General features: G+C 38.5%; 3 protein-coding genes across 6 annotated transcripts in view; 1 reads left to right on the forward strand and 2 right to left on the reverse strand.

The window, feature by feature from the left end:
• The window catches only part of LOC145989684 (uncharacterized), a 173,595-nt gene extending 162,826 nt beyond the window's left edge, over positions 1-10,769 (reverse strand). For all 3 annotated transcript variants that reach the window (XR_014441882.1, XM_083124907.1, XM_083124906.1), the window contains exons 1-3: positions 10,670-10,769; positions 4,849-5,028; positions 2,318-2,363 (exon numbers count right to left, since the gene is read on the reverse strand). Coding sequence is in view for 2 of the 3 variants with exons in the window: in XM_083124907.1 (XP_082981033.1) it covers positions 2,318-2,363; positions 4,849-4,929 (127 nt within the window). In the remaining variant the exon portion in view is untranslated. The remainder of the gene's footprint in view (positions 1-2,317; positions 2,364-4,848; positions 5,029-10,669) is intronic.
• Positions 10,770-15,696: 4,927 nt separating this feature from the next.
• Positions 15,697-55,507, forward strand: baf (barrier to autointegration factor). Of its 2 annotated transcripts, none has more exons than XM_083124909.1 (3): positions 15,697-15,756; positions 48,353-48,486; positions 50,679-55,507. In XM_083124909.1, the coding sequence occupies exons 2-3, from the start codon at positions 48,361-48,363 to the stop codon at positions 50,823-50,825; spliced, it is 273 nt and encodes a 90-aa protein (XP_082981035.1). In that variant the 5' UTR covers positions 15,697-15,756; positions 48,353-48,360; the 3' UTR covers positions 50,826-55,507. The 2 variants fall into 2 exon arrangements, with proteins under 2 accessions (XP_082981035.1, XP_082981034.1); XM_083124908.1 differs by lacking the exon at positions 15,697-15,756 and adding an exon at positions 32,223-32,291.
• A 6,055-nt stretch (positions 55,508-61,562) lies between these two features.
• Positions 61,563-72,089, reverse strand: part of L2HGDH (L-2-hydroxyglutarate dehydrogenase) — a 47,213-nt gene continuing 36,686 nt past the window's right edge. Inside the window, exon 7 of the mRNA XM_083124910.1 lies at positions 61,563-62,610. Coding sequence (XP_082981036.1) covers positions 62,370-62,610 — 241 coding nt within the window. The 3' untranslated portion in view covers positions 61,563-62,369. The remainder of the gene's footprint in view (positions 62,611-72,089) is intronic.

A 72,089-nucleotide genomic window follows, 5' to 3' on the forward strand; every position in this document is an offset into this window, starting at 1 on the left:
GTTAGGCAACAGCTGATGATGTCAAAGTGACGTTTTCACCTCTCAGATGTCGTAAAATTATGAATGCACTGCTTCTATGAATTTTGCCCAATCCCGTACATTGTATCAAATATACACGAGGCTCTATATTGTAACATTTGGACCCTTTCATGATCTTGCTCCAATTCTCTACCACATGAGAATTACGCACTTAATTACTTTCAATGTTGTAACGACCCTGCGTGGTCACCAAACTTAGCGATCCTGCGTGAACGCTATATTCTTTAATATATAATTATTAATGCATGCAAAATGCCCTGTGAGGCTTACACTTTTGGTTTATGTTTTATCTAATTTTGAGTGCATTGTTGTTAAGCATGAAACATATATTGTTTTGCACAGTTTATTGTAGCCTATTTAGATTGGCACACAAGGTTTGGTTGAAGAAAGCATGCTAAAGGCCCTGCGAGGCTTACGCATTCAGTTATCTTTTGTGCAGTAATTGTTGCATAATATGTAACTTGCATTGTTGAATCTCTTTGTCTTGTAAACTCTTTAATGTAATGTGTTTAGTTTAGCACACAAGTGTTAAGCTTGTATCACCACACGCTAGTGGTTTTTACAAAGCAAAACATGATAATTTATAACGTATGAGTTGCAACTCTTAAATTGTAGGGATTTTGCAACGGTGCAGCGAGCTTAGTTCCGATCTTCTCCAGCCACCTCAGTGGTGCCACTAGACAGTATATAAGCGAAACAGTGAGGTCCGGAGCTCAGTCGACTGCGAATGACCTGGTCCCCTGATCTAATCTGGATGCTCCCCCAACCAGGTTCCAATAGCAGAGAAGCCAGGAGGAAGGAAGGAGGAAAGAAAGAGAAGCAGATAACCTAACTACCACATCTGTCCAATACGAGCTTGGATTGCTCCCTTAGGCGACGTAAGCCCAAGTCTCCTGGGTGCTCTCGGACCTATCCTTTGTACCTTGTCGTGTCTTGCTACTGCCTGGACATACCAACGGACTTGTCCGTTCCCTTGCAGTAGTCCGAGTGACCCACGGTGTCCTTTGTTCCCAACACCTCTGCGATTCCACGGGGTCCCGCGTTTCACTTTGGCACCTTCGCACGTTGCCCCCTGTCGGCACAACACATGACTACTACAAATGCGGCTATTGGCTACATGCACAAATTGATGCCCTAAATTAAATAAGGTCCCAAATACTCCCCAGGCACCTCACTGTGAGGAACAAATGAATGGTCCTGTCCTCCCTATCTTCTAGACCTTCAGAGCAGTGATGGCATCTGGTGTAAGTGTGCTAAACAAGTAATTTACAGGTGTGGGTAAAAATTAATAAAGTTGTACTGGTTGACCTTTTACCTTTCTTTGCTAAACCCCGCAAACCCTAAGATACTTTGAGTACATGTCTACGGCTGGTTACAAGCTAGCGTACATGGATATACTTTTGCATCATCTGTGGTGTAGTGTGTAGCGTTCAGTGTGTTGCACACAGGCAGGAACGTTGCAATGTATTAATTCACTCTGTGTGTGAAGTGGAAACAGCGGAATGCACAATCTTACACGAAGCACCATTTTAATGACAAATTCTTAGAAACATCAAGATAAATGTAGTGGCACTGAAATAATTTATGTGGAAGTCACTACTTGTTCTTTAACCCAAAAACACTATCATACGTAAAATTTACGTATGCTTCGCGCTAAATGCCTCCCCTACCTTCCACCTCGCACTCACTCACCCCTCCACCTAGCAGTGCAAGGCAGCACTGTGGTAAGGAGGGTGCAAGCACTGATCGTCTTGATTTGGTTTGTTATGTTGTGCACTGTACGTCAATTTTACGTAGCTGTAGTAAAACTAGAAAAATCTTTCATGTAATTTTGACATTCGTAAATTCTATTTGGATAGTTAGATTTTGAAAACAAAAGTTTAGAAGCATGCACTATTTTCTTGTAAGACTTTAAAATTACATTCGTTCTTTATTTACAGCATTATGAATATTATTATTGTTTGTTTTTCATTGTTCAAAATTTTCGCCTTCATTCTTAATGTACGTACGGGCTTGTCAATCAAGACATTCTCTTAAAATATTCTATGTTAAATAAAACCATGTTTATACATTTTACTATGAAGAATAACATTCCAATATAAGGAAAATAAACAAAATAATATTCAAAAAGAATTGTCATCTTGTTTTCATGATGTAGAGGTTGTGTTAAAAATAGATTCCTTCATGTACGTAAAATTTAAGTAGCGCTAGTTACACTGTAATATTGGAACACGATAGTGTTCTAGGGTTAAAACTATGATACAGAAACTGTACTTACCATAATTAATATCTTCGCCTCTCTCGCATTCCTCTTCAAACGTAGTCTGTAAAAAGGAACAAAGGCAACAGATGTTAAACCAGTTTTCAAGCTGGATAAGTCATTCTTGTATACATCAGATACCAAAGGCACTACAAGGGAAGGGGGAGGGTTGCAGCAAAAGTTGACTTCCTCCTCTAACAGAAACTGACATTGCTCATTTCAAATTACGAAAAAAATTAAACTTGACAACAGAAATAAACACACAGTCCTAGGTGCACTAAAATTGTATAACACGAACAAAACAGCAAAGGGCTATCAGTCCATTGTCAGAATAAAAAATAAGGTAAAAAACTCACATCATCCTGTAAAAGAAATTCAAATTAGGATTATAGAAAATTGAACCAGAAGTATGAACACTAATGAGGAGTAAATAGGACCAAAATGGATGTGCATCATCAACAAGCATGTCATCATCAATAACAATTTTCCAAAAATTATACAATAATACAGCTATAGTGAGTTCATAATCCTAGACAACATATTATCAGAAATAAAAAAAACAGTACAGAACAAAAATGGCTTGAAGTTAGGTGTGATTTGACGTTTGCACGGAATCGTCTGGCATTATTGACCATAACGTACTTTAAATGTTTTGTCAATAGCTTCATTTGCGTTGTTTATGTTGCCTTGGAGATTGCGCGACAACAATAAAATGGAATTAACTCGTGAACATTTTCGTGCGATGATTTTTTACGATTTTCGACGTGGATTATCAAGACAAGAGTGCATCGATCAACTTACTTCCACATTTGGCGATGAAGCCCCATCCTTTGCCACTGTGAAACGCTGGTATAACGAATTTAATCGTGGCCGCCATTCGCTCACCGACGAGATTCGCGAAGGTCGTCCAAAATCAGTTGTTGTTCAAGAAAACATTGATGCTGTGCAAAACCTAATACTGCAAGATCGTCATGTGACATACTGTGAGATTGAGGCAACCATAGGCATTAGTTCCACCAGCATATATAAAATATTACATGATCATTTAGCTGTGAAAAAGGTATGTTCTCGTTGGATCCCACACAATTTGACAAAAACTCAAAAAGACTCTCGCGTCAATTGGTGCAAACAAATGCTCAATAAATAAAATCGTGGTGCTTCAAAAGACGTATATAAGATTGTAACAGGTGACGAATCATGGATATATGCATATGAGCCGGAACGTAAACAGCAGTCGACTGTATGGGTGTTTCAAGATGAACCCAATCCAACAAAAGTTGTTCGCGCTCGAAGCACATCGAAACAAATGGTCACCTGTTTTTTCGGGAAAACTGGTCATGTGGCAACTGTGCCTTTAGAGGAACGTAGAACGGTCAAACTCTGAATGGTACACAACAATTTGTTTGCCAGAGGTCTTCGGTCAAATACGGAAAACAAACAAACATCGTTGGATCATTCTTCATCGAGACAATGCCAGCTGTCACACATCTCGTCTAACAACCGACTCTATGAACAGTCAAAGAATCGAATTGATGGGTCATCCGCCATACAGTCCTGATTTGGCACCCAATGACTTCTTCTTTTTCCCGAATGTCAAGAATAAATTGCGTGGACAACGATTTTCATCGGCGGAAGACGCCGTTGATGCGTTCAAAAACCATATTATGGAGGTGTCTCAAGAAGATTGGAAAAACTGCTTTGACAAATGGTTCGAACGAATGCAAAAGTGTATTGACCATAAAGGAGAATACTTTGAAAAAAAATAAAGCAGTTTTCAATGCCAAATTCCTGTTTTTTCATTGTTAGGCTCAAAATATAAATAGTGACCCTCGTATATATATAATATATTAAATTCTTCATATTATCATATATATGATATATATCATCATATACAGGGTGTCGCAAAACTCTTTCAACAACGCTTGGGTGCTGGTAGATATCATGAAAACAAGTAACTTTTCCTTATAAGCTCTTAGTTTCTGCGCTATAAGCGCTCAAAATCTATCCTGTACGTAGGCAACCCAACACAGCAGATGCTTGCACTGACATAACTACCAGGGGCACGTGGCAGGGTTGCCACTAGCTTTCCTCGTTAAGAGAGACGACTTGAAAACAACAACTTGAGAGTCTTGCCTGAGCAAAATCCAAAACATGAATGGTACTTGCAATGTTGTAAGAAGCATTGACAGTATTTATAAACTGACCAAGACAAATAATGCGCAGACTGGAATTCAAGATTACTCATTCTAAAATATCTCGATAATTGATTGATTGATTTGGTTTATTTTAATTAGCTCTCTGCCACATTTGGCTAATCGCGAAGATGAGGATAATATGATGAAATAAGAAATGACACCAACGTCTAGGCCAGGATTTCAATCCGAGACACCTTTTTACAGGTGAGAATGACACTAATATTTTATTTTAACAAAAGAAATTGCATAATTATAAGGATGCAAAATCAATTATGAACAATACCAATTTTGAGTAGTTCTTTTGACAAATAAACATGAAAAATAAGCACTGCAAATACGTACATGTATACTTACTATCAAAAAAGAAGAAGAGGATACAAAGCTAGCTTCTAATAGCACTGCTACAAAGAAAATGGCATACGCTTGCATTTCCATCGTGGAACTGCAGCTTAATATCTTTTACAAGAATCTTGGCTGAGCATCGTGGTTCCAAAACTAGTTCTCCCTCCACTCCACCTTAGATGGACACAATTTCTGAAAAACAAAATGGGGGAAATATAATACTATAATTAGAAAAAGAAAAAGTCTGAATGCAGAAAGAAATAAAAATGCATGCAGCTAAAATATTTAACAGCCAGGGACTTCCTGTCGAATTTGTTCTGAAAGCAAACATGGCTGCACTGTTACAACAGTCTCTGTTTGCAAAATGGCCTTCTATCCTGGTTCAACATTGCAATCTTTAAACAACCAATGGTGAAGGGGGAGGCGGTAACTAACCTTGGAAGAAGGCAGAAGAAATGTCCTTCATCCTTGCACCTACACTGTGATTACCTAGCTTAACCATGCTGGATGAGAAAGTTACTTACTTGGGGATTGGGGGGGGAGCATCAGAGGCCCATACTTTTTTCATAATTTAAATAAAAATAAAACATTTTATTATTGAATCACTGCTTCCTTCGTTGATTATATTTGTGTAGGTATTTATTAACTATAATAATCATAAAAATTACCATAATGAACAAGAAATAATAACAATTTCTTGCAGGAGTGTCACACACAGTTGCTGTTGTTTATTAATTATAATAATTACAAAAATTACCATCATTACCAACCAATTCTACACTCTCACTGTTGAAAAACAAGTATTCAAAGATGGCACCTGATAGGCCAACCTAGTGTATTTTGCCTCCTATTGACATTAAATTTATGTTTTTTTATGAACAAAAGTAATACAGAAATATTTATTTCCAATTTTTATAAATAATGTTAAGTTGAAAAATCCATAAAATAGAGATGGTCGCCCTGACAGCACCTCCCCCCTCTCCCCCCCCCCCCCCGAGTAAGCTACGGTTAATAATGTACCAAATCCTATCTAAAGTGGTTCTCAACCTAACCTGGAGTTCATGTATGGGAAGAATTGGCAACTGTCAGCAGTAAAATGGAAACACTTTGTAACTAATGTGAAATATGCTGTTTAAAAAATGAAAATCTATCATGACATTGCAAAACATCTTTGAAAGACACACAACTAACTCTTCTGCCTGAAAAAAAAAGTTACACTTTCGAGCTAATTGTATACCATTGTATGTACACTTTCTTTGAACATGGCAGGGGCAATTTCTCCATGTAGGAAGTGAGGAACTTCCTACAGTTCATTTGTATTTATTTCCAGTTCTCTACTTTTTAGGAGTTCAATGCGTGTTATAAAATTATGAGCGGAATGTACTAACAATTGCCTAGGTTAGCAACTGTCAAGAATTAACTGCTCTCACTCGCTCCAGCCTCAGCCCAAAGACTATGGTTACAGGCTTTTCTGTTGCTCGCTGATGCTGAGGAACCTCGACGGTCATCCTATGGACAGATGGATAACGAGTGGGAAGGGGCAGTGAAGGGAGGGGGAGGGGTTTGCAAAGATCGGTGAGGGCCGAGGAACCAGCATGACTTTCCTCACAATCAGAGATGCCAACCCCAGCAAAATGGTACTAAACCAAGCACAGTTTGATCTTTGTTGGCACTCAGCACCCTGCTTTTGGAATAATGGTAAAATCTAGCATAATCTGCATAATCTCTGGGAGAGGGAAATCGAATTCAAGGGAATGTTTCCAGGAAATAATAATAAAATTGTGTCCAAATCTTATTTCTACTTCACCAGCGCACATGTTTAAAACAAAAGCCAGTATGCCGATCCAGTGGAAAGCTATTTACAACCATGCCACGATTCATCCTCTATCTTTTCTTCATCCTGCCCGATTTAGTTCGTCAAGAAATCGGTAGAAAGTTGGTGGTAAACAATTTTCTCAAACCCTTCTATGTTGAATCCATGTCATTTGTTGCACCATTTTAAACAATTTTTGTGGAAAATTTACACTAGACATAACTATTAATAATAACTAACGCAAGTTCAAAACTCTAGAAAAGTAGATGCAAAATTACAATTATCCATAAAAAAATAATAATAATAATAAATCCTAGCACATTTTAGAAGCATTTAGCATAATTTCAAAGTTTAAGCAGCACTTTTTATTATCGTCAATCCAACGACGACAGGGAGGGGGAAGAAAATCGAAATTCTTGCAAAATCTGAAATATCGTTAATGTTATTTTCGTCGGTTTTTATAGTTCACATTTAAATGTTTCATAGTTCAAAATGAAGAGCAAAGGCCCCATGCCCTACCTTGAGAATGGGCCTGCAGCTAACATTCTAAATGCAATGGATAGTACAAGCAATACGTGTGAATGTAATCGAACGCATTTTTCAAACCTTCCTCAGTTTACCATAACGTATTCCTACACTCCGCAAAAGCCACGAGTCGCCACTGGAACATGGTACGTGAAGAAGTGTCATACACAGTGCTTGAAAAATTTTCTTCAAAGCTAGGTGCCAGGAAACTACCTGCTAGCAATTGTGCATACTACAGTGTGTTTCAAAAGTCGTACAACCGAAACTTTGAAAATGTATATCATGAAAACCGTAAGAGGTATTTACACCAGGTTTTCTGCACTAAACTAATCATGTACACTATCACTGGGTTAATAAATTTATGTTAGCATGTATCCAAATAAAAGCAATTACATTATTTTTTAAAAAATATTGTTAATTTGCTGAAAACATCTGAGAATTGATTTTCAACAATATATACCAAAGTAGAAATTTTCAGCGGAAAATGCAGGTTCGACCAGCACTTGAACACGGGTCTCGGATATACCGTGCCATTGCTCTAACCACTGAGCTACTGAGCAGGCCTGGCCTCGCCTGATTTTTCGCTGTCGCAGTTTTACCTGCGTGGAATCGTCTCTGCCAGTGCTACTGCAACGACATCTGTTGCCTTTGAAATACAGTAGACTTCGATGTTGCCTGGTTGTTCCTTAGTTGTTAGTTATTGAAGATCAGGCACACACAGGAAATGTACTATGTAGAAATTTTCAGCGAAAAATGCATTAACATATCAACGCTGGGAGGAACTAGACAACGTCAAAGTCTACTGTGTTTCAAAGGCAACAGATCCCGTTGCGGTAGCACTGGCAGAGACTATTCCACACAGGTAAAACATCGACACCGAGAAATCAGGCGAGGCCAGGCTGGCTCAGTGGTTAGAGATATCGTACGGTATGCCAGACACCCAGGTTCGAGTCCTGGTCGAGCCTGCATTTTTCGCTGAAAATTTCTACGTAGTACATCCTCTGTGTGTGCCTAATCTTCAATAATAATACCAACTCTTAATTTGTGGGATCATTTGTTGGTGTTTGACTAGTCGTAAAACAGTTGCTTTGTGAGGTACAGCAGAAGCAGGGGATTTTTCTTGGAAAACCTCTTGCACATGAGTGTAAGAATGAGTAGTAAAATACTCTTCAGCAATGCACACGCGCTGCTCCAAAGAATATGCCATGCTGAATCAATTAAAAGAATAGGCATAGTAGCATCGAAAGTGAGCATTCAGTGTAAACAGAGGCAGACTAGGATTCTGTCAAGAGTCCAATTTCGGCACAAAATCTTGGTTTATGATTTTTCACGTAAATGTATAGCCAATACTTAGGCACATGTGACGTGCGCCTGTTGACAATATTTTGACCTGCCGGATGCTGTGGCTGAGTGGTTAGCACATCGCGCTGCGACGCCAGTTGTCCCTGTGAATGTACATTCATCAATTTCATCACTCATCCCCATCTTCGCAAAATAGCCAAGAGGCACAAAACGTGAAGTAAAATAAAATAAATCAATCAAATCAAATATTTTGACCTGCTAGCATTGCCATAATATATGTCCCAAATATGGCACATTTTCACTCAACCCATAAAAATCGCCAATAAAAAATCTATCAAATGTTGCACCTGACCAATATTGGTCGCAAATGACAGATTGACATGGCATCAGTCATCAGACATTTAATTATGACCCTTCGATAATATCTTACGTATTTTTCTCATTCAAAAGTTCATTTCTGAAAAAAAATTAATTCTGCCTTCCGCCAGTTATTAATTTATCTAAATTTTCTGTATGGAAAAAACTGATAATTTTAAGCATTGAAAAATATCTCAATGGATGAGACTATATAATGCAGAAAACCCGGTGTAAATATCTCTTACGGTTTTCATGATATACATTTTCAAAGTTTGGGTTGTGCAAATTTTGAAACACACTGTATAAGAAGCTGAGCATCACGGTATTCAAAACATCACTAAATCATTCGAGAAAACAGGAAACGGTGTGTTGGGGGACAAAGAGTAAGAAATTATTACTGACATTCTGGAATGTTCACAACGTTGATTTAAAAAAATATATAATTTGCTTACTTACGCTGTACTGCAATTTGAACTTAGAATCATCAAAATTTCGTACATATTACAGCATAAGATCACAGTCACCAGGCTGAAATTTTTAGTCGCCATGGCAACCTGGCGACCGGGATTTTTCGAGCCCTGGTCATACATGTTAATGTTAACCAAGGATGCAGACATTTTATTGGAAATTAAGCTGTCCGATAAAAAACCCACAGGGAAGCTAGCCAATGGGATTTTGCGTGCTTTCATTGAGGAACCAACCGTAAATGTGGCCACAAATATGGAAGGGGGCAGTTGCCACCAAAACGTTGTCTTTGACAAGTATATACTCACTGTACGTAAGTAAATAACAAATTTTGATTTTATGCTTATATATGATAGTGAGTAAGTCGCACGCGTTCAAAATATGAAAACTGCTCCACACTGGGGATGGTAACGGTTCCGATTGTTTTATGATTTCTCCTAGCACAAACACTAATTATCGTAGAATTTTGGAAATCATTGTCACACGAAATTTGAACCTTCCTTAAAGTAATGAGCACTGTTTGGACTCGAAAAAAATTATTTATGTTGAAAAAAACAACTTGAAAATCACCTTACACTCTTCACAAGATATTCTCCGCCGACAAGTGACAGTAAATATCGTAGAAGCGTGGGAATGAATGTAGAAGTAAATCGGAACCTTAGTAGAATGCATGAAGGGACTTTCTTTTAATGCTAAGGGAACCAAACCTATCCTGCCTAACCTAACCACGATAGCATATATTGAACAAAATATTAAGTGATCTCAAAACTCCGCAGTATGTGTTAACAGACATAAATCGAAATCGAACCATGTAAAAATTACATTCGTAGCATGATGAAATCGCAATAAAACAAAAGGAACTTGGGCCGAGTTCAGTGTATACTTGTTGTTGTCTAGCTCGAGTGACTACCGTCTGTCATACTAATAAGCCAGTGCAAAATTCGTGGACACACCAGAGCAACTGCTAGGTACTAGAAATTCTGATTTGCAACACAACTTTTGTTCACTGTCACATCAGATCTACGCCAGATTTCGTATGCATTTAGTTCGGAATGTCAGGTTAGCAAATAGAAGTAGCAACCAAAACTAAACAAGGAAAAGCTCGAATGTGAGAAATACATACATGAGAAAGGAAAAGATTGGGGGGGGGGGGGATACTATGCCGATTCCATCGGCTTGCTTCAGAATACAAATTTACCTCACATTAACATACACGACATTTTTAACTGATAATCATAATGGCAGTAGCATTACTTCCATTAGTTTGTTATCATGACATAGCAAATTAATTCACCAAGGTCACCAGCATTTCTCTTCTAAATCTGGTGATGACTACAAAATAACACACATCACTAAGAGAAACATACGAACCTTATTAATAAAATCATGTCACAGTATTGCGACTTTCACAAACAACAAAATACGTGTATTTTTTCACATATCAAATGACGTTGTTTTACGTCACGCGAATCTAATCTACTCGTTCGAGAGTTGAAAATATCGATCTTACATTTACGTTGTTCGATGCAAAGAGTGGAGTTATCGACATCTCGATCTGAGTAGCGTTTGATTTCGCTACTCAACGCCAGGGGGTGCTCGTTCGGCGGCGCAGATCGTATGCGCAGTTGTCCGTGGATGCATGACGTCACCATCGAAACACTCGGCACGGAAAAGGCTGGTTCCTTATGCAAATATTGAGAAATTTGACAACGAATATCTTCTAAAATATAGTAGCAAGGGAAAACTTACAACTTTTACTGTTAAGATTCATCGTTTCTAATCAATTTATCACAAAGTTGATTCAAATGTGTAAAATGGTTTTCAAGAAATCGTGTTACGAAGGAACCCCTGTTTTGTTCTCTCCAGGCTTCCAATGTAAGGGAGTTTTAACTTAAGCGCGTTGGATCTCTTTGCTCTATGTTTTGAAATAATATAATTTTGTTCTTGTCAACTGAAATCATGCCTAAATGCTATGGAAAGCTGTGAAAACTATTATCAGAAAACTAACGGAAGAAATCTAAAATATCACAGCTTGATTGATATAAAAAATGCGAGATTGCCCATTTTTGTGAAAAAGGCATTGTGCGAGATCTAAAAGCAGAACTTTATAATATTGTATGTAAATGTAAGGGTGTAATAAACGTGACTGCTTCCCAGGCACGTATCCAAGGGGGCTTAGTGGGCTCAAGCCCCCCCCCGAAAGTTTTCGGTTTACACTAGATAAATTGAGATTTTTTGTTTGGGGTGTCAAATAAAATAATGTGACGTTAATTTAAGGAGAGAAATAATTATCGAGGCAAGACGGAGAATATTTTATAACCCTGTTATTGGTAACAGCTCGTATCCAAGGTGGGAATCAGGGGGCTCTAGCCCCCCTTCAGAAAATTTTCAGTTTACACTAGATAAAATTAGGTTTTTGGCTTCTTGAATAATATGGTGATAATTTGAGAGAGATAATTATCTAGGCAAGACGGAGAATGTTCTATAAGCCTGTTATTGTTAATAGCGCGTATCCAAGGTAGGGATCAGGTGGTTCGAGGCCCCTCCCCCCCGCTCCCCAAGGAATTTTTTCAGTTTACACTGATAAAATTAGGTTTTTGACTTCTCGAATAATGTGACGGTAATTTAAGGAGAGGAATAATTATCGAGACAAGACGGAGAATGTTCTATAACCCTGTTATTGTTAATAGTGCGTATCCAAGGTGGGGATGGTAACTCGTGGACTCCCCCCACCAGGAAAGTTTTCATTTTACACTAGATAAAATTAGGTTTTTGTCTTCTTGAATAATGTGACGATAATTTTAGGAGAGAAATACTTATCAAGGCAAGACGGAGAATGTTCTATAACCCTGTTGTTGATAATATTGCACATAAACTTTTCTTACGCTTTCGGTGTTGTCGTAGCGAACTTGAACACTATGTAGAAGAGACTTGTCAGCATTTGGAAGCTGCACAACAAAGGTAGCGCCGCAGGTAGGGCGATTCGGATTCATTGTAATTTTTTAATCTCTGGAAAGCGCGAGAGGGAACGTTCTTGAAAAAGAGGGGTCGAACTACTGGCAATATTTACGAATCGTGATATCTGCGAAACGTTCTAGAATATAATGAGGATATTAATACGCGGTTTCAATTTCCCGGTTGATCTGTACAACAGAATAGGTGGAGACTTCAGAGGTAAGTGTGACAATTCATACCGTCGATTAGTGATCAGTCAGTGTCCATTGGTTGCTTTATAAGATCTAGTGATTCGAAAATGAAATGGACTAAATACCGTAAAGTAACGAAGTCTACCACTAGTTCCAGTTCGCTCCCAAAGCTAAAGACATTGAGGACAGCGGAACTTCGAGTAGTGCTACGAGTAGTTCGGGTCAAAAGACGAAGAGAACGAAGGTCTCTCTCTCTAAAGTGAATATTTCGGCAGTATCGGGCTGGACATTGGAGCGATTTATTAAAAAAGAAATAAGCTGCACAGATCAACTGAAAATCAAAGTTTTGAGTGATGATTTGGTTGTATCAGGACCAAATATTGTGTATGCAGTCCGAGAATTTCATGGCATAAAAAAATACTTTTGTTTAAGGCTACTGGGTTCGACACACACTCAACAGACAATTTTGGACACTTGCGAGTGCTTAGGCATGAATATGAACAATTTGGTGGGTTTCGGCTTTTATAAGAGCTGCAAACATGGGAGGACAAGACACATTAGTGGTGTTCAGACTCGAATGAGAGAGAAATATTCGTGAACTGTCTGATTCCAGTTCCCAGCACACAGTTTGAATCTTGCGTTGTCGAGTGGATTGTGCATTCCGTGCATGTGTAATACCTTCGTAAAAACACTTCTGGTACATAGATGTTTTGATGCCTGATGAGAAGAAATGGACAAACATACATACTAAGATGGTTCCGGCACACAATATTAATGCATGGAAACAGAGGAGTTGAGTGGTAAAAAATGTCCCGATTTCACGTTCTTATTAAAATGACAGCCTTAAACGCCGCACCCTGTGGCCGAGTGGTTAGCACATCGCGCTGCGACGCTGGGGGTCCCGGGTTTGAATCCCGCTCGGGCATGGTTGTTTGTAAATGTCCATTCATCAATTTCATAATTTCATCCCTCATCCCCATTTTCGCAACTTAGCCAAGAGGCACAAAACGCGAAGTAAAATAAAAACAAATCAAACAAACAAACAAAAACAGCCTTAAACAGTGGCGACGATTTAGGAGATAGTTGCTCCCCATTCTTTTGCCTCCACACTATCACACTATGGCCTCTTAATGCTTGTCTCCTTGCCCACCCTCGCCCCCACATTTTGGAACCCAATTGCCACCACTGGCCTTAAACATACAATTGTGATACCCCTTTAAAAAATGGTGTTCAGCCGCCGCCCCGAAAGGAATTCCTGGATACGTGCCTGCTGCTTCCCGTAAAATATCACTGCACTCTCCACGTTCTTCTTCTTCTGTCTTTTCTTTGGCGCCGTCAATAGCTTCAACACGTTGTTTTTATATATATATTTGTCACATATTTGTTTTAATTAGTATTCTGCTCGTTCCGCCACCTGAACGCAGCAGCTACGGCTCAAAGGGCAGTGTAGTTACACCGGAAGAAGGCTCGGAAATGGCAGGCTTCAGAAGTTAACTCATCCAAATTAAATTAAACAGGTATGTGCTCAGTAGTCCAGTTTAGAGAGTTGAACGCCCTCAAGTGAGGAGCTGAAGTGAGGAGCTCCTTATGGATTTCTGTCGTAAGGCATAATCCTCACTTGATGGCGCAGTGTTGCCAGCTCCTCACTCGAAAAAATCACCAAGGTTTTTGGTCTAACCTAACCTAAAGCAAGGAGCTGGCAACCTTTTTCTCGTAGTGTTGCCAGCTCCTCACTCGAAAAAATCACCAAGGTTTTTGGTCTAACCTAACCTAAAGCAAGGAGCTGGCAACTTTTTTCTCGCAGTGTTGCCAACACTACACCCGAAAGTAAAGCTCGGTGGGGCTTGCTTTAATGGTTTGCTCTTGTAAGGCATAAACCCCCCCCCCTATTTTCGGACACAGTATTACCAACATCTTACTCGAAAAAAATCACCAAGGTTTTTGGTCTAATTTAATTTAAAGCAAGGAGCTGGCAACTTTACTTAAGACTTGCCTTACAGTGCATAAAGCAAGGTTGCCAACCTACTGGTACTTTTGCCATAGCCTTTTACAAAAAAAAAGAGAGGGGAGAGAGAGAGGGAAGAGTTAAACAGCCGACAGCCTACCTACAGCTTTTTTTTGTCTAACCTAACCTAAAGCAAGGAGCTGGCAACTTTGCTTGAGGTTTGCTTTACAGTGCATAAAGCAATTTTTGTCAACCTACATATACTAAACAAGGAGAGCCGGCACTGCCGTAAAAGAGAGAGAGATGGATGGGTGGTAACACTGCACGGGTTCAACGTCATCAAGTAAAAATCGCCTTAATGGTTTTTTCTTGTAAGGCATGATCTCTATTTTCTCGCAGTGTTACCAACTCCTACCTACACCTTTTTTTTAGTTGGCAAGGGCTAGAGAGAGAGAAAAAAACTTATAGCTGACAACAGTAATGAGCGAATGCGCCATATCGTAATTTTCCAACTCCGGCAATGTTTGTATATCGTGACCTTTGTAAACCTCTCTCTCTCGGGGGAACGATGTGCCACACACACACACACACACACACACACACATACACACACGCGCGCGCGCGCGGCCAAAATTTTTGAATTTACGGCTGGAAAAATGTTTTTCTATGACATGTTTTCGTTCGAGGCAAATTCGTAGGTAGATATTGTTAAATAAATATTAATATTGTAAATATATATATATACTTATTGTATTTAGTTTTTCGGTATCGAAAAGCGACTGTCATATTGTATTTGAAAAAATATTACGCTTTTGCCTGTGGATATCTAGAAAAACGACAATTTCGTTCCCTCTCCCTCTCTGTATTTTACACGGAAAGCATTTCCCGTCAACTAGAAAGAGTTGCCAACACACACACGCTATTGTAAGAGAGATGGATGACTGGGAGGGGCAGCATTTCTGGCTATTCACAGTGGCGGATGTACTTCCTGTTTTTTTAAAAACTAACAATAATAATGTTGACACAATAACACAAATTCAACAAATACGTATGCTTGGTGGCAGAGAAAAAATACAATGAATTTTCCGGTTATTTATTTCATAGCCAGTTAACAGCATAGGTAACAATGATGCGATGCATTAACTTGTGAATTTTCGAACACAACACGCAAAATGATGTGGCTGAAATGTAGGGGGGGAGAATGTTCTAGAGAATTTGGTTCTTGGATTTCTATTGGTCCACGTTGCGTTGGCTAACATATCATTTTTGACGTTATTAGAAAACCGTATAAAACTTAAAGCGCTGGTGTATAAAGTTCTGTTTCATTTTCAACGTCAGTGAAGAGCATTTCCGCGGAATTTCTAAAAGTAAGTAACTTTGTTTCTTAGCTCGCATGAGTTGGCTTTGATTTATAAGTATGGCTTTTGTGGAAGAAAATATACTCACAAAACATGCAAAAAGAGAGAGAATATAGAAGGTGTTTCATGTCTCTCTCTGCTTTTATATATTTGAAGCATGCATCTTGGTAGCTGGAATATCTTTTTTCTTCCGTGTGCCGTTGTTGGTAGGTAGGAAATATGTGTGCGGGGCATATTTCAAAAAATAAATGTGTTAAATTGTTAGAGGAAGACAGGAAAAATAGAGGAGAGTTGTGTGTTTTTGATATCTAGTGGAAGTACTGATTGATTGATTGAGTTGGCGTTTTTTTTGTTTTTTTTAAGTCCACTTTATGCACAGTAAGGCTAATCTGGACTGGACCTACAGTTTCAAGAACCACTTATGTCCCCACCGGGTATCGAACCCTTGATTACAAGACAACGACGTTATCGTTACGTCATCGCAGAGGTTAGTGGAAGTACTGATTGATTTGATGTTTTAAGTCCACTTTATGCACAGTAAGGCTAATCTGGACTGGACCTACAGTTTCAAGAACCACTTATGTCCCCACCGGGTATCGAACCCTTGATTACAAGACAACGACGTTATCGTTACGTCATCGCAGAGGTTAGTGGAAGTACTGATTGATTTGATGTTTTAAGTCCACTTTATGCACAGTAAGACTAATCGGGACTGGACCTACAGTTTCAAGAACCACTTATGCGGGTATCGAACCCTTGATTACAAGGCTATCGCTGTGCTAACGCAGAGGCTAGTGGAAGTACTGATTGATTTGATGTTTTAAGTCTATTTTATGCACAGTAAGGCTAATCGGGACTGGACCTACAGTTTCAAGAACCACTTGTGCGGGTATCGAACTCTTGAATACAAGCCTACCGCTGCGCCATCGCAAAGGCTAGTGGAAGTACATAGTTATTCGAATCTTATTTATTTAAAATATTTAGTTTTTTTTTTATGCACGCTTATTGATTTTAAACCTAAAATTAAATAAAATCCGGTAATTATATCCAATTATACTTATGGCTACAACGAGCATTTGCAAAAAAAAAAAAATGGCTTGAGATTTTTTTTACCACGTAAACAAAATGGCTGACATGCCAAATATGAACAGGCTATATAGATTTGAGAGAGAGATGGATAAAAAAAAGTTAATTAAAATTTAATTTCATGATTGCAACACGGAACTTAATGATTGATTTAGTTTATTTTATTTTACGTTTTGTACCTCTTGGCTAATTTGCGAAGATTGGGGGTGAGTGATGAAATGGACATTCACAAACAACCAAACCCGACCAGGATTCGAACCCGGGACCCTTGGCGTCGCAGCGCGATGTGCTAACCACTCGGCCACAGGGTCGGGCAAGTGTTGGTATATACATAGACCAAAGTTACATGGTTCTAGGCCCCATAAAAGCTGAGAAAATCAATGTCTTGGAAAACGTCTTAAGACAAATATCTCAATCTTTAAGAAAGTCGACTTCCGGTATATCAAGATGTTACTTCCGGTCTGTCAAGAAAATTTTCTTAAGACAAAAATCTTAAGACGTTTTCCAAGACATTGATTTTATCGGCTCCTAATTGAGCTAGGATGATGATTTTAGGTTTGTTGGATAGGATTCGACGAGAACTATTCGACTAGCAAATAAAATCGATTCCACCCCCTCGAAGTTTCGGAAATACAGACAATTTTTTATTTTTTTGAGAAACTTGATTTGCAGGCTTAGTTTTTGCCCTAATTCGAAAATTTTAATAGCATTCGATGCAAAATTAGAAGTACTCTACAACTTATTGGAGGGATGATGACTACTGCCTGCTGTTTTCGAGTTATTTTGGATTAAAATTTCAAGATGTAATTTCTAAGATGTTTTGTAATTCATCAACTATGGGTTGTAGGAAAACGATTCTTGCTCTATCTGCTATCGCTCGACGAATACTATAAACATAAATAATGCTTATGGTTTGATTTTTAAAATGGCGAGCGGAAAATAACTATGTTTTCTGAAATTATGATTTATACTTCATATGCCAAGAGGGCTGAGGGTTAGAAAAAAAAAAGATTGTTTGGTAGAATTATGCACACATAATATTTTTGTGTTTTCTATACACAAGCTTAATTATTTTTTTTCAATTATTTACAGGATTCATTAAGAAGCAAGAAGTAGCATAAATAGCACACTCCCCACCAAACCCAACACCATTGTGAATTATTGCACAGTATTTATTTTGTGGCACTCCACTATATATATATATAATAACATACCCCACAAATATTTTCAACAAGATGCAATCTAAGATAAATTGCCCTGTGTGCAAAAGAAACATATCAAGCCAAAATTTTGCAAGACATTGTCACACCTGCATGCCAGGCAAGCATTTGGCTGCCGCCGAACCATGTCCCAGGTGCGGTATACATATTACCATTAATAATTTGAAGAGGCATATAACATCATGCAAAGTTGTCGTCGGAGCACCTGTTCCACAACCGTCGACCAGCTCGACCAAGAGGAAAGCGGAAGCCGACTCGCCACCATCCGCCAAACGCGTCAAGCCTGTGGCGAAAGCGAACCAGTCTGCTTTCCAGCGTTTGTTAGAGGACTTTGTCATCACTTCGGAGGGCTCATGCGACGTGCGTAGTTTTTTGGAGAACGTGCAAGCCAAAATCATTTCCATCCTCGGCGATGCGCTTGCAACGCACTCCACCAAATTCTACGCATCGCTACGTTGCCAGTACAAGAAGCCGTCTGATGAAATTTACAGCTTCTGCCACAACACCAAGGCGAAGACGCTGCATCTGGCGGATGTCGACAACCTCGAGGTCATCTACAACCAGTTTGCCGAGGAGCTGGTGACCAAAGAAGAAGAACATCAAGCTAGGGGCTCGGGGGGTTCGCTGTGCGGTGAACCCCACGAACTGTGCGTCAAACTTTGCAAGTTCATACCTCTCTCCGCCTCCAGCTATGTCCCCTTACCACCTACTATTGCGGCAAAAAAGGCTGTCCTGAACATTCAGAACAGTGACGCCAAGTGCTTCGTATGGTGTGTTCTGGCAGCGTTGCACCCAGTTGAGCCAAAAAATCATCCGCTTCGTGTTGGCCACTACCTACCCTATGAGGCGGAGCTGGAAGTTGCCATGGCTGGGATCGACTACCCGGTAGAGGTCCCGGACATTCGAAAGTTCGAGGCTCGTACGCGGTTGGCTATCAACGTTTACGGTCTCACTGACAAAAATGCGGTGTACCCCATCCGGGTGAGTGACGTAAACAACAATGATGCTCGAGAAATCCATCTCCTACTTATCAAGGACGAGACCCATCACCACTACACCCTTATTCGCTCGCTCTCCCGGTTGGTGTCGAGCCAAAAAAGCAAGCATCATGGTAGCATAGAAGTTTGTCGAAGGTGTCTGTTCACTTTTGACAATCAAAAACAGCTGGATTATCAGCACATCAGAGGTCCCAACATCGCTGCAGAGAAGCTCGCTCGCCACAAGCCCTACTGTAGTAACAACGAGCCGGGTGTGGCAGTCTTGCCCAAACCTGGCACCGTGGAGCGTTTCCACATGCACGGTGCTATGGTGGAGCACCCCGCTATCATCATCGCGGATTTCGAGGCCTTCCTCAAACCCCTGTCCACTTGCGATCCCGATCCCGAAGTTTCCTCCACCACCCCTTACCAACTCCACGAGGCATCCAGTTTCGCATACGTTGTGGTGCGACGTGACCAGCATATCGCCCCCGAGCCCTACGTGTACCGTGGTCCCGACGCCGCCAAACACTTCCTCGAGAGGATGGTTGTCGAGGCCAACGAGATAGGGATGGTACTGTTGGCCCCCAAGTCTATGCTCCCACTGTCTCCCGACGATCAACGTAGACACGACGAGGCCATCGCTTGCCCTGTCTGCGTCAAGGAGTACACCGCCAACAACCGTAAAGTCCAACACCATGATCATTTTAACGGTAGGTATGTTGGTCCATGGTGCAACGGATGCAACCTCATGGCCCGGGACCCGCGCTTCATCCCTGTGTTTTTTCATAATGGCTCGGGATACGACTTCCACCATCTGGTGCCTCACTTTGGGTACAACGACATGCGAATCAACGTCCTGGCGCAGAACGAGGAGCGTTACATTAGCTTGAGCAAGTGGGTGCGAATCTCAGGAACACACTCTACCGTCGAGCTTCGCTTCCTCGACTCCCTGAGGTTCCTCCCGGCCAGCCTCGATGCTCTCGCAGGGAAGCTTAGCGACGAGCAAATGCTTATTACCTCCGGAAACTTTCCGAACTTGGACGCCGGCCTCTTCAAGCGTAAGGGGGTCTATCCCTACGAATACATCACAGACCCTTCCAAGTTCGCAGAGACGTCGCTACCTCCTCGAGCAAACTTCTATAGCAAGCTGCGAGGCTCGAACATCACCGACGAGGAATATCACCACGCCCAGTCCATGTGGCGCGAGCTGGGCTGTCGAACTCTCGGGGACTACCACGACGCCTACCTCAGACTTGATGTGACGCTCCTCGCCGACGTGTTCCAGACGTTCCGTGCGACCGCAATGAAAATCTACCAGCTGGACCCTGCCTACTTCTACAGTCTCCCCGGACTGGCGTGGTCAGCCATGTTTCTGGTGACGAAGATCGAGCTGGAGCTTCTTTCGGACGTGGACATGGTGCTGTTTGTGGAACGTGCCGTGCGGGGTGGAATGGTCCAGGTGTCGCAGCGACACTCGCGCGCCAACAATCACCACATGGCCACCGGCTACGACCCCTCACAACCGTCCAGCTACATCATGTACACGGATAACGTCTACGGATACTCCATGATGCAGCCACTCCCCTTTAGAGGCTTCGAGTGGGCTGACCCCTCCAACTTCGACATCGAAAGCTTCGACGATTCGGAACATGGGTTCTTCGCCGAGGTGGACCTTGAGTTCTCCGAGAAGCTGCAGGATTTGTTCTGCGATCTTCCCCCTGCACCCGAGTTCAAGTGTCCACCCGATTCCAACCAGAAGAAGCTCGTCATGGATTTCGAGCCCAAGAAGAATTACGTCCTGCACTACCAGAATCTCCGGTGGTTGATGCAGCGAGGGGTCGCGGTCCACGCAGTTCACCGCATCCTCAAGTTCGAGCATTCTCCGTGGTTGCGTCCATATATTGAAGTCAACACCAAACACCGCACCGCAGCCACGTCCGAGCTTGATAAGGATTTCTTCAAGCTTATGAACAATGCGGTGTTCGGGAAAACCATGGAACGCGTGTGTGTGTATGTGTGTGTGTGTGTGTGTGTGTGTGTGTGTGGCACATCGTTCCCCCGAGAGAGAGAGGTTTACAAAGGTCACGATATACAAACATTGCCGGAGTTGGAAAATTACGATATGGCGCATTCGCTCATTACTGTTGTCAGCTATAAGTTTTTCTCTCTCTCTAGCCCTTGCCAACTAAAAAAAAGGTGTAGGTAGGAGTTGGTAACACTGCGAGAAAATAGAGATCATGCCTTACAAGAAAAAACCATTAAGGCGATTTTTACTTGATGACGTTGAACCCGTGCAGTGTTACCACCCATCCATCTCTCTCTCTTTTACGGCAGTGCCGGCTCTCCTTGTTTAGTATATGTAGGTTGGCAAAAATTGCTTTATGCACTGTAAAGCAAACCTCAAGCAAAGTTGCCAGCTCCTTGCTTTAGGTTAGGTTAGACAAAAAAAAGCTGTAGGTAGGCTGTCGTCTGTTTAACTCTTCCCTCTCTCTCTCCCCTCTCTTTTTTTTTTGTAAAAGGCTATGGCAAAAGTACCAGTAGGTTGGCAACCTTGCTTTATGCACTGTAAGGCAAGTCTTAAGTAAAGTTGCCAGCTCCTTGCTTTAAATTAAATTAGACCAAAAACCTTGGTGATTTTTTTCGAGTAAGATGTTGGTAATACTGTGTCCGAAAATAGGGGGGGGGGGGTTTATGCCTTACAAGAGCAAACCATTAAAGCAAGCCCCACCGAGCTTTACTTTCGGGTGTAGTGTTGGCAACACTGCGAGAAAAAAGTTGCCAGCTCCTTGCTTTAGGTTAGGTTAGACCAAAAACCTTGGTGATTTTTTCGAGTGAGGAGCTGGCAACACTACGAGAAAAAGGTTGCCAGCTCCTTGCTTTAGGTTAGGTTAGACCAAAAACCTTGGTGATTTTTTCGAGTGAGGAGCTGGCAACACTGCGCCATCAAGTGAGGATTATGCCTTACGACAGAAATCCATAAGGAGCTCCTCACTTCAGCTCCTCACTTGAGGGCGTTCAACTCTCTAAACTGGACTACTGTGCTCTCTCTAAATTTAAATCATAGTTCACAAATAATTTGATTAAAAGTTTTAAAAGTATCTATTTTACTTAATAGCGTATTAATTGGTGCATTCTTCTCCAGCATAGCCATAGGCAGTGACCACACTACGGGGGGGGGGGAGACAGGAACGCCCCCCAATTCTCGTTCGACAATTTATCTCTCACTCTTATCTGCCCCCAGTAAAACGACGGAATAATAAAAATGATTGCCCCGGGAAAATATGATTTACCCCTCCATCTTTACTATTGCGCTGTCACTATCTACAACATATTTTGATTTCTATTGTTCCCACATATTTATTTTAATTTTAGTATTGTGAATCATATTCCACTGTGTTACCTCACGTAGCCACCCCCCCTCCCCCCCACACACACGCGTACGACTTCAGTTGTAAGTTTTAGACTAAGCTTGTCAAATATCCACTTATATCTTTGTTTTCTTGAGCATTTAAAAAAAAAAAAATTCGCTCTTCTTCTGGACTATTTCATAGGTATGTTTTCCCACTGGAAGCCTGTGACTGTCATCTTTTTATAACATTCACAATTAAGTTGCATTAATGATAAAAATCTTTGATAAGAAGAAAGACATTTCATTATCACTGTTACTGTTCTAATTATGTATGTATTATGGGATATAGTGTAATATACATCAATTCGTAAGTAGATTTCAGTATTTTCTTTCTTAAAACAAATAATATATTTGTTTTAGTTGCTAATACAAAAATAACAGCAACAATTATGGCGACCTTCAGCCAGGATTCGTGAATATGTAGTATGGAAGTTATCTTCTGATTACTTTAAATAATGGATCGGAAGCAACATTCTTACAACTTAAGAACGGGAGTTTTCTTAAGATCCGATGTCGTCGATAGTTTCAGGGAAAATGAAACTATTGAAGAAAATGCTGACCCAATGAAGAATATTATTTGTTGCAGTAACATTGAAGCAGATTCCCGTCTTGTGAAGTGCAATAGCTGCAATAAATGGGAACATTTGGAGTGTAGAGGTTTGACTGTAATGCACTGGGTAATATTTAGCTCTTCTAATGAAAGCTATTTTTGTAAATCTTGTAAACCAGATTTTGATCCATTTTTGTTAAAATCTTATACAAGTACAGTGAATCCCAACTTGGACAAGATTATTGCTGCATTTCAAGTTACAGTTACCCAAAGTTTGCAGCAACATAATGAAAATCTTCAAGAAAAGTTGCAACAGAACATTCGCTGTGAATTGCAACAAAATAATGAAATATTACAAAGGGAATTGCAACAAAATAATGAAATGTTGCAAAGGGATATGCAACAAAATAATGAAATGTTACAAAAGGAGTTGCAAAAGGATATGCAACAAAATAATGAAATGTTACAAAAGGAGTTGCAAAAGGATATGCAACAAAATAATGAATTATTACAAAGGGAATTGCAACAAAATAATAAAAATCTGGAAGAGAAGTTTCAAGCCATTCGAAATGAATTACAGCAGCATAATGTTAGGTTTAACGGCCGGCTTGATCATATTGAACATTCGTTACAAGATGTTGCCCAAACTTGTCAAAATGTTAGCAGTGAGTTGAGGTGTAAATTGGATGAAGGTATTAGTACAATGCATGTCGAAGTTTCAGTTATTCAAGAACAAATGAAGAGTCATGACGGAAAGTTGGCAAGGTTGGAAGTCTGCAATGATGAAATTATGGAGAAATTTACTCAACATGAGGTTAGGTTTGAAACATTAAATGCGGAATTAGATAGAATGAAGGTAGTTCAGACTGCTACATGTAGCTCTGAAACCTTGGTAAATGACCTTAGAGATAGGGTTATTTCTTTGGAGCAAGGCAATGCCATCAGCAACAGTGTTGCTAACGAAACTTTCAATGGAGGACGAGAACTGAGCAAAGAGGATGGAAATAGTAAACAAACTGAGCATGTGGCTTGTCAAACAAATAATGCAAATTCAAATCGAAGATCACGAAATGTTAAATTTCGGGCTAGTGACAAACGTGGTGTTGGTTCTTCGGGTTATGATTCATCTGATATTGATGTACCTGTAATTACTAAACGTAAATCAGGTCAGAACGCTACTTCTTTTGGAACTGATTTTACCTATAGGCTTTCCAATACATCTTATTTGTGGGATCCTCCATCACGTAACGAATCACCTGCTCATTTCACTACACATCCGTTGGCCAATAGGGACCTCGCACTTTCGGAGAATGCATATAGAGTGCATTACAATGAACCTTGTTCTACTAACCATTATGGTTATGGAAGTCCTCTGAATGCCAGTTTTCATAATGAAACTCAGTGTTGTACAACGAAAGCTTATTCAAATAATCCAATTTCACAAATGTATTTTCAGCATATACCTTCATGTGAGAAGCCATTATATACTGTAGCTGGTAATACAAATACTACAACTTCAATGAGTCCGATGTTTTGTAATCAAAATTACATTCCCAGAAATGACATTTTGAATAATCCAATTAACATTGCTTCTAAGAATTCTGAGTCTCCAAATTTTGAATCAAACCAGTTTTGTAAACCTGCGCGTGCAGAATGTAATACAAATATTTCTGCAAGAAACCCATTTGGAGAATGCCCGGGTAAAGTTATTCGTGTAAATGAGCTAAGCCAGTTACCACGTTTTGGAGGTGACGTCTCGAAACAATCAGCTAGGGAGTTTATAGACCAGCTGACAACAATGTTAAATTTGATTGGTGTATCTTCTCAATATCGCCTGCAAGTTATTCACAAATGTTTCTACAATACTGCAGCGTATTGGTTCAATAGTGAAAGACGGAATTTCTCATCATATGATGATTTTGTGTGCAAGTTTCTTGAACAATTTGCTTCGAATGATTTGTTAGAAAGCCAACTGACAGTTTTGCGTTCTCGTAAATACAACACATCTTCTGGTTTATCATTAGAAGCGTACGCATTGAAGGTATATTCATCTTATTGCAACCTTGTAGAAAAGCCTAAACAAGCTGAGATAATAAGAGTAATTCTGAAGCAATTGCCAGAAACAGTTTCTAAGAATGTGGGTTGTCACGAAATTTCTAACCTTAAACAATTAACACAAAAACTCAGGGCAATAGACTTATATTCTAGTGATAAAACCAAATCTTTGTCACTACCTGGTGATTATATAAGTGGGGAGTACAACTCGAATAGGTTCGAAAAATCTAGGCATTTTGTAAGGCAAGTGTCTATGGAAAATAAGTCATGCAGCGATTCATCTACCCAAACAATAGCTTCAGAGAGACTTATGGGCCAACCAGCTGCTAGGAATCCCAGAAACAACTATAGGCAATCTGGAGCTAATCAAGAGAGCTATAGGCGACAAGGTAACGATCAAAGTTTGTACTTTCATAATAATAATCGAAGAACAAACACTCAAAGGAACGCTAGTAATAGCAATAATACAGATGCACCTAGATACAACAGGAATAGAAGATTTTAAAGTCCGACCAATACAGAATTGCGAGGTGACTCCATTAACACTAACTCAGAGATTTCAGCAAGGAATAATGGACATTTCCGAAATGGAATGAATTGAAATGACATTAGTTTAAATCAAGAATGTTCTTCAGTAAATAATGTTACTAGTGGGAGCCCTGTGAGAACATTAAACAATTACACGCCGATTTGATCTTGGGTGCACCATTTTTATGGAAGTACAAGGCTATAATTAATTATCTTATGTCTACTGTTGAACTAATCCATTTAAGTGGTCAGGAAGTATCCGCTCCTTTTGTTCAGAGTTCCACAAATAATAGTTGGTCGTTACATTATGTAGCTGGATCTTATAAAACTTTGACATTTGAATCTTCTCATGTGGATGATTGTGTTTATGTAGCTTCTAAAGAAGATATTCATAAGAAAGTTTATGGCAACGAATATTGTGAAGCTGAAGTTGATGATTTATTTAATTTATTGCTCAAATACCAAATGTATAATTTAATATTTGGGTTACTTACAAATATTGCTTTGCTTAAAGGAAGTTAAGAACAATTTTGTTAACTTGGCGTCTTTAGATAGACCAAAGATAAAATGTAGATCTAATTTGCAAAATATCAAACTGTTACGCAACGCTAATGAAGAATGCGCAAGGGTAACAACGTAGTTTCGAATTGATTGTCATTCTTTGAAAGATTTGTCATAGTATTAAATGTTGTTTTGAATGATGAAGATTTGTCATAGTATTAAATGTTGTTTTGAATGATGAAGATTTGTCATAGTATTAAATGTTGTTTTGAATGTTGAATATTTTAAAGTTATGTAACTGTTCGATGTGAATATTTAAAATCTTGTATCTTTTTAAGCCATCAAAGTATGATGTCTATATTTTCTTCACCCCAGGAGGGGAGATTATTGTGACTGTCATCTTTTTATAACATTCACAATTAAGTTGCATTAATGATAAAAATCTTTGATAAGAAGAAAGACATTTCATTATCACTGTTACTGTTCTAATTATGTATGTATTATGGGATATAGTGTAATATACATCAATTCGTAAGTAGATTTCAGTATTTTCTTTCTTAAAACAAATAATATATTTGTTTTAGTTGCTAATACAAAACTAACAGCAACAAGCCCCTTTGCAGATCGAGATCCGGGGCTATAGCCTTCCCAAGCCACCGTCCCCTCCAAATACTCTCTTGGCCTCATGAAAGACAAATATATGTATTTCTACGAAATATTAATTTGACTTGGCAGTTTCTCTTTTCGAACAGGAATAAGTTTTAAATTTTAATAGCTTCTAAATTTACACTATCAATTTTGAGTAAAGGTTTTGCGTAACCCTAAAAGTACATTTAGAGACTGCAAGGTCAACTCTCGATATTTCAGATATATTAATAATTTTCATCACAACGTCTTGTAATAATTATTTGTTACTTCAATAACCTCCTCGCAAATGTTTCTCGCATAATAAAACATACATGCCAATTTCTGTTTATTTCCTTGTAATGCTGACCTCCGTGGCGAAGTGGTTAGCACAACACTTTACGATGCCAAGGGCCCCCAGGTTCGAATCCCCGCCCGGCCATGGGTCTACTTTCCTCTCTTCAATTTCATCATATCATCACGCATCCTCATCTTTGCGATTAGCCATATGTAACAGATAAGCGAAGTAAAATAAACTAAGTCTATTAATCAATTATTTTTTTAAACTCTTTAATTCTTTTTTAGAATGCCACGTTTTTGTTAAAATTATATTACGATTTGTAAAATGACGAAATTCTAAAGAACACGCAAATTTCTTTGTAGCGCATCGGTCAGAAAGTTTCAGGAATATGGATTTTCAAAATACATTTTTTCACATTTACTTTGCCCCCTTTTAAAAGTAGCGCGTTTTCAATTATGTTACTAATCATTAAAAGGATGCCTCAATACCATCTTGGAGGATGACAATTATTATTTTCCCCCTCCTAAAAGTAATAATATACTTTCGCTCTCTGAATCTCCCATATAAATGCTAGGGGCCTTCTGCTTCAGCCGAGCTCACTGCTTCTCCGGCGACGTCACGCGTTCGTGCAAGATCGGCAATCTTCGGATGGCTTTACCTAATCTCTATATTCCTTGACTCAACGCAAGGCTCTGGCCAGGGGGTGCTCGTTCGGCGGCGCAGATCGTATGCGCAGTTGTCCGTGGATGCATGACGTCTCCATCGAAACACTCGGCACGGAAAAGGCTGGTTTCTTATGCAAATATTGAGAAATTTGACAACGAATATCTTCTAAAATATAGTAGCAAGGGAAAAGTTACAACTTTTACTGTTAAGATTCATCCTTTCTAATCAATTTATCACAAAGTTGATTCAAATGTGTAAAATGGGTTTCAAGAAATCGTGTTACGAAGGAACCCCTGTTTTGTTCTCTCCAGGCTTCCAATGCAAGGGAGTTTTAACTTAAGCGCGTTGGATTTCTTTTTGCTCTATGTTTTGAAATAAGATTATTTTGTTCATGTCAACTGAAATCATGCCTAAATGCTATGGAAAGCTATGAAAACTATTATCAGAAAACTAACGGAAGAAATCTAAAATATCACAGCTTGATTGATATAAAAAAATTCGAGATTGCCCATTTTTGTGAAAAAGGCATTGTGCGAGATCTAAAAGCAGAACTTTATAATATTGTATGTAAATGTAAGGGTGTAATAAACGTGACTGCTTCCTAGGCACGTATCCAATGGGGGGCTTAGGGGGCTCAAGCCCCCCCCGAAAGTTTTCGGTTTACACTAGATAAAATGAGATTTTTTGTTTCTTGTGGTGTCAAATAAAATAATGTGACGTTAATTTAAGGAGAGAAATAATTATCGAGGCAAGACGGAGAATATTCTATAACCTTGTTATTGGTAACAGCTCGTATCCAAGGTGGGAATCAGGGGGCTCAAGCCCCCCTTCAGAAAATTTTCAGTTTACGCTAGATAAAATTAGGTTTTTGGCTTCTTGAATAATATGGTGATAATTTGAGAGAGATAATTATCTAGGCAAGACGGAGAATGTTCTATAAGCCTGTTATTGTTAATAGCGCGTATCCAAGGTAGGGATCAGGTGGTTCGAGCCCCCCCGCCCGCTCCCCAAGGAAATTTTTCAGTTTACACTGATAAAATTAGGTTTTTGACTTCTTGAATAATGTGACGATAATTTAAGGAGAGGAATAATTATCGAGGCAAGACGGAGAATGTTCTACGGACCCTGTTATTGTTTATAGCGCGTATCCAAGGTGGGGATCGTAACTCGTGGACTCCCCCCACCAGGAAAGTTTTCATTTTACACTAGATAAAATTAGGTTGTTGTCTTCTTGAATAATGTGACGATAATTTTAGGAAGAAATACTTATCAAGGCAAGACGGAGAATGTTCTATAACCCTGTTGTTGATAATATTGCACGTAAACTTTTCTTACGCTTTCGGTGTTGTCGTAGCGAACTTGAACACTATGTAGAAGAGACTTGTCAGCATTTGGAAGCTGCACAACAAAGGTCGTAGGTAGGGCGATTCGGATTCATTGTAATTTTTTAATCTCTGGAAAGCGCGAGAGGGAACGTTCTTGAAAAAGAGAAGGAGTCGAACTATTGGCAATATTTACGAATCGTGATATCTGCGAAACGTTCTAGAATATAATGAGGATATTAATACGCGGCTTCAATTTCCCGGTTGATCTGTACAACAGAATAGGTGGAGACTTCTGAGGTAAGTATGACAATTCATACAGTCGATTAGTGATCAGTCAGTGTCCATTGGTTGCTTTATAAGTTCTAGTGATTCGAAAATGAAATGGACTAAATACCGTAAAGTAACGAAGTCTACCACTAGTTCCAGTTCGGTCCCAAAGCTAAAGACATTGACGACAGCGGAACGTCGAGTAGTGCTACGAGTAGTTCGGGTCGAAAGACGAAGAGATCGAAGGTCTCTCTCTCTAAAGTGAATATTTCGGCAGTATCGGGCTGGGCATTGGAGCGAAATAAGCTGCACAGATCAACTGAAAATCAAAGTTTTGAGTGATGATTTGGTTGTGCCAGGACCAAATTTTGTGTATGCAGTCCGAGAATTTCATGGCATAAAAAAATACTTTTGTTTAAGGCTACTGGGTTCGACACACACTCAACAGACAATTTTGGACACTTGCGAGTGCTTAGGCATGAATATGAACAATTTGGTGGGTTTCTGCTTTTATAAGAGCTGCAAACATGGGAGGACAAGACACATTAGTGTTGTTCAGGCTCGAATGAGAGAGAAATATTCGTGAACTGTCTGATTCCAGTTCCCAGCACACAGTTTGAACCTTGCGTTGTCGAGTGGATTGTGCATTCCATGCATGTGTAACACCTTCGTAAAAACACTTCTGGTACATAGATGTTTTGATGCCTGATGAGAAGAAATGGACAAACATAGTACATACTGAGATGGTTCCGGCACACAATATGAATGCATGGAAACAGAGGAGTTGAATGGTAGAAAATGTCCCGATTTCACGTTCTGATTAAAATGACAGCCATAAACAGTGGCGACGATTTAGGAGATAGTTGCTCCCCATTCTTTTGTCTCCACACTATCACGCTATGGCCTCTTAATGCTTGTCTCCTTGTCCACCCCCCCCCCCCACATTTTGGAACCCAATTGCCACCACTGGCCTTAAACATACAATTGTGATACCCCTTTAAAAAATGGAGTTCAGCCACCGCCCCGAAAGGAATTCCTGGATACGTGCCTGCTGCTTCCCGTAAAATATCACTGCACTCTCCACGTTCTTCTTCTTCTGTCTTTTCTTTGGCGCCGTCAATAGCTTCAACACGTTGTTTTTTTTATATATATTTGTCACATATTTGTTTTAATTAGTATTCTGCTCGTTCCGCCACCTGAACGCAGCAGCTACGGCTCAAAGGGCAGTGTAGTTAAACCGGAAGAAGGCTCGGAAATGGCAGGCTTCAGAAGTTAACTCATCCAAATTAAATTAAACAGGTATGTGTTCTCTCTAAATTTAAATCATAGTTCACAAATAATTTGATTCAAAGTTTTAAAAGTATCTGTTTTATTTAATAGCGTATTAATTGGTGCATTCTTCTCCAGCATAGCCATAGGCAGTGACCACACTACGGGGGGAGGGGGGCAGGAACGCCCCCCAATTCTCGTTCGACAATTTCTCTCTCTCTTTTATCTGCCCCCAGTAAAACGACAAAATAAATAAATGCATGAATGCTCTTTTAGCCAAAATATGCATTTTTGTGTCGTATGTAACGGAATAATGAAAATGATTGCCCGGGAAAATATGATTTACCCCTCCATCTTTACCACACACCCCCTATATGCCTTCATGGCGTGGTGCTATGCACAGGGGAACACTTTACCTTTTTTTTACCTCCATCTTTACTATTGCGCTGTCACTAGCTACAACATATTTTGATTTCTATTGTTCCCACATATTTATTTTAATTTTAGTATTGTGAATTATATTCCACTGTGTTACCTCACGTAGCCCCCCCCCCCCACACACACACACGTACGACTTCAGTTGTAAGTTTTAGACTAAGCTTGTCAAATATCCACTTATATCTTTGTATTCTTGAGCCATTTAAAAAAATCATTTCGCCCCTTCTTCTGGACTATTTCATAGGAATGTTTTCCCACTGGAAGCCCCTTTGCAGATCGAGATCCGGGGATATAGCCTTCCCAAGCTAGCGTCCCCTCTATATACTCTCTTGGCCTCATGAAAGACAAATATATGTATTTCTACGAAATATTAATTTGACTTAACAGTTTCTCTTTTCGAACAGGAATAAGTTTTAAATTTTAATAGCTTATAAATTTACACTATTAATTTTGAGTAAAGGTTTTGCGTAACCCTAAAAGTACATTTAGAGACTGCAAGGTCAACTCTCGATATTTCAGATATATTAATAATTTTATCACAACGTCTTGTAATAATTATTTGTTACTTCAATAACCTCCTCGCAAATGTTTCTCGCATATTAAAACATAGATGCCAATTTCTGTTTATTTCCTTGTAATGCTGACCTCCGTGGCGAAGTGGTTAGCACAACGCTTTACGATGCCAAGGGCTCCCAGGTTCGAATCCCCGATCGGGCATGGGTCTACTTTCCTTTCTTCAATTTCATCATATCATCACGCATCCTCATCTTTGCGATTAGCCATATGTGACAGATAAGCGAATTAAAATAAACTAAGTCTATTAATCAATTATTTTTTAAAACTCTTTAATTCTTCTTTAGCATGCCACGTTTTTGTTAAAATTATATTACGATTTCTAAAATGACGAAATTCTAAAGGAGAACACGCAACTTTCTTTGTAGCGCATCGGTCAGAAAGTTTCAGGAATATGGATTTTCAAAATACAGTTTTTCACATGTACTTTGCCCCCTTTTAAAAGTAGCGCGTTTTCAATTATGTTACTAATCATTAAAAGGATGGCTCAATACCATCTTGGAGGATGACAATTATTATTTTCCCCCTCCTAAAAGTAATAATATACTTTCGCTCTCTGAATCTCCCATATAAATGCTAGGGGCCGTCTGCTTCAGCCGAGCTCACTGCTTCTCCGGTGACGTCACGCGTTCGTGCAAGATCGGCAATCTTCGGATGGCTTTACCTAATCTCTATATTCCTTGGGCTCTGGCAACGACAAGGACTTTTGAATTAAAACTTACTGGACATTCTGCAGTGATTTTTCATACAAGGTAACAAATGTTGTCACTTAATATTGTGAAAGTAAAGTCCAATGTACATGTAGCTTTATCACAATACGAATGCAATGTGTTTATTTAACGGACATAAACGTAATAGCAAGACTGAATCATTTCAGTTTGAATTCTTAGTAAGTGAATGAATTTTTGGGGATATAGCTAGTCTGACGGTGTTAAAAAAATATTTTTAAAAAAGTATAGTATCCTTACATGTTTGATTAAATTATATGTGTATCTTGTATGTTGCCTTATAATTCGATAGCATTAACAATCATTCTCTGGAAGTTCTATCATCTAGGAAATGAGTAGACTAACATTTCATTTTTCAATACAATGTTACAGTGCGTATTAACACGTATCGATACGTATGTGTGTGTGTACCTTTCTGTAAGCTTATAGGCCTCGCCGATGGCGTAGTGGTAGCGTCGTCGCCTTGTAATCAAGGGACCCCGGGTTCGATACCCGGTGGAGGTACATAGGGGTTCGGAACCCACTTTAAACTGTAGGTCCAGTCCCGATTAGCCTTACTGTGCATAAAGTGGACTTAAACACCAAATCAACTCAACTGTAAGCTTATAGCCTAGGGCATAGGCCTAGGGTGAATACAACGGTAACATCGGAGACACATACATCGGAGACACATTTCTTCAATTTTACACAAAAAACTACTTACTGAAATGAGTTTCTCCAAGGTTTACAACATTCATCGAGGTATTTTCTTTCATCATGGAATATATTTGACCGAGATATGATGTATTTTTCAAGAGAAATATCTCACCCACGCAAAATTGCCATTGCTTTCATTTGCTTGCCTTACGAAAACCGGATGCTGCATACGTTTGATGACGTAAGCCCCTGTGAATGTTTCAACCTCCTCTTTTTTTTTTTTTACTATGCTTGCCTAACGTAACCAAACCTAACCTAACCTTATCGGAAATGGTTTGTGGGGCTATCTGTGAATGGTTCGTGAGGCTATCGGTCAGCTACCGTCCATAATGGTTCGTGGGGCTATCCGTCAGCTACCCGTTCAAGTACTACTTTACTATACCGGAGACACCTATCAATAATTTATTTCACAATTTTTTAAATTGATAACGTACTATCCTGCATTGCGGAACATTTCTTTAGGTGAAATAATGAATTTCTAACGAAAATAATGTCTATTTCTTACATTAACGAGTACTTACTGTTGTTCGTTATTTCCCACAAACCATCCACGGGTGGCCCCAAACACCATTGACGTTAGCCCAAAAATTCATGATAGCCCCACGAACCATCACGGGGACAAGGTATGCCTACTAGGTTAGGTTAGGCCTGTTAGGTTAGGTTCCATTAGCACTCCTTTCGGTAAATATGTGATAACGCCCAGACACCTTTCGCTCATTTATTTCCTTAATTTTACCACTGGTACTTACCTATTTTGCCTTGCGGAACATTCTTTAAGGTGAAGTTATGCCTTTTTCCATAAAATACTGTCAACTTTTCATATTACGATTGATTATTTGTCTTACTTGTTCCGCTTCTGTAATAGATCATATGGCATGCACTTGTAATGGATCATCGCGCGTCATGACGCGCCAGCTTGTGTTTTGTTGATTTTCAGTGCGCAAGCAGTGTTTCAAACCTTCATGACGGAAAATTACGTACTATTTCGATTTTTGTTTCATGTTTACCTCCACAAACCATGCACGTTAGCCCCACAAACCATTGACGTTAGCCCCAAAATCCATCCATGGGTAGCCCCACAAACCATTGACAGCCCCAAAAACCATCCATGGGTAGCCCCACAAACCATTCACACAAGGTTAGGTTAGGTTCCATTAGCACTCATTTCACCCTTAAGTTCATCAAAAAAAGAAAGTGCGGCGAACAGTTAAAAATATAAATTTTCGTAAAAAGAAGGCACGTTTGGAAACGCTGCAGAGATTGCGTGACTTTCAACGCTCTCGCCATCTGCACACACACAATGGAAACAACGGCATAATGTGGCAGGCAATGCCAATTTCTTACATAAAAAGTGATTAATTGTTGTTCGCCAGCATTAAACTACGAAGTTTTTACTTTCCGTGAAAGAAAATACCTCCAAGAACGTCCAGAATGCTAAAGAAACTCATTTCAGTAAGTACTTTCTCCTGTAAATTTGAAGAAATCCGTCCGGGCGATATCGCATATTTACCAAATCCATTGACGTTAGCCCACAAATTCACGATAGCCCCACGAACCATCACGGGGACGAGGTATGCCTACTAGGTTAGGTTAGGCCTGTTAGGTTAGGTTCCATTAGAACTCCTTTCATTCAATTTAGCATATACGGACAACATCGGGTTTTCTCGATGAAAGAAAATACACGAAATTCTTTTAATTTTAACCTTCCACGTCCTGCATTCCACTTCTTTCTTCAAGATTCCATGTTGAATTGCAAATTCCACGGCATCTTCCACACCCGGCAACAACTTCACGACGCATCCTCCACACGTCATCTTGTAAAAGCAGCAATAGCGCGTATTGTGCTCTCGTGCAGAAAACAAATGGTGGCAGCAGCAATAGCACGTCGGAAATAGATTTTCGTAGAAAACCACATGCATTAGCATTAACCCATCAGGTCCCAGTGATCTCATATGAGATCACCTAACAAAACTGACATTTTAGTAAATATTTTGCAATAATTTTTTATAAATGCTCTTTCATATCTTTTTCAAAGGTCCATGAATTGTGTATAATGTAAATATAATTTACTAGTTTCTACTAAGACAATGGTTTTTAGTGTTCAAAAATTTCATTCTATTAAGTTTCACAGAAGGGTTACCGAGAATTTTTGTTATTCATTGTTAATGTGGTATACTGACGTATTTCTGCTTTTATTTTATCGTCAGTAGTTTGAAGTATATATAAAGCAATTTTGGTCATTCTATATTAAAAACATCCTAGATATTTCCTCGCCAAGAAAACGGTGATCTCATATGAGATCACTGGGACTTCGACATTTCGGAACTGGCAACAATGATGTTTGGTTTATCATACTCCGCAGTTGTTTTCGTCGAACGATTAGCAACACGTACTGCTGCGTTTATGTACACAGCCAGCTGTTGCATTTATTGTTGGTGATTGTTCGAAGAACAATGTCGTGTTTTTCTCACATACAAGCATGTACAATTGACGAAATAAGGGCTATCCTAAGTGATCTTAGTGAAAACGAATCAGTTAGTGATACCGAAGTTGTCGTTCTTCTGCCGGACAAAGTAGATTGTCTTACTGATGAAGATGAAGGTGACGATGATGAGATTGGTGCAGCTAATGTCAGTGAGGTGCCAGGGCCACTAGAAGTGTGTTATACCCATTCTGTTAACAGAGATCATGCTGGTACGTGCAATGAAGAAGAGGAAGTCAATGAAGATGGTTCTAATGCAGTTTTAGGGGATCCAGTTCAATCATTATACCTAGATGGCTCAGCTGTTGAAAATGACGCAGTGCAAGTGAAGAAGAGGAAATGCGTTGACACCCTAACCTGTGCGAAGTGGAGGAAGTGCAGCCCCAATTATAATGATTTGCCACGTAAATCTGACATTGCATCACAGAAGGAGGCTGCATTAGTATCTCAGTGTAAGAATTTGTCTCCTGTAGAAATGTTTGAACTTTTTTTTTCTCCTGACTTGTTTGATCATATCGTACGTGAGACTGTCAAATATGCAACAACGTTTAAAAATGATACCGGTTTTGAGTGTAGTGTAGAAGAAATGAAGGTCTTCTTTGGCATTTTGTTATTTACAGGCTACCATAAGCTCCCAAACTTGAAACATTATTGGAGTGAAAAAGAAGACTGAAATCTGTTGTGCACTTCAATGATAACAGCAAACTAAGTGAATAGACAAATAAAAGAAATGATGACAGACTGACAACTCAAAAAACTGTTGACAAATCTTTTAAAATACGTCCCCTGCAAGACATACTGAACCGAAATTTCATGCAGTTCGGTGTCTTTCAGACTAAATTGTCCATAGACGAAATGATTGTAAACTATTTTGGGCACAACACGCTGAAGCAATTTATAAAAGGAAAACCTGTGCATTTTGGATACAAATTGTGGGCAATATGTGGTTCAAATGGGTACTGCTATAACTTTGAACTTTACCAAGGACGAAGAGACAATTATGATAAAACTCCTCTTGGACCAAGTGTTGTGGAGTCACTCTTGCTTACTACCATTGATGAACCAGAAGGGTATGAAGTCTATTTTGATAATTTCTTTACAACGTTTCCACTTCTGATTGAGTTAAAAGAAATAGGATTCCGAGCAAGTGGTACAGTTAGGGAGCAACAGATGCACAAGTGCCCAATTACAAATGTTAAGGATATGAAGAAGATGAAACGTGGGGATTTTGATTATCGTTTCGACAAGAACAATGACATTTTGGTTGTCAGGTGGAATGACAACAGTCCAGTTACTGTTGCCACAAACTTTGATACAGTGGAACCACTTGGTAATGTAGTTCGATATTCCAGGAAAGAGAAGCAAAGGATTACTGTGCGCCAGCCAAAACTAATCCGGAGTTACAACAAGGGAATGGGAGGGGTGGACCTCCATGACTGGTTGTGTGCAAAACATGCAGTAAGTGTTCGAGGGAAAAAATGGTACTGGCCTCTCGTGATTAGAGCTCTGGATATGGCAGTGGTAAACAGCTGGCTTATATATAGAACTGTTAACAAAAAAGAAATTTCGCAGGCAAGTGACATTGGCTCTTATAAAGCAACACCGCCCAATCGCTCTGTCATCAAGAGTCACTTCCAGGCTGGTTTCTCTAGCAGAAATACGCTTCGACAAGAAGGACCATTTGCTGACGAGAAGAGATCAACAACGACGATGCCAGAGGCAAGGTTGTTCTGGACGACCTCGTACTTATTGCATGAAGTGTAATGTTACCCTATGCGTGGAATGCAATGTGCCATATCATACCAAGTTGTAGACGTTTCAGTGAAGCTGGAAAATTTCTTTGATATTATTTCTAAAATGAATCTAATGTGTTAATTTACTTTGTCATAGATATACTGTATTGTATGACTTGTATTATTTTAAGACTTCAAATTACATCAAATATTGGGTAGATGAGGTATGAAAAATAACATTATAATATTCTTTTGTTACTATTCCAATTATTAATACCATAAATGTGCTACTAATTTGAATAAAATAAAAACAATAAAATTCTAAAATGCATAAAATAAAATTAATGTAAGTTGTCCTTTTGTAACAGTGTGCATGCGTGGGCGCGCATACTCACACGCACGAACGCACGCACACACCCCTACACGTGCGCACACACATACCCACACACTGTATATTATGCATAAAAATAAAATGTCAATATATATATATATATTGTGTTACATTTTCTATTTCTCATGTTTAACTTTAACCCCCGAAGTCCCAGTGATCTCATATGAGATCACCTACTCCCTAGGGAATAACGCATGTTCAAACAAAAAATTTCGATTAGGTAGCTCATATTCCATCTTCAGAAGTATATATACGAAAATAAATTAAAATCCAAGCAAAAAAAGTTCTCTGGGACTTCATGGGTTAAAATGGATCAAAACTACATTCCCGAACATCAACAACGCTACAGAAAATGATTTGCATAAGTACTTTCTCCTGTAAATTTGAAGAAATCCGTCTCTGGTATAGTAAAGTGTTACCAACCATGCATAATGTATAATTTCCACCGGTGACAAACACAATAGTAGGTATTTTTCAGTGCAGAAAGTTGAAACACTGCATACCCACAACATGAGTCAAGATGTGCCCGCCATATTGTGTGTTCCGGAAGTGAAGAAAGGAATAACAAAAAGCACTCTGAATGTGAAAAATTGCGTTTGTTTTCGTGTAAACAGCATAGTGGCACCTTGAACTATGTTCCGCAATTCACAATTGGTAAGTACGAACCATGCTAAACACAAAATATCCGATTTTAATGTGCCTCCGATCTATGAAACTGTTACCGAATACAACTGCTGACTGGTTGCATATATGTGCCCCAAGTTCTATATGGTATGCACTCGCAATTTTCATTTTTAGGCTTACGTTTGTTTCCCAGATCGTATCGAATCTCTGTGTTAATGCTGTAGGAGATAAGGTACCAGTTTCATAGATCGGACACACATTAAAATCTGATATTTTGTGTTTCGCATGGTTCGTACTTACCAATTGTGTATTGCGGAAGCCCAAGTTCCTTTTATTTTATTGCGATTTCATCATGCTACGAATGCAATTTTTGGTACTAATCTGATATTCCCCAGACAGATTTATTCATTTTTACAGAAGAAACTACTTACAGTAATAAGTTCCTGTAGCATTGTCTAACATCTGGAAGGTGCTTTTTTTTTTTTTTTGTGTTGTGGGAATGTTCCATAGCGGAAATTAAACCATTGACATATAACCCCACGAACCATTTCCAGTAAGGTTAGGTAAGGTAGGGTCACGTATAGGTTACAATAGTTAAAAATTTGTTCGAAAAAAAAAAAAAAACGTAGCCCCACGAACCATTGACAGATAGCCCCACAAACCATTTGCGGAAACGTACATTCTTCAGTTACAAAAACACTTTTTTAAAAAAAAAAAAAGAAAATTGCAATTACTTTCATCATAAAAACGTGAATGCACCTTCAAGAATGTTCCGCGAAGCATATGGGTAAGTATGAATGTCAAAAATTCACAAAACGAAAAAGTTATAGGTGTCCGGGGACTATCAGATTTTTACCCAATTTTTACATGGTTCGATTTCGATTTATGTCTGTTAACACATATTACGGAGTTTTTGCGATCACTTAATATTTTATTCAATATATGCTATCGTGGTTAGGTTAGGCAAGTTAGGTTTGGTTCCCTTAAGAGGGCGGTGGAGTTTGGCGAAGGTCACCGTGGAAAGCGCTTAAATTTAACATGGGCTTTTTTGCATTTTGTTGAATATAACGTTTTAGGACAAAAATTTGCCGGAAAACACGCAGTGGATGTGAACTTACTTTATGAAACTTTAAGTACATGACACATTTATGTAATTTCAGTTCGATAAATGTGCACAAATACCATTATTTTTTTTCAATTTCCCATAAGGAAATACGTAAATAAGCACAGAATGGTTATAGGATTTGTGGGTAGCACCAACGAAAATGGCCATTATGATGCATACTAACGTAATGCTCAATCCTTTTATGACTAAGCCAGGGAGGGCTTTTCTTTCAAAAGTCACTTGCACAGCCCAAAATGATTGTTTAAGAAAGTCATGTATTATCGACGGCGAAAGATACGGCCGCTTCAGCCGAATTTCATTCATCATAGTTCGCCACTTGGCCACAAGATGTCTCTGTTCGAAAATTGCCCCAGGCTGAAGGGAGGGCTGTTTCGCGTGGGTGTTTGAATCCTCTGCACAGCTGGGTTCCGTCCCCTCGTCAGAAGGTCCCGTAGCTGTCACAGCTTGATTTATTGCCTCTTTCCCAGGCAAGAAAGCAGGAAGGCCATGAGTTTGTGTATGTTTGAGTGTAGAGAAGCAGAGCATATTTACCGTGAATTGGAACCAGTGACACAGTAACTTTATCTCGATTCCTACCGCGAAGAACGTATTCAGGGGGGTCCAGGAGTCCCAACCTCCCCGCGAAAGACTTACCAAGTACAAAAATTAAATAATGAGATCATAAAGTAACTTCAATTAAGTAATGAATATAAGGTTGTTGTTTAGTCGCAATTTGTTTATTTCCGCAAAAATATTGGAAAGCAATACGACTTTGAATGACAGTACCAAAGAAGATTTATGCAAGAATTATTACTACTTATAATAACATGCAAAATATTACCAGGCATTTTACTTTCGTCAACTGGATCTAACATCATTTTTTCATACTCAATAAATATTATATTCTTTATCTATTTGACATTAATTTCCTTGCCAGGGCAGTTTCTATTTATTTACAAATTTTGCCGACCTTAACTACACGTAAGCTAGATAATGAATACGTGATGTTATACTGTATCACTGTTGTTATATCGCCTTCTTATCTATTAATGTAATAAAAATAGATTAATTATTTTAATATAATTATACTTATTTTAATTTAACATTATTAATATTATTATTTTGAGACATTACGTTAGGAAGCCCCTCCGAAATATATATCTCGATACGTGCCTGGTGTTCGATTTGAATGAAATGTAGAAAAGGCGGGGAGGGTGGTAGCGCTTCCTCTTTTTACATTTCGATAGTATTACCTCACATGTAGTACTTTGTGAGTCAACGATGCAGGTAGGAAATACGTGTACACACACACACACACACACACACACATAATTGATGATTCGCAAAGGAACTTCGTTAAATTCCCATGCTTGTTCCGCTCACAAATCACATCCTCTCCAAATTACAATAGCCTACTATCGTTGTTGCTTACATATGTGTGTGTGTGTGTGGTTCCTAGAACTTCACTATTTCCAAACATAAACTTGATGATCGATGTGACTCTTACAAAACATTTGTTTTTGGAGTGGAAGGATCATGAAAAGGTCTACTGTTTCTTTGCAAATCTTCAATTAATCTAAAATTTAGTATAAAAACATAATTTTGGCTGACTTGCTAACTTGAGATTTAAAGACAAATTATTAATTTGAATTCTTCATTAACAATAACAAAAGTGACATAAAATGTAGAAGGACAAGACTCCTGGCTTGATTGAGAATTACATTAGAGATGTACAGGTTAGGAAAGGGGAGGGAGAATTCCGTCTTCTTCCTCTTCAGCGCGAACCCTGCCTCCTACATTCTACATGTCCATTCAAAATGTCTTCTTAGTTTCAGATATTTTTGCCTCCCCTATAGCGTAATGGTAAAGATGACCCTCGTAATGTCAAAAGGTCCCGAGTTTGGTACCTGGTGGACGCCCAATAGTTCAATCCCACTATAAATGTAGGTCCAGTCCCGATTAGCCTATCTATACATAAAGAAGACTTACAGAAACTCAAACTCAAGATACTCAAACGACCGGCATAGGGTTGACGGCGCTTGGTACAGTGAAAGAGCTCCCCTTTGCCAAATTAAAATTAGGAAACAAAAACTCATCTTCAGAGGTTCCCTCACTTTTTCGCCCTTAGATGGCAGCTGCTGATAAGGGATGAGCATCCCCCCCCCAAAAATAAAATTCTGCCTACGGGCCTGCTGTCCTGCATCGTGACCGTCCGGTCCAAGGCGTCATGCTTTGGGCTCTCCAGCTACGGGACGCGCGCAGGTTCGAGTCTCCTGGAAGAAGCGTAACAACTTTTCTCCTGATATTTCGGCCAGTCAAACTCGCGGCCCACGAGCCGCATGTAGGCCCCAGCATCTGTTAATGCGGCCCGCCTTGGCCCCACTTAACACTTCATGCTTGAAATTATCTATACATTTGTAGTTATCCCGTTTTCTCTTTTCTCGTGATACAAGACCAGACTCATCCAAACTTGAACACATTGACCAATTTTCCCTACACAGGTATACACTCCATTATAGAGTAGGTGTTGTGTCAACTAAGCAAGCTGATGGACATGTTACTTCTGAAGTACGAAAATATCTTGCCAGCTGGGGGAGGGCAGCGTGCATACTTTCTGTCGCCTATGAGTTTGTTTCTTGATTTTCAAGGATTTACCTGGAAGAAAAGTCAGTTTCTGTAAAAGTTTCAGGGAACCATATGGCTGCCCAAACTTCGTGGGAGTAAGAAAGGACTATAGAAGAGGAATGTAGATTTTTCAAGTGAAATTCTTACTTTTGTTGTGAAGTGAATAGTGAAAAGCATAGAAAATTTGTACCCTGATAAAGTTTATTCATTCAGAAGTATTTCTATATCACGAAATAAATTTGCCAACCTCTGTGGAGGAGTGGTTAGCACAGCCCGTTGCGACACCAGAGGTTGCGGGTTCGAATCCTGGCCTGAGCATGGGTGTTCTTTGTATGTGTCTCTTCATCAATTTCATCATACAATTACTCATCCTCATCGTCGCCATTAGCCAAACGTGGCAGAAAAGCAACGCTAATAAAAAAAAATATTAAAAAATCAGAAATACAGTTGAGGAGAGGATTGATAACTTAGTCAACGAACAATTGAAAGCAGAAATTGTTCGTGTTGTTGCCTTTTCGCTCACAATATGTGAAATTACGAACGTCTGCGAGCTAGCTGGGTTAGCTCCCTTCATTCGTGGATGCGATTCTCATCTCGATATGACAGTAAAACTACTTGAATGATTCCTCCCCGTGACACAAGGGCTGATATTTTGAAGGAAGTGGAGGTCATTTTGCAAAGTTACAGTCTTCCGTTATATTAAAACTTTTTTAATAAAGTTATAATTTGTCCTTCTCAACTTCTCAGGAATACCATGAATGGCAGGAATATTTGTCCACAGTAAAAATACTACGTGATGAATTTGGAAACAGGTTTCAAGACTTCAGAGGGTGCGAAGGGCAATATTCTTGTTCTGCTCTGCTCCCTTTTCTTTTGATGATGCGTGTGCAAGTCCTGCCTTCGAATGGAACTTATTGAATTGCAGTGCAACTCGTATTGAAAAATAAATGTCGCGAGGTGGGCTATCCTTGATTTTTCTCATATCTCCCATAGGAGTATCCTCGAATAAGCTATTTTGCTGAAGAAATTTTATTAATTTTGGTTTTACTTGCCTTGGTGAAAAGTTGTTTTCCATAATGGAAGATTAATGAAACAGCCGAGCCGAATGATCAAGAATGACTGACAAAATATTTGTTGTTTGCATTAAGAGTTTCATGCTCACAAAAAACTTACTGCAGACTTTTGAGAAGCTTGTTAAAAAAAACTGTCAAATCTGTGCGAAACGAAACTATAATTGCACACAAACAGTTTCTTGCAAAAAGTTTTTCACAATTGTAACCAATTTATACTCGAAAGTAACATGTAAAATACTATAACCATGAAAAAATATGGGGGGAGGTCTATATATAATTTACATATCGATGCTGCAATAACAATCACTGGAATCCGGCACCGTTGGGTTGAACCACTTAGTTCTGGACTTCAAGGTGTTGGGGTTCTAGATGTGTGACCCGGATAGTTTTGACATTATCGTTATGCGGCCCTACTCACGAATTGAGTTTGACATGGCTGGTCTTTAGGACCTGTTGAGGAGATTGGGGTAACCTTCAACAACGGCTGGGGGGTTCGTCGTGCTGACCACACGTCACCCTGTAACTGGTTGGTGTATTAGTGAGGCCGGCCCTTGTGAGTGAGTGAGTGAGTGAGTAGGCCCTTGCCTTCACGGGCTGTTGCGCCACGGGTTTACTTACATATATTGGCGTAAGGTGTGGGCTCACAGCGGCTCGACCTCTCCTCGAAATTCTGTCAATTTATTTTGACCAATTCACTGGGGATTTTTTAAGAGTGCTTTGTAACACGTATAGTGCTCATCTCGAAGATCATACTATTGTTAGTTGGACTGAAATTTCAGTTTGAAACCAATCAATCGAATCCAGGCCTGGGCATGGGGGGGGGGGGTGTTCTTTCATCAATTTCATATCATCACTCATTCCCTCCCATCTTCGCGAATAGTAAGAAGTGGCAGAAAGGCGAAGTAAAATAGACCAAACAGATCAACCTTGGCCCAGTATATCTGCTGTGAACTCAACGATGAGAACTGCACGAAGGGACTTGGAAGATTATAGTCTCGCTCCCATCCATCTCGAATTATTATCAGCACTGTTCGTAGTAGTTAAAATAATAACTGTTACTATTGTTTGTGCTTATTACTATTAGATACAAATTTTGTATCAACACGAAACCCCCTACAAAAAAAAGAAAGTAAATGGCGACTAGTATGCCTCTGCCTTGTTATCACTGCCACTGGTATGCTATACATTTACACAGCGTACTTTCAATTAGTTATTCTTACTTGATTCGTCGTTACTTTCAACTGATAATCTCTACCTCCTTCTTTACTCTCAATTTATAATCTCAACCGCACAAAGAGAAATTCTACATAATTATAGCAGCCACTGTAATCAACAAAATTTATTCAGTCCAAATCTCATTTGTGAAGGTCCTGACTGTCTGCTGTGGCCAGCCAGCAGTGAATATTTTGCCAGTGGAGAAATCTTGAAAGAAGCCGAAACCAGAATGAAATGAAACAGATGGTGCCTTTTCGCAGCGGTCACGAAGGGGAGGGGGTGGTGAAGGCAGGGGGGAAACATGGTGGCAAGTCTTTCCACCATGGGGGGGAGGTCCTCTGCCCTCCGGCCTGTGCTCTTCCTCTAGTTTAGGACACAACAGAGAAAAATTGCTAGTTCACTGATATGTCGCTAGGTGTCTCTGTATCGCATCGGGCCAGGAAACTACTTTCATGCCAACCTCCAGCCCACTCTTAACATTAAAACAGTCCCTAAATGCATTCTACTAAGGTTCCGATTTACTTCTACATTCATTCCCACGCTTCTACGAAATTTACTGTTGCTTGTCGACGGAGAATATCTGGTCCATGAGAAGTGCGTAAGGTAATTTTGAAGTTGTTGTTTTTTTTTCAATATAAATAACTTTTTTCGAGTCCAAACAGCGCTCATTACTTTAAGGAAGGTTCAAATTTCGTGTGACAATGATTTACAAAATTCTACGATAATTAGTGTTTGTGCTAGGAGAAATCATAAAACAATCTGAACCGTTACCGTGATTCAACCTTCTCTACCGAAAAATACCTACTATTGTGTTCGTCACCGGTGGAAATTATACATTATGCACAGGTAGCTGACGTATAGCCTGGGTAGCTGACTGATAGCCCCACGAACCATACAGGGATAGCCCCATGAACCATTCACGGATAGCCCCACGAACCATTTCCGATAAGGTTAGGTTTGGTTACATTAGGCAAGCATAGTAAAAAAAGGGGGAGTTTAAAACACTGACAGGGGCTTACGTCATCAAACGTACACAGCATCCGGTTGTCGTAGGGCAAGCAAATGAAAGCAATGGCAATTGTGCGTCGGTGAGATATTTCTCTTGAAAAATACATGATTTCCCGGTCAAATATATTGCACGATGAAAGAAAATACCTCGACGAACGTTGTAAACCTTGGAAAAACTCATTTCCGGAAGTAGTATGTATGAAACTGTTACCGAGATAAATATTTCCTTATTCTATTTTTTTTTTAACTACAATCATGCAATAAGTATTTTATGAACCAAACTTCTGATTTCTGAATGTCAAACTCATAATTTTATGTGCCTCTGTTCTACATCATATGAATGTATATATGTGCATGCTACAGAAACCTAATGTTGATCTGGAGGCCTAAATTCTGATTTTAATAACTTTCTATTCATGTCTGTTAACATACTATTTCATTGGCTTAGTGATTGCTTTCAACATGTTTTCGGGAGAATGGGTTTTCCCTTCCATATACTCCTATATACGTATGTATGTGTATTTGTTTGCTACCAGCCATTTATTTACTTCCATCTTCGATACAGACTGCTGCTGTTACTACGTCATACGATGTGAGGTGCAAAGAGGTATTGACCCTAAATATTGTTGTTAAGTTAGGTGTTTCCGGTTAAGTGCTCTTAGAATTAAAATTTTGGCTCTAAATACTTTCAGCATTTCATCATATAACATCTAATCTGAAGCACAGAACTATGGGTACTACTTTACTATAGGGGTGACACCTATAAATAATTTATTTTGCACCTTTTTACATTGCTAACGTATTATTCTGCATTACGGAACATTTCTTTAGGTGAAATAATGTCTATTTCTTACATTTACAAGTACTTACTGTTACTTGGTATTTCGATTCTGTAGCACACATTATGGCCATAGCATACTGGTACATCACTCGTTGTGAGTGTGTTTTGTCGATTTATGCAGTGTTGCAACCTTGTTCACCGGAAAATACCTACTTTCGTGCCCGGGTTTTAAATTATGCTAATACCTAGCAAACCATTGACTTTAGCCTCACAAACCATTCACGTTAGCCCCACAAACCATTTTCCATAAGGTTAGGTTAGGCAAGCATAGTTAAAAAAAAATAATTAAAAATTAAAAATACTCTACACGTCATGTTATAGTGAAAACACTGCGAGTTTGAAACACTGACTATGGGGTTTACGTCATCCTACACACAGAACATTGTGCTCTTGTGCAGAAAGCAAATGGGGGCAGCAGAAATAGCATGTCGGACAGAGATTTTCTCAGAAAACAACATGCATTCGCATTAAAATGGATCAAAACTAGATTCACAAACTTCCACAACACTACAGAAAATAATATGTATAAGCATAATGTGAAATTACATTATCAGTTAATAATATGATATAATTTTTTTCACTGTTGCTAGCCGAATTTTAAAATTAGTAGCGATATGATGCAGTCAGCCATATATATTGAATAGTTATTCATGTTGTTACCAGTTGAGGGTACTTTAGTATTATATGGGCTACCTCATTTCATTTAACCTAACAAACAAGTTCAGTGCCTTTTTTGTTTGTTAGGTTAGGTTAAATGAAATGAGTATAATACTGTATAATACTAAACTACCCAGTTGAGGTTAGTGCAAGAATTAATTGCTTTTAATCCAATCTTTATTAATTAAATGGATTCATGGCTTTTTTTAGACCATATTTGCCCCAAAATACCTGGCTCCTGAGAGAAAGAGGCTGGTGCTTGAATTAGTTCTAGTTTTTTTTAACTTATAGTGGAAAGGAACGTTGATTACCTGTAAGTTCTCGGGACAACACCTCTCACTCGTTTATTTCGTCATTTTTGACATTCATACTTACCTATTGTGCATTGCGAGACATTCTTTAAGGTGGGATTTGGGCCTCCCCTATGGTGCAGTAGTAGCATGATTGCCTTGTAATCAAGGGGTCCTGGGTTTGATACCCGGTGGAGGCACAAGTGGTTCAGACCCCACTTTAAACTGTAGGTCCGGTCCCGATTAGCCTTACTGTGCATAAAGTGGACTTAACACAGCGGCTCAAACCAATTTAAGGTGGGATTTTGCTTTTCTCGCGAAAATAATTTCAATTTCTGACATTAAGAGTAATTATTGTTCTTCCTTTTTTCGCTTCCGTAACACACAATATGGCGGGCACAGCTTGACTAGCGTTGTGGAATTCAGTGTTTCTAACTTTCTTAACCGGTAAATGCACCACAGACCATTCACCCATAGCCCCACAAACCATTCACGGTAAGGTTAGAGGTTAGGCAAATAGTGAAAATTTGGGGTCGTAGTAATATCAGGAATGTATATTTCGTTTTTTCATCTTCTTGCAAAATAACAGCGTGGTTGGAAACACTGACAGGAGGTTACATCATCAACATCCGGTTCACGTAGAGGAAGAATGGCAATTGTGCGTCGGAGATATATTTCTCTTCAAAAATACATGAATTCCCGGTCCAATAGATTCAACGATGAAAGAAAATACCTCCACGAACTTTCAAAATGCCACATTTCGGAAAGTAGTTTCTTCTGTGAAATTGAAGAAATGTGTTGTCTGGAGATCATACAGTTACCGAAGGTTGGAAGTTCCAACATGAAATAGTTACTAAAAAGGAGAAAATTAATTGTCTATATTTCACACTATTTATCCTATGGATTTAGTAGAGTTGTAATACAAGCAAAAGGTTTTTTCTTCATTTAGTGGCCGCGGTGGCTCAGTCGGTAACGCGTCTGACTACCATGCTAAAGGTCCCGGGTTCGATCCCCGGCCGGTTCAAATCCGGGAACTTTTCTAACGATGGAAGCGGCCCCGGTGCCCACATAGCGTCAAATAACATGGGTACCTGGGGGAAACCCTGGGGGATAAAGGCGGTCAGGGGCATGATGCTGATCACATCACCCCCACTCACGACCGGATCAAGAAAGTGTGGGGCGTTTCCCCCACACCCCCTATACGTCTTAACGGCATGGTGCTATGCACAGGGGAGCACTTTACTTTTAGTGTCATTTAGCAGTAGAACTCCATCATGTCTGGTTATTAATATTTACAGTTAATTTTTATTGTGTTGGTTGATGCCCTTTTCTTTGTTCCTTCCAGAAGTCACAATGACAAGCACCTCACAAAAGCACCGCAACTTTGTTGCAGAGCCCATGGGAAACAAACCAGTGACAGACTTGGCTGGCATTGGGGAGGTGCTGGGGAATAGGCTCGAGAAACAAGGATTTGACAAGGTAATGGATTACAGCGTTCCCACCGACTTGGAAAATTCCAGGAAAATGGAGCATTTTTCGTACTTTGTAGAATTTGAGAATGAGAATAAATCATACTTTTTTCTTGAACCTACTTCATGATAGGAGAAGACATTCAAAATATGTTTTTCTTTACGCTTTATTTTCGTTCACTTATTTTGAGCAATGTACAGTGGGATCCATGAGTATTACCGTGCAAATTGTCCATCACCATGTTCGTCCACTTTATTTGACCCGATAAGAGCTTCAAGAATGAAAAGAAAACTCACAACATGCTGTTGACAACTTCTGCACCAGCGTACATAAAAATCCATCGTTTAAAAAGACACAGGATGTAAGAGAAAAATTAATGAAAATAGTCATGGACAATTTGCATGGTAATACTCATAGATCCCACTGTACAATAAACTTTATTTTCTTGAATTGCAAGTGCATGTTTGTAAAAACAGAATAGTCTGGAGATTTATTTTAAAATGCCTGGAAAGGTCAGGGGATACCATGGTGGCCCTGTGTCTACTGTACCCCTCGAAAAATTATGTCGAATTTGTTGCAAGTGAAATATTGCATTGTTCTATGCAAAATAAAATGAGTTCCAGGGTGCAGAAACCACAAATAAGCAAGATCTTTGAATCCAAAGTATGGGCCACGTAAGTAAGAAATTCTCCCATCTTGGAGTACTTTCACCTTTTTTTCAGTTGTAAAAGCTGGTTGTATGCACACGTGCAAATGATAATGCCCAAACTTAGCACTCTGTACTTGACAAAAATGCCTCCTAACCTAACAATGTATTAAGTAATTTATGTACATACAACCATGCCTTTTCACAAAATAGTTCCTCACAAATTAATCCTTTTCTGCATCTCTCTCTGAAGTTAATTCTTACTTTCACTATTTTAAAGGCATTCTTCACCCTTCTGTACAACTTATAAACTGTGGTTTCTGTGGAAAATGGATTTAACTAACTAACTCTCTAAGCATTCCTAAACCTGAAGGTTTATGGCTGCAGCCTTCCATTTGTCCCTATCCTGGGCAAGATCAATTCAATCTTTTCCATCCTACAGGTCTATTACCATCAGGTTTCCCAACAAGAATCCTGTAAACTCTTCTTTCCTCTCCCATTTGTGCACATGTTTTATTCCACATGCAGGTTGATGTGTGATTTATTTCATCATCTTTCTGGCAGGCAGGAAGTGATATTTTAAAACAATGAATAATTTGTGGAGAATAAATTATCTTCTTCCGCATACCTGCCAAACTGAAAAATGCATTTAGGTACAATCCAGATGCTGTTAATTGTGTGCCTATTTGACATTTGTAACCATTCACACAATTTTTCAACTGAAGTATTTATTTTTCTTGTATTTGTGGTTACTCCATCAGACACTTTTTCTGTTTGAAAGGATAAATAGCAAAAAATACATGCAAGCAAAACTCAACTGAAGTGACTAGATCACTGTATTGTGAGCCAAATTCTATTGGCTTAATTCATTGATTAGAGAGACATGTTTCTAGTGAATAAAAGATCAACATTTCGGTACAGAAAATGAGTAAATTTTGGGATCAAAAGCAGAATATAAAATGGCATTCTGGTGTTAAATTGGTGAATATAACCCTGATTTTAAAAACTACAATTATTACCCAAAGGAAACATTTCTCTTCTAATAGCACATTTATGTAGTTATCAGAGTATTAAGTGTAAAGGAGCCAATTTTTGCTTCTCAAATATTTACAGCAGAATTAATATTTTTTTTGTGATGTGCATACCTTGCAGGATAATTCTGCTTCAGAAAGTGTCGCGTCGGTAATTAAACTGTAAATTTTGTGTTTAAAAGTTTATTTGCATTTTGCAGTTTATCTTGTGAAAATCCACCTCACAACTTTCAAAAACATGAAAAATAAACATTACATTGTGTTATTTTACATTCGTGTTTCCATAGAAATTTTAGCTCGAATCAGGTGAAGCCACTGGCTCGGTTGCTCAGTCGTAGAGCAATTGCACGGTATGCCAGAGACCCAGGTTTGGATCCTGGTCGAGCCTACATTTTTTTCTGAAAATTCTACATAGTACATCTCCTGTGGGTACCAAATTTTCATATAATTCAGGTTTCCATCAAAAGCAAAATATGCATGCCCCTATCAATTATCATACATTACATAAAATGTTTTCTTTTCAGGCGTACGTGGTGTTGGGGCAGTTTCTTGTCCTCAAGAAGAATAAGGAGTTGTTTGTCGAATGGCTGAAGGACACGTGCAGTGCAAATGCCAAGCAGGCGAGCGATTGTTACCAGTGCCTCGCCGATTGGTGCGATGAATTCCTGTGATTCGTGAAGACTTTTCCCACATTTCTTACTTCTGGTGCCTGTCTTGAATGTATAGACCAATCATTTGATGCACGCGGGTTTGTGTGTAAATTTGTATTATAAACCCATGAAAATATTGTGATTTTCAATGCACGTGCCACTTACTAACAGGTCCACATCGAGATAAGCAAGTTTGGGGTGCTAGCATTTATGGTGGTGTGTTCTGTCAATCCACTGCAGTCTATATCCGTATGTTACATACTTTAGGCATTATTATATACCAGTATTTGTAAGACTTTTTGCAATTATTTGAGTGGGAAGTTTTTCTCAATAATTTCATCAGTTTGAATCACATTGTTTAAGTGAACTCAGTAAATGTTGTAATTATTTTTTCTTGTCTTGCTGTTTAATTCCTACAATCTCTGATCCTAATAGGATTTTTGTTGTGTACTAACAGAAGCACCGAGAAGGAAAAATAGGCTTACAACAAGAATATTGCAGTTGTTGTAGTGGAAAGTTAACTTTTTCAAAGTTTCAGCAGTTTTATTCACATTGTTTAGTGTAATAAGCTTATATATGTCAAGAGTTTCTTTTTCCTAAAGGCAGAGATCGCGTTGAATAGATTCGCCATTTCCTTGTGACTTTTCTGTCTAAATGACATAAACATGAATAAATATACTAGATATGGAACATTTAATTTTTTTTTCTGCAATGTGCAATTATTATATTATAAACTGTAAATTCCATATTTTTCACTTTTCAGAGCAGCAAGTGTGTTACAGTAGAAAGTAGTACATCGGGAGTGTGTAAAACTTTATTTTCTTTACATGATGCTAATAGGAATTTTGTTGTGTATGGCGGATGCATCAAAGAAAGGGCTTACAACGAATATTATTATAGGTTATGTTTTGTAGTGTGCAGCATTTGCTGCTGTTTATGCTTGTTAAAGAAATCAGGTAGCTGCTATTTTACAGTAAGGTTGTGCTTTTACTTTTCAGTGCATGTAGTCCTGTAATTACTGTGTAAAATTCTGCTATATTGTTTGCCTTTTGTATTAGCTAATGTACTTGATTTCACGGACATGATAGTTTTCAGTCTGGCAGATCAATAAGCTGATGCAACATTGATTTAAGTGATGTGATCAGTTGATAAGTGCACTTAAAACAGCCAGTTACTCAAAGTTAACCTGTAAACATGTCCAAATTATGCGGGTGAAAGTCCAAAATTGTATCGATCAAAGTGTTATTTCACGTACTTTAAATTTCCCGGTGAGAGTTCGGTCTGAATTCATAGCTATCACTTCCTTGAGGCCCGGCTGGACCTTTAACTGAAGCCTTTCTCAAATTTTCCTTCTAGAGCATTCACGTGACTCTTTGTGTGGTTTGCTTTCGTTGTCTAGGTATTTGCAATAGTTTAATAGGTTTGCATATCCACAGAACTATTGTGAATATCTAGAAATAGTGAAAGCAAACCATACAGAGATTCGTGTGAATGATGTAGAACATAGTTTCTCAACCCACTGCCAGGTCCTAAGGGAGCATTTGGTGGGTCGCGAGGTCAGGCTTGAAAATTTATTTACTGCATCTTAAAAACCTATTACATTTATTCATGATGGATGCGGTAAACACAGTTTAAAATTACTTATGTGAAATTTAGAAATTCTTATTTCCGCGTTGCACAATTTAAAGGTTAAATCCTATTAATTTCAAAGATCCTGTTTCTCCGTTCACTAACAGTACGGCATCTGACCTCCAGAAGGTGTTCCACAAGCACTTTTTCACTCAAAGACCTTGTATATGCAATCGACAGTGTAGGTTGTGCCATGAATTAACCTTAACCGATCAGAAAAATCATTTAGCAGTAGCAGCAATACTTTAAATCTGCTTTCCTTTTAATAAGTTGACCTTGAATACATTGCCTCGATGTAGCAAAAATTAAAATAAAATCCATCAAGTCTAAGCATCACAGTGCCATTGACAAGCAACTCGAACTTACTGCGAATAAGGAAGTTTTTTTATTATTATTTTTAACGCTGAAAGCTTATGTCTGACACATATCAGTCTTGCTTACTTCAGCGCATCAACAATCAGTTTCTTTAACGTCAACAATTGCATTTTATCGTGTTCGACATACTGCGTCAGTGTTCTTACATTTTTTCACATGGGACAAAATTTCCAATGTACATTAATTTTTCGCAGCAATGTCAAAAGGCTTTTTCTGTGGATAGCAGTGTTTTTTTTTCAACAAGCCCTCTTAAACGGTAATATTATCCAGGCTGCAAAAATGTAAACCAATAGCTACTGGTTAATCTTTTTTTGTTTTACATTTGCAACTTTTAAAAAGGTGAACGTTAGAAAAATGGACTATGTTATCTTCATTCTAACTACAAAAATACATGACATTATACTTACTTTTGTCAACAGCACACAGGCAGTATGGCAGGACTGATCTTCTCTCTGTAGTTACTAGATACTAGTATTTGAAGGCAGCAGAGAGGAGCCACTGTACGGATTGGCTAGCGTTGATGACGTCACTTGATAAAGAAAACGAAAGTATTGGTATTGCTGTATGCAAAACAGTAGACACGAAAATAAATTTCTTTCCACTTCGTTCAACATTTTACATTCTAATTGTTACTTTAAACACTAGGAACGCACAAATAAGGGTATATTTTTTTATTATAATGTTCACAAAAACATCATCTTATACACAATTACACATATGTATAGTCACACTTCACGTATATTCACAAAACATCGTCCTATACTATTCAAAGCTTTTTTTCAACTGACGTCAGCAGAGAGGAGTGACTGTACGGGATTTGCTAACTTTAATGACGTCACTCGATAAAGAAAACTAAAGTATTGCAATATGCAAGAGGCAAGACAGCAGACACACTAAAATCAATTTCAATTTCTTTCCACTTTGTTCGACATTTTACATTGTAATTGTTACTTCAAACACTAGGAACACACAATGTAAATGTTTGAAGATAAATTCTGTACACAAATTCGTTCTAACTACAAAAATACATAACATTATACTCACTTTTATGAGAAACCGCATGCAGGCAGTATGATCACTTACACAATCTCTCTCTCTGTAGTTATTCATGATACTAGTCTTTGAAGGCAGCAGAGAGGAGCTACATACGGATTGGCTAGCGTTGATGACGTCACTCGATAAAGAAAATGAAAGTATTGGTATTGCTATATGCAAAGCAGTAGACACGAAAATAAATTTCTTTCCATTTCATTCGACATTTTACATTCTAATTGTTACTTCAAACACTAGGAACGCACAAAATAAATTCTGTACACAAATAAGGGTATATTTTTTTATTATAATGCGAAAACTTGTTCATATTTTGCACGGCTTCAGAGTACCCAATACGTATTCATTAATATTATAATATTAATAAATATTTGAAGATTGTTATTAAAATGTTAAATTCGAAGAAGCATTGTATTTTGCACAGTTATCAATATTCATGGCACATGAACACTGGCGTATGCAGAAGAGGGGGTTGAAGGAGCTACACCCCTCTCACGCCGAAATTTTCAGACCAGACCTCCTGACCTGAGGAACTTCGAAATTAATAGGATTTAACCTGATAAGCTTACTATTCATTTTTCCGCATAACTTTTTTCCTGTATTGATTTCGCCACTCATCTGGTGGCTTCGTGGTGGCCAAACAAGTGGCGAAATCGACCACGGAAAAATTAATAGTAAGCTTATCAGAGTTAATTATCTACCTCCGCATAACTGCCAAACAGATATGTGTACATACAATGAGGATTTTACCTTTAAATTGTGCAACGCAGAAATAAGAAATTTCTAAATTTCGCGTAAGTAACTATTACATTTAAATTACTAAGATATATTGTTTTAACAATTTAAACTCAAGCAGTTTCGTACATAGTCTAAACTCTACATTTCCATTATTTGCATGTTAGCAAGAATATGATTCTAAACTGGGTGCACACCCCTACAAGTAATTCTGCTGGCGCCCGTGCTTACAGCATGAAGTGTAATATCCTTCAAGGTGGGTTCCGGACTGAAAAAGGTTGAGAACCAGTGCTCTAGAAGGAATTCTATTTTGGAATATATTTTTGAAAGGAGTGGAAAAAAGAAAAAAACAGAGGAGGTTCACTGGCATCTGTCTGTTTAGCCGAGCTGTAATAATGTGATCCCAAGTCTTCATTCTTGGTAGAAGTGTGTCAGATTAAGAATATAAATAACATTGTGCAATATTATTTTTTCCAATATTACAAGTTGCAAATTAATGCTTTATTTCATTACACCCCATGTGCTGTCTTCTGTTGTGCAAAGAATATACTAATTTTTCAATATCACATGTTTTGTACTTTGAATTCCTGTTTTGAGAATAAGAAATAACAGTTTAAAAAAATATTTTTTCAGAGTGATGTGTGTGTGTGGTAGTGTGTATGCAGAACATTGTTTAAATATGTGATCAGTGTTAAAGTAAAAAGATTACAATGCATTGTCAATGGCTAAAGAAAAATGTTACCTCTAATAATCTCCTTAACCACTTTTTTTGCCTTTAAAATATTTGCCATTCTTAATTTCTGAAACAGAATTATTTTATATTTTATTTAAAAAGAAAACTAATTTAGTTTTTTATTGTATGTAATTAAAAAGCGAAGTTGGATACAAATGTGAAATAAATAGCATTTCAGCAACCTGTGTTTTTTATGCAAATTTATGATTAGATCCTATGAAAAGCTGGCCAAGGTATCATCATTTCACCGTAGTGAAATCCCTGTAAAAAGTATATATGCCATGCTGTGTACTAGACATGTAACTAACTAACTCTCTAGCCTTCTTAAACCCGAAGGTTCATGACTGCAGCAACACAGGCCTTCCATCTGTCCCTATCCCTACCGATTTCCTTTAGGTCCATCTCAACGTTGTCCCTCCATCTTGGCCTTCCTACAGGTCTCTTACCATCAGGTTTCCCAACAAGAATCCTGTAAACTCCTCTTTCCTTTCCCATTCGTGCCACATGGCCTGCCCACCTAAGTCTTCTTGATTTAATCATTCTAATAATATCTGGACATGAATACAAATTATGTAGTTCTAAATTATGTAACCTTCTCCACTCACCTGTTTCCTCATCCCTTTTAGGTCCAAAGATTTTCCTAAGGATCTTATTTTCAAATACTCTCAATTTATGTTCCTCTTTCAATGTAAGGGACCAAGTTTCACATCCATATAATACTGCTGACAAAATGACGGTTTTGTATATTTTAACTTTTAGTTTCTTAGATATTAAACGAGAAGACAAAAGTTTATGAAGAGAGAAGTAACATGCATTTCCTGAATTAGCCTACTTTTTATTTCCTCTTTAATATAATTTTCATTTGTTAATATTACTCCCAAGTACTAGACATGTGAATTTCATAATTTTACCTCAAGTTCCCAGGTGAATGGTAATGGGCCACCGAAATCTTTCAGAGAGGGCCTTGCACAAAACAGTAATTGGCATGGGCGTTAGGAGGTGGGGGGGCTGAAGGGGTCAGTAGACACCCCCCTGGAAATTGACATTGTTCATATAAAGATAAAATAAAGCTGAAAGTTAGTTGTTGTTATTGTTATGAACAGAAATAAAGTTCTTTACTTAGCATTCCTACAGAATAATCAAAGTAAAAATGCATTGGATCGAAAACATTGAGTGAAAAATACAGGAACATTTATTTCATCCAAGGAACAAATGGGTTTCACAGTTTTCAAATTCTAATAATTACAATTGTATGTGAGAGGCCACTCAACACACTTTATAAAAAGAAATCCCTCTAACATTTAAAGCCTTTTCTTGAACGAGACTTGCAAAGGTTAATATCAAAATACATTCAGATACTAACTGCATAAAATGCAAAAGAAATAATGGAAAATAGTTGTGCTGGTATTTGTCTCTCCCCATTTACATAATAATAATTATTATTATTTCAAATAAAATTTATTTTTGTTATTTTATAATATTTATTATTGTATAACATTTATAACCGTGGTGGTAATAATACTTATTATTAGCCCCACCATCCCTGCAAAAATGATACTTTAACAGTTGACATCAAATGCAGTGACCACAATAAGTGCAAGAATTTTATCTTCTAATTCCTAGCGGTGTATTTTATGTTTATTTTTCCCTTTGCTACAGTAGTTTAAACAACTAGTTTTTAACGAAACTACTCCCTGGCAAATTAGGAAATCAAGCTTTCATTTTTAGAGAGAATTATTTAAGATTTTTTAGGTCATCAACTTCTGAGCCACACTTGTATGATATTCTCACCACCTAGTGAAAGTGAAATTATATACGTTTCCATCATGTAGTTTTATTTCAGTCACATCGATTCACATTAATTATCATAAGAGACTGACGGTTAAACTTGTGTATCCTATGGTTAACTTTATTCATTAGCGTGTACAGTAAAACCTCATTAATCCGGACTAATTGGGGGGATAAGTTGACCGGTTTAACGAAAAGTCCGGATTAAATGAAATAACCTAAAACAACAGTAGAAAGTGATTAAAACTCCATTTATAGCAACAAAACACGTTTATTATGGTATATTTAAAGGGCATAGGCCTAAATACACCTTACAGTACAGTACAAAGTCTGCGGGGAAACAGAATTTCATCAGTGGTTGACTGCCTTTTCTTTGGGAAGTTCTCTTGAAAACCTTGCATTCTGTTTTTTTTTTCCTTTTGCCTGTCCGGATTAAGCAAAGTCTGGCTTATCAGGATCCGGATTAACAAGGTTTTACTGTACTTTCAACTTTAGTTTCATTTACGTTTATTCATGTAATTTGACCAGTGAGTTTACTACTGTCAAATACTTCTGATTTCATATGACTGGGAACACAATGTGGAGATGGTCCACCAGTCTAATCAGTTTTAACCTCACAAATATGTGAAGATATAGCTGCAAAACCACCCTGCTGCAAATTACATTGAATCAAGAGTAGCGTTGGTTGAGATATCATTCAGATGATATATCACGATATTGAAGAAATATCATCCAGGCAATATCAACTGGGCAATATATCGTCATGATATTTTAGTGATATTTATCATGCCAGCAATATATCGTCATGATTAGGGCTGAGCCGATGTATCGGTTGGAATTCATCTACCAATACCAGCCGATACTTTTTCTGCATTTTGGTCTTTCGTGGAGTTTAATTATCCTTGAAATTCTGCAAAATTCAAACTTTATTTTGCATGAAAAACTGTATTTTTTGATTACATAACATCCATTTTAATATTATGATGTAATTTTTGAATATTCTAAACCAAATTTCTTGGTAAATTCATGCATACCATTGGAGAAGAATACACACCAATATTGATCAATAGTTTGAACAAATTCTAATTATTGCAATTTTCAAGTATCGGTATCGTTAAGAGTATTGGCATCAGTATCGGTTCAAAGTGGTATCGACTCAGCCCTAGTCATGATATTTGGCGATATATCATCATGATATTTTAGTGATATATATCATGTCAAGTGATATACCTTGGATACCCTGGACAACTGACAATTTCAACCTGGCAACTGTGATGTCTTGGTGTAATATTGCCGTATTTTCATTAGCCATTGATTTTTTTTACTGGTGCCTAGCTCCGAAGATTTTTCGAGCACTGGATATACCATCACGATATTTGGTGGTATATATTGTGGAGACTATATCTTGCCAATATCACGATATAGAAAAAAAAGTATCATATCATCCATCCCTAATCAAGAGTCTGTGCAAAATATTCTTGTGACAAGACAAGATTGGTTGTGAATTGTTTTAAGTCCACTTTATGCATAGAAAGGCTAATCGGGACTTGACCTTCAGATAGAAGTGGGATCTGAACCACTATGTGCCTCCACCAGGTATCGAACCTGGGACCCGTGACAAGAGTGGTGATGTATCTAAAGGGACACTTTGGAGTATGAAGGGTATTTCAGCAACGGCATTACAGTAAGAAATAAATTTTGTGATTAAATCTTGAAATTATGAATATTTTAAATCATTCAAAGTATTGGCTTTATTTAGTTGGAATCAGTAAAACTACGGTGAAAGTGGTATTAACTTAGCCTATGTACAGGGTCCAGCAATCCATATCTACCATTTTAAAATATTTCTTATGGTAATACGAGGGTTATTTTTTAAATAAGGTCTGTTTTGCAATAAAAAGGAAGCAAATGTTTTTCAAAAAAGCAATATATTTTCTGAATTTACATACACTTCTCTATTTTTCTACATAATTTCCTTACCGGTTTAAACATTTATCGTAACGAACTATTGAGTTTTTGGATATCCTCGTCATAGAACTCTGCCGCCTGTGATGATAGCCAGTTACTCACGGTCGTTTTCACTTCTTCATCAGTGTCTAAATGCTTGCCGCCCAGGAAGGTCTTCAGATGGCAGAAGAGGTGGTAGTTGCTAGGTGCAAGGTCTGTTTGTGAATACCATTTGAAATTGCATTCAAGAGTGAATGAGTGTGCGAGCAGACTCCTGGCATTCTTTGAGCAGCATCATGGCAACTGTGTTGTGGGATAGGCAGGGTGTTTTGTTAGTGGACTTTTTGCCGCAAGGAACAACAATTAACTCAGCTTCCGTGAGTAACTGGCTATCCTCACAGGCGACAGTTCTATGAAGAGGGCATCCAAAAACTCTTAGTTTGTTACGATAAATGTTTGAACTGGCAAGGAAATTATGTAGAAAAATAGAGAATTGCATGTAAATTCAGAAAATAAATGGTTTCTTGAAAAACATTTATTTACTTCGTTTTTATTGCAAAATGGACCTTACTTAAAAAATAACCCTCGTACAATATGGCAGCCTTGGACAAAAAACATACGAGGGAAACAGAGATGATTAAATACAAATTCTTGAGGTACATAAAGTACAAAGAAGAGAAAGTGTACCCTAAATTCACTCCATACCCTGAGATTGTATCGCAGTTTAACATCAAAAAAGTTGAAGAAAAGTTTATTCTAAATTTGATGAGCACACTATATAAAATTGTAAAGAACAAAATATAGTATGGGGTTGGTATCTGCATTAGTATATTGTGTACCTCAAATGACAACCAGACCGAAACCCGGGTTGTTTCATGTACCAAAATCTAGAACAAATTTTGTCAAGATATCTCCGATGTGGAAAATGTGGAAAAATTAGAATGAAGTGGTAGCAAATGATTCAAGCATCGATATAAACAGTATTTCACTTCAATGATTCAAAAGAGCCTTACTGGATCAGTGGAGGAAGGAGTGAAGGGTTCGCCTGTATAGTAATTACTAAAACAATTTATGTCATGCACAAAATGTATGTATGCCTCAATGGAACAATGTTCTGTGGCATCATTTGTTTAATAAATAAATAAATACAACTATTATAAAGCAAGATAGTGGTAATTGATAGAAAAAAATTATGCCATTTGTAACACAATAGCACAATGCTGTTCACTTAGTCTTATTTTTTCAAAATGACATCAGGTCACCATTCCGTGTTGTACACTCAGAGTCGACAAACAAAATTACCCATTCCAGACACCAGCATTGTGGGTGGAATTGCCTGAACTCATGTACTAATTCTTCAGGGGGTCTAATTTGGGGACACATGTTGCAAAAACATGACTCTTGAGTTACACTCAGAGAAAGAAACCACAGCAGCTCCATTGTTTCTTGAGCATTAAGTGCAGTTGCCCTCCATATTGTGTGCCATTCTGCTACTCTTCCATGTCTGCCAATGATAAAATATGAAATTTATTCTGAGCAGCTGCCACACGATTATTACTTTGTTTAAAAAAAAGTATGCCCCTACCGTGTCCAGGCGTCCAAAGCTTACCTAGCATGCTTGGTTTCATCTACTGCGGTGCCGCAAGGAATACCAACCTTTGAAAGTGGTAGGTATATATTTCCAGACTCTGTATGTAGGCAAGGAACACAAAGAATACTACAATATACAAGTGAATAGACTACTTGAGATGATACGAGGGCAAATCGAAAAGTCTTTGCCCCTATTATTTCAGCCAAAATAATAAACATACAGGGAAATCAAACTATAGGAATTGTTCTACGTACCTTCCGCCATTTTTCTACATAGTCACCACAGCGGTTCAGGAATTTGCCGCATCACACCACTAGTTGTAGAATTCATCCAGACAGCAGTCTTCGCTTTGTTGTCGCAAATGATACTCTGTCATGCCAGGAAGTTCTTCAGTGGACCGAACACGTGGAAATCACTGGGGGCGAGGTCTGGACTATACGGTGCATGCTCCAGAATCTCCCATTCAAATCACAGAAGTCTGTTTCTGTTTGCCACATGAGGCCTGGCATTATCAAGGAGGATAACCACAATGTCCACATCGAGAATCCCATTTTGCTGATGTCAACACCACCACCGCACACTTCTCAAAGCGAGACACTTGTCCCCATACGTCGGCTGCATTTCCCTATCTCGATGGACGTTCGTCCCTTTCTCCATAGAAAACGAACAACACTTCGCTGCTCATATGACGTGGACGTGTTGAGTACTACAGTCATCTTTGCAAACTGACAGCAGCACCATGCCGTGGAGCAGCCAAGAGTTAATGCTGAGCTGTTCTAAGAAAAAACTATTGCATTGAAAGTATATCTCTGTTTCTCAATCATACTAATATTTCTGCTGAAAAAAAAATAGCGGCAAAAACTTTTCGATTTTCCCTCGTATTTTACGCAATAACAAAAGTCATTTTAAACATGAAAACTATATTTGTGACTAACATGGCATTACAAACTGATTATCAACACACTGGAACAATAATGCTCAACACCTGTTCTCAGTCTTTATCACTTACTTTAGGAACTTTAGCATTGTTAACAATATGTACAAATAAAAGGAAAAAAAAAACTTGAGTTTTTTCCTAGTTGCCTAACCCATTGGCTCTGCACTGTACCAAGTGAACCTCGGCTTGCGAAGGCACTTACAACAAGGTTCTTATCACACTGTCCATCATTTCCAAATCTATCTTTCCCAAAGCAACAATATAAATGTACCATTACATTCTGAAATAAGCACCACTATGCTATAAAAACTTCAAATCATATTGTGTTTATATCTAACACTTGCGATTCTGCATCTTACGTTCAAACAGGCTAATCGGAAGATACAAGAAGTGTTCCGTCCACTTTTTAATCTTTCAGCCACCAACAAAAATAGATAACATTACAGGTGATATTTATTCTTAACAATTCATCATATACAATATAAAATTTTTGAGATATAAATTATACTATTCAAGATACCAATTTTGCCATGATAGCATTTACTTAGGTAATTATAGTATTTTCTCACTAAAATGACTATATTCACGATAAGTCCAATATTTGTACTTTTTCAAAGCTTATTATATGACAGGTACTTCGTGTCACAACACACAAATATATCTGTATACATATATCTTTATAATATATAAAAATATGATTTTCATAAAATGAACATACATTCTTCAAAAAATAAATTTCTCTCCGGTAAAAACACATTCCACACCAAACAAGCTTGAACACTATAGCTTTGAATGTTGCTCCTGGAATTCTTGTAGCTTCTCACTATAAAGAGGGAATTGTTTTTCTGCTTTTTCAGCGATCATTTCGGCAATGGCGAGCGATGAAGTGGCTCCGGGGGATGGAGCATTTCGGACGTGAAGAATTCTGCTCCCGACACTTCCCTTGCCAGTTTCAAACACAAAGTCATCAACAAGGCTTCCATCCTTGTCGAGCGCCTGTGCTCTTACACCTGCAGGGCCCCTGTAAATACAACAGCAGGTGTTAGTAGTACACAAATTCCTGAAAGACTAGCAATTCAATGTTCTCACTGATTTCGCCAAACCGAATTCCCTGACTTTTCCTGGTTTCTGAGGTAATTACAAGACTCTCATAATGCTTCGGCATACGGTTATTGTGTTATTTATTTTATTTTTCTTGCAATGTTTCCCAGAACTTTCTCACACACAACACAACCTTACATGACTCAGTGACATTCTCCCATGTTATCAGGTTTACTGCCGGTAAACTAACTTTTTTCATATATATATAAATTACTGGAAAATTTGAGGTTGTCAAAATTCTGTTTTACTTGTATAAGTGCATTGGTGTATTAATATTGTTTTTTTTGTTTGATTTGGTGTTTTAAGTCCACTTTATGCACAGTAAGTCTAATCATGACTGGGCCTACAGTTTAAAGTGGGATCCGAACCACTATGTGCCTCCACCAGGTATTGAACCCGGGACCCCTTGATTACAAGGTGACTCTACCACTGCACCATCGAGGAGGCCCTATCTCACTAATATATATACACACAGTATTAAATATATACAGGGTGTTCCACTTGCTCTCGGCCCCTCATTTTCGCTTATAAAAATCAAACTATTGGTCACAACGTAATGAAATTTGCTATGGACATACCTTGGTGCATGATGACGTTATTGGAGATGGTGCAACAGTGCCTCTAGTCCTTGCATGGGCATGTGCTTTCAGACTTCAGCGTTCTTGGCCAGTTAAATGACAAGGAACTTGGCTATTTTCAGCAGGATGGCACCATTTGCCAGAGTTCCAATGCCGGTATGCAAAAAATTGTGTCCTCCTTCGAAGGACTCGCCCTACCTTACCCCACCAGATTTCTTCCTGTGGGGCAAGCTGAAAGGAAAGTAATATCGCAACAAGCCACGGACTATCATGGAACTGCGCATGCATTGATGCTAATGGCGACCACTTCCAACACTCGCTGTGATGTCACCATGCTTCTCATACTCCAAGGTATGTCCATAGCAAATTTCATTACATTATGATCATTAGTGTTATTTTTATAAGCGAAAATCAGGGGGCGAGAGGGAGTGGAACACCCTATACAATAAATAAAAATTGTTATGGTAAATCAGGTCATATTTTCAGAATACGCTACTGATGGCTAGTCATTCTACACTACCAACCACAAAATGGAAGATTTTAATTTGCCAGATCAGATAAAGGAAAAGGGGAGGCCAGTGCCATCAGGAGGCGGAGGAGGAGGGGAGAGAAGACAAGAAGATTAGGTCACAGGATGAAGGGGAGGGGAAGAAAAAACCAGTTGTGACACCTGGGGAAGTACAGCAAGATGAAAAAAAAAGTTTTCTAGGAGGAAACAAGGACACAAAACATATATTCCTTAAAAGTGTAGAGTGTCTAGTCATGTAAGTTTGTGTGCTTGGTTTTCTTTACTTGAGAAAGTTCTGGAAAACCAGGGAAAAAAAGTTACATGCACAGGTAGGTCAAGAAATTATGCTTGTGATCAAGAATTTTTGCTATTTTTTTTTTTTTTTTTTTTTTTTTTTTTTTTACAGTATAGTGACATTACATTGCTATATACAACTGTACTGGGATGTGATAAAACTGAGTATTTTGAAATCTACAATTGTATTGAGTTGTGGTTATGATTTGTTCACTTCGTTACTTAAGAATTACATTCTTGTATGCATGAAGTTTTGTGAAAATATTGAATACAGTAATGTGGTCATTCCTCATCCAGGATGAAGTCTGAAGCATTAATTGTTACATACATTAATAATTACAGCAAGTCTAAATCTCCTGTTAAAGTACAGCTTCAGTTTTCATATTAACTGGCCTTGTGGTAGAGGTTCTTCATTAAATAAAAATAAATATTTTCTACCTACGTAGGAGATGACTAAATAAATGTTAAGAAAAAGAAAAAAAGTCACGAAAAAGTCAAGAATTTTGATTTTATTATTTTGGGAGACACCCTGCAAAATAACTGAGTATTATTTTTCATCTACAAAAAGTGGATAATAATTATGGATCATATGAATAAGGGTACTCGTTCTATAGATATTCCTAGGTTTGTATATTAATTACTGTTGTTATGCAAACCTTTAAGAATAACCTAGCTTCAATATACTAACATACAACACTGTTTATTCGTAAACCATGAGCCAGCCCCCGTGGCAGAGTGGTTAGCACATCGTGCTATGATCCCAGGGGTCCCGGGTTCAAATCCTGGCCTGGACGTGGATGTTGGAGAGTGTCCATTCACCAATTTCATCACATCATCACTCATCCCCATCTTCGCAAATTAGCCAAAAGTGGCACAAAAAGCTGAAGTAAAATAAAGCAAACCAATCAATAATAAACCATAAAACCTTTGTTTATTCGTCTCTACATCACCACCCTTATCACATCTTCCCTCACGCTACTCTGTATTTCAACCTGTGCTGACATTTTCATTTCCTTCTTTCGTGCACTTTACTACCACACCACACTGGGAAACATGATGCCACTTTCACAAATATTTATTGCTTCATTTCTCTCAAGGTATCATGCAATTTAGAATGTGTTCCAGATGAACACAGTATGAACAATATTATGACAAGATCGCCTACGTGGGGAATGAGTGGAAAAATCAGTGAATACATAGCCAACTGATTTGATTTACTGATTTGCCTTCAACAGAGAAAATGTCTCCATTTACAGGAAAGCTTACACTGCTGTATGCAAACACACTTGGCACAATGTTCCTGCAGCAATTCTAACCCCCCTGGTAATAGAAGGTTCTATCTTGGTCTGCAAACCATGCCTCTACCGATGAAATTACGTCACTAGTGTCCCTGAATTCAGAACCTTTGAGGTGCATTTTAAGTTTGGGGAAAAGATAATAGTCTGAGAGGGTCAGATCGGGGGGAGAAGGGGGATGGTCAATGAGTTCATACTTTAAATTACGAAGTTTCCGCATTGTGGTGCCTTCTCTGTGGCAAAGAGCATTGTCTTGGAGGAAGAGGATGCACTTTGAGTTTCCCCTGCCTTTTTTCCTTCAAAGCTGAATTCAATTTATCCAACGGACCACAAAACATTCAGCATTCAAGGTGGTGCCGTTTTCCAGATATACGCTGAATATTATCCCCTCACAACCCCAAAATATCACACCAATTACATTTCCTACAGATTTCTGTCTGCGACATTTCTTGGGCCATGGTGATCCACTATGGCATCACTGCTTGGATTGAAATTTTGTATCAGGATCACACATGCAATGGAGTTTCATCCACTGTCACTATTCGTTCCATTACACTGGGTGCACTACGTGAAAAACGGCCCAACAGTGCCTTAGCACTGTTCCTTCTTGTCCACTTGTGATCAGCTGGAAATGCTATTGGTTCGGTCGAGCACACTAATACAACAATTAAAATAAATGATATCATACCTAGAGCTCAAGTAATTAAAGTCTTGGACTAATATTTGACACTCGTCTATCATGGGATAAGCATATTAGCTGCCAATTCAATAAATCATTTGGAACACTTAGATTCTTGTTTAAATTTAGCAAACTATTATCTTCAGAAATCAAGCAGCGATTAGTTGAAACACTTTTATATCCATTTCTCGACTATTGTGACGTCTCTGGTAGAATAAATAAAACTTTACAAGCAAAAATTCAAAAATGCCAAAATGCGTGCATGCGGTTCATATTTTGCATCCCGAGGCGTGAACATATTTTACCTTCCATAAATAATAAGAATATCCTCAATATGTACCGTAGGCGACTACTGTATACATATTGCCTTATACATAAAATTATTACATCTGGCAAGCCTTCGTATCTGGCAGACATGTTGATCCCTCGCACCAGTATTCACAGCCACCATACAATAAATAATTTCAAATTTAACCTTCCACTCTGCAACACACAGACATATGAGTAGTCGTTTTCATATTTTGCTGTAAAAATATAGAGTGCCCTACCTAAGACCATATCGAGCATATCTAAAATAGAATCTTTCCGAAATGAAGTAAATAATTTTCTTTTGGCAGAGCAGAGATTGTGTTCCAATACTATGATGTAACTTGTATGTTATGTATTTTGTCTACATATTTTTATTTTTATTTATTTTTTATTCATTTAATTTTATTTTTATGTAGTTGTCTTTTCACAATTTTTGTATCATTTTATTCATACATTTATTACAATTACTTTATCAATAGATTTTGTAACTAAATCATACAGTTTATTGTACACTGTATTAATACTGTAATAAGATATGTATAAGAAATGTAAATTTAAATGTAATCGATGACACAGTTTAGGTGGCAGAACAGCCTCAGGCTGAACCTCGCCCACGCAAATAAAGAATAAAAATAAAGAATAAAGCTGTCAAGAGTTTGGGCACCCACTTGGCAGAAAGTATCATCTCCAATTCTTCATGCACAATGTCATGCACCAGCTCTAAACTCATGCCTATGGTGTCTGCTATACATTGCAGACCAATCCTCCTGTCTTCAAGGATCAGGTCGTTCACACTATCAACAATTTCCTCAGTCACTACTGTTCTGGGCCTTCCTGGCCTTTCCTCGTTTTCTGTGCTTGTTTGCAACCCACGATTTCACTGTGTTGTGTGAAGGACAGTCATTGGGCATTGTTGGTGTCAATTCATCGTATATTTCCTTGGCTCCCATGTTCTTCGAGAAGAGGTACTTGATGACAGCTCTCTTCTTCAATTTGGAAAACTGCACACTCTGCATTGCCATGGTCATTTTAAACTTCTAATGCAGAAAATATTACTTGCACTATCTGTCTCAAATTTTGCACAACATGCTCTGAAACATTGACTCACAACATACTAAAAGGATTTTCATCCATTCCAATAATTTCCCTGTCAGGCCAGAAACTTATCAAAACCCCCTCGTATATTTAGTCATACACACACGCACAAAACACACAGCTTCACAATATAATATAATATACAACTGTACAGATGGAACATATCCATCCTTATGCACATATTCATTCATTCATTCATTGTTTTCTGCCTAATTGGCAGGTTTTTCACTGGAATCTACAGCTTTCCCTGTTCTCTGCCTTACGCTTCGTAATAGTATACGACCCAGTTAATTTAATATCATCCATAAGCTGATATCTCTTTCTTCCACGGACTTTTCTTCCTTCAACCATTCCCTCCAAGGCATCTCTTAGCAGGCAGTTTCTTCTTAGACAGTGTCCTAACCAGTTTCTTTTCCTCTTCTTGATGGTCTCCAGTATAGATCTTTTTTCACCAACTCTTTTCAGTACGGCTTCGTTTCTTACCTTGTCCGTCCATTTTACACGCTCCATTTTTCGCCATGTCCACATTTCAAAAGCTTCGAGTCGTTTCTCTTCATTTCTTCTCAACGTCCAGGTTTCTGCACCATATAGTGCTACACTCCACACAAAACATTTCACTAATCTCTTCCTTAGACCTATGTCCATGGGTCCACAAAAAACATTTTTTCTTCTGTTAAAAGCTTCTTTTGCTATTGCGATTCTCATTTTCACTTCTTGGTTGCAGCTCATGTCACTGCTTATAGTGCATCCGAGGTACTTGAAGCTATCCACTTGCTGGATTCTTTCACTGTTTGCTCTCACATTAATATTCCTTGGTTTCCGTCCTATAACCATTGCCTTTGTCTTCTTTACATTAATCTTCATCCCATACTGCTCACAGCTGCTGTTTAACTCTTCTAACATACTATTTATGGTTATTTCATCCTCAGCGAATAATGCCATGTCATCAGCAAATCTTATGCAGTTTATTCTTCTTCCTCCTAATTTGACACCTCCTGTGCCCTGGAAACAAGTTTTCACTATATCTTCTAAATAGATATTAAACAAAGTAGGCGATAGGCAGCATCCTTGTCGTACTCCTCTTCCAATTTCACAGCCTTCTGTCATTTCGTCTCCTGTTCTCACTTTAACTCGTTGATTCATGTATAAGTTGCTTAGAAGTCTTCTGTCTTTCCAATCTACACCAATTTTCTTCAGAATTTCTAAAAGTTTAACCCAATTCACTCTATCAAAGGCTTTCTCCAGGTCTACAAATACTACAAACACCTCCTTTCCTTTCTCTAAATATCTTTCCCCAATGGTCCTCAGTAAACCAATTGCATCCCTTGTACCTCTTCCTTTCCTGAAACCAAACTGTTCTTCCTCTAACTCGCCACTGACCTTCGAGTATAGGCGTCTGTTCAGAATTCTTAGAAGAATTTTTGCCGAGTGAGATATCAAGCTGATTGTCCTGTACTCAGAACATTTTCTGGCATTGCTTTTCTTCTGCAGAGGTATCAAAACAGTCTCCGTGAAATCTTGTGGCCAATCCCCTTTCTCATAGATTTCATTGCATAAGTGCAGTATTTCTCTTTTTCCATCTCCCAGGCATTTGATAAGTTCAACAGGAATTTCATCAGTGCTTTCCCATTCCTCATTTCTTTGAGTGCTTGCTCAAATTCTTCATTCAGGTAGTTTAATAATTTCTACAAATAACCTTAACCTCCCACATAAACATGGTAAACCACAAGTGTAGAGAAACCAATATATTGGTTGGATGTAATAATATTTAATATTGAAAGGAAATAAATAGTAATAACAAACTATATACGTGGTCTGTTAGGAAAGTAATGAGACTGGCAACACTGTGCACGAACCGGCAACGCTGCTGCCCCCACCTTCACACGGCAGGTAGGTGATTGTTTGCCGTTGACTCGGTACAAGTTTCAACTTGCTACAGTTGCTACACGATTGTTGAGAGCGTCTGACGTGAAGTTGTGTTTGTGAGGTGCGTTACGAAAATGGACTGGCAAAAGTTTGAACAACGTTCTGCCATCAAATTTTGTGTTAAGCTTGGCGAATCCGCCACTGTGACTTATGAAAAGTTACAAAGGGCTTATGGAGAACATGCACTATCTAGGGCACAAGTGTTCAGATGGCAGAAGTCCTTTTTAGAAGGCCGAGAACAAGTGGAAGACGAACCTCGGGCAGGAAGACCTTCAACCTCAAAAATGGATGACAATGTGGAAAGAGTGAGGTCTCTTGTGAGGTCAGATCGTCGATTGACGGTGAGAATGATCAGTAGTGAGTTAAATTTGAACGTGTGTACCGAATGAAGTCCTTGCAAGACCCAGGAAAGGGTGACCAGACATTGCACGCACTTGGATGCTGCACCACGACAATGCAGCATGTCACACGGCAGTCTCCGTCAATGAATTTTTTCCAAAAAAAAGCATTCCTGTGGTTCCTCAGCCTCCTTATTCACCGGATCTCAGTCCCTGTGACTTTTTTATTCCCCTTGCTCAAAAACCACTTGAAAGGACGCCATTTTGATACTTTGGATAATATCCAGAAGAGCGTAACCGACGAGCTAAAAGATATTCCAGCAGAAGCCTTCCAGCACTGCTATGAACAGTGGTAGCAACACCTCCATCGCTGTGTAGCTGCCCAAGGGAACTATTTTGAAGGGGATAACCTTGATTTGTAAAAATAATAAAATTCATCGTTTACAGAAAATCAGTCTCATTACTTTCCTAACAGACCACGTAATGTATATTTAACACATGTGATCACTATAAATATATAAAAAGAGTAAACAAAGAAAGTATTGGATTGATGCATAAGCTCGTAGCGTTTGTTTTTGGTGTGGCAACATTGCAGTGTCAGGAGTTCATTTATAGTTAAACGTTCATTATTTGGAGTGGCAATGTTGTGCTTGTGAATATGTCTTGAATTTTGCAGATTTGAAGGAAGTTAGTGCTATGTGTGGACAAAAGAATATGTTGTGTCAAGAAGAAAAAACAAACACTTCCGACATATTCTTTTGTTTGGTTTAACAGAGAAGCAAAGACAGTGGAGGAGACTCAACATTTGTGCCATGTACGGGGAGAATGACAATGGGGAAAGAACGGCAAGAAAATAGTTTTGTTGTTTCAAAAAGGGAAACTTTCTGACTTGACTGATTCTCAATGTTCAGGAAGACCATCTGGCTTTGATGAAGATCGTTTAAACACTTTAATCCACAATGATCCACATCAGTCAATCCAAGAATTGGTAAACATGTACTACGAATTGCTGCTCAGGAATGTAACCATCACTGCTGACATTTATTGCCAACAACGACCAGGAAGAGTGCATCAAGTGATGCTGCAACACAATAATGCACTTCCGCACTCCGCAAACATGACCAAAGCTGCTATCCAGGAGCTTAGTTGGGACGTTATTCCACATTCCCCTTACTCTCTGGATCTTGCACCCTCGGATTTCCAACTTTTACTCCTTTGATAACGAAAATGCTCTTCAAACTTGGCTTCACAACTTCTTTTCACTCCAAATCAGCTGATTTCTTTAGGTGTGGAAACCAAAAAAACTGCCCCCTCATGTATATCACTAACTAGTTTCTGTCTTCTGGTCATCTCAAATGAGTATCAAATAGGGCAGTCTTCTATGACCCCTCTTGTTCATATTATTCGTCGATGACCTTGCCGACCATCTCACAGCTGCCTTTCATAATTACCTTCTTTTTGCAGATGACTAAAATTTTCTGAGAAATCTCCACCTCCAACGATACTCATCTTCTCCAGAATGACATAACAACGTTTATTTCATGGTGCCTGACATGGAAACTTACATTCAATCTTGAAAAATGTAGTACTCCCACCATCTCTCTCAAAAAGAACCTGTTAAAGTCATCTTACTCCATCTTTGGCAATACCATCAAAGCAGTATGCTCTCAAAAAGACCAAGGTATTGTTTTCAACCAAATACTCACATTTGAAGAACATATTACAGGCACAACAAAAAAGGCAATGCGTCTCTTAGGTTTACTGTATCCTTTCACCAATATTAGTGATATCTCAACCCTCACCTTATACTTCAAATCATTCATTTCTCCAATAATATAATAATGCTCTCCCCTCTGGTCCATGGCATGTCCCACTAAGCTCTCTAGAATCGATTCTGTCCTTCACTTTTTCCTGGCTATAGTTCGTTACAGGGTTCCCTCATTACGCAATTTTTCAACACCACATCTCCTGTCCTATCTACACTTGCAGACTCCCACTCGGCCCAGTTTACTAAATGACTTCAATTATTTATACAAAATTACCAATGGCAAAATCCGTTGCAACATGCTCATCCAGGAATTTCACTTTCGAGTACCCATGTGCACAACACGCAACACAGATCTATTTTACACAGTAAAGCCCAGACTGCAAATTAAAAAAAGATTGCTCCTTCACAGACTTCCCATCCAATATAACAATCTCCCATCAAGTGCTGATGTACCGAAATTTTGTCCCTCTGGTTATCAACATGATGAATTAATGGTACATAATATAATCAAAAATAAAGTGCTGTGCCATTCTTCATGTTCCTTCATGGTGTTTATAGCAACAAAACACGTTTATTATGGTGTATTTAAAGGGCATAGGTAGAGGCACA

The sequence above is a fragment of the Lepisma saccharinum genome, chromosome 7 (assembly GCF_977018435.1).
Source record: "Lepisma saccharinum chromosome 7, izLepSacc3.1, whole genome shotgun sequence".
Lineage (NCBI taxonomy): Eukaryota > Metazoa > Arthropoda > Insecta > Zygentoma > Lepismatidae > Lepisma > Lepisma saccharinum.

Excerpts from the sequence above, each read along its gene's own strand:
- baf (XM_083124909.1), top strand. The coding sequence starts at position 48,361 with ATGACAAGCACCTCACAAAAGCACCGCAACTTTGTTGCAGAGCCCATG. Across the intron at positions 48,487-50,678 it reads AGAAACAAGGATTTGACAAG|GCGTACGTGGTGTTGGGGCA; the intron begins GTAATGGATTAC and ends TTTTCTTTTCAG.